This window comes from Malurus melanocephalus, unplaced genomic scaffold, assembly GCF_030028575.1.
Source record: "Malurus melanocephalus ecotype Western Australia unplaced genomic scaffold, MMel_1.1 scaffold_65, whole genome shotgun sequence".
Taxonomy (NCBI): domain Eukaryota; kingdom Metazoa; phylum Chordata; class Aves; order Passeriformes; family Maluridae; genus Malurus; species Malurus melanocephalus.
Genome location: NW_026623297.1, coordinates 2307074 through 2378918, shown reverse-complemented (window position 1 = coordinate 2378918; position 71845 = coordinate 2307074). Strand labels below are relative to the sequence as shown.

General features: G+C 42.9%; 2 protein-coding genes across 4 annotated transcripts in view; one reads left to right on the top strand and one right to left on the bottom strand.

Annotated features, from left to right (window-relative positions):
• Positions 1–11769: 11769 nt before the first annotated feature.
• On the bottom strand, positions 11770–58144 carry BEND7 (BEN domain containing 7). 2 transcript variants are annotated; one of them, XM_057366448.1, is made up of 9 exons: positions 57798–58144; positions 53978–54061; positions 44701–45000; positions 39327–39449; positions 36638–36903; positions 31531–31756; positions 26548–26667; positions 18461–18511; positions 11770–13695 (listed from the first exon to the last, which is right to left on the bottom strand). In XM_057366448.1, the coding sequence occupies exons 1-9, from the start codon at positions 57856–57858 to the stop codon at positions 13634–13636; spliced, it is 1293 nt and encodes a 430-aa protein (XP_057222431.1). In that variant the 5' UTR covers positions 57859–58144; the 3' UTR covers positions 11770–13633. The 2 variants fall into 2 exon arrangements, with proteins under 2 accessions (XP_057222431.1, XP_057222432.1); XM_057366449.1 differs by lacking the exon at positions 18461–18511.
• A 12075-nt stretch (positions 58145–70219) lies between these two features.
• PRPF18 (pre-mRNA processing factor 18) overlaps positions 70220–71845 on the top strand; it is a 15871-nt gene continuing 14245 nt past the window's right edge. The window contains exons 1-3 of one of the 2 annotated variants that reach the window (XM_057366447.1): positions 70220–70321; positions 71309–71386; positions 71512–71538. In XM_057366447.1, coding sequence (XP_057222430.1) covers positions 70256–70321; positions 71309–71386; positions 71512–71538 — 171 coding nt within the window. In that variant the 5' untranslated portion in view covers positions 70220–70255. The remainder of the gene's footprint in view (positions 70322–71308; positions 71387–71511; positions 71539–71845) is intronic. The other variant, XM_057366446.1, reaches the window with a different exon arrangement.

The following is a 71845-nucleotide window of genomic DNA, read 5'->3' as shown; positions in this document are numbered from 1 at the left end:
CAAAAAACCAAACACGAAGCATAAGGAAAACCATGAGATAATGTTGCTGATTTTAAGCCCTGACTTACATGTTTTTCCTTTCTGATATTTTTGGAGGGAAGAGGGAATTGGATCATATTTTTGTCTTCTTTTYTTTTTTTTTCTCCCCCACATCTGTGAGTACTAGACACTTCTTTAACAGAGGGGAAAAAAATAAATTGTGATTTCCAGGTGGTAACATGCCTGAAAGGGAACATGAATATGTGGAAATTCATTCTCATTAGTACTGGTGCAGATGTGACTCTCAAGAGCTGAAGCTAACCATGACCAGGGTACAGAGACGAGAACTGCACATAATTGAAGCCCTGATTAATTAAAAGCAATTCCTTGGCACAGACAATGATGGAGCATCCTTGGGTGGGTCTGCATGTGTCCCAGTGGATGTGTGCACCAGTCCCTCCTGCCTGTGCTGGGGTCAGGCTATGTGTGGGGGCAGGCAAGGGGCAGGAARGTGGCTTTGCCAAAAAAACCAAGAGGCAGCAGTGGGCCACATCTGCAGCTTCAGGTTTGTCACTGCACCCAGCACAAGKGTGCCCCATGCTTCTCCAGAGGCTCCACATTGGAACAGCTGCTGGAGGGTGTGTGGGATCAGAAAGGGAATCCTGTGCACACAGGGAAATGCTCTTTTTGTGCAGGATCATAAACAAAACCCTGAAAGAGTAGTGATGGATCCAGCAGCCCTGGGGAGGGCCCACACTGCTGGAACCACTTGCTTCATGGAACATTTTCCTAGAGCTAAACAGTGGTTTTCTAGAGTTAAAAAATGATCAGATTTGCTTCATTCCTCCCCTCCACAAAGGCGTTTTTGCCCTCTGTGTGCAAAATCTCCAGCAAATATTCAGTCCAATGGCATGAGAACAGACTACTCCACACACCTTAGGAAGTGAAAAAAGARAAAGAAAAGAAGGTAGAGCCCTCTGTGCTACGCCCAATCACTCATCAAAGCCAGCTGCCTCCTGTGCTGACTTGAGGACGTGACAGATGTGTGTAGCCTTTACAGGTGCAGGGCCTGCATTTCATCAGTCTTTTTTCCATGGATGACTTGGAGTGTGGATTATTAGCAGCTCAGATTTCTTTGGCCAAGGTGCTTTGTWGTGTACACATCCGGGTTAAATCTAAGCAATATTCCTGACCCATGTAGGCTTCTGTCTTGGTTCTGCATCTYTGGTGTTTACAAAATGGTCAGAGTCTGAACTCTCCCTGTTTCTTAAATGTCAGCAGAAACTTTTTTTTTTTTTAATGAAACAATGCAGCCTTCCCCTGCAATGTTTGTAACCAAGAAACTGTGGCATGACAAGAACATGAAGAAATATTGGCTGATTAAAACCAGGGTAAGAAATGACAGCGAAAGTGTTTGTCTTTTTTTTTCTTATTTCAGAAATCACAATGAAGTGGCTGGTAAAATGGGACCAGCTGGTTCAGCCCCACTTGGTCTGAATATGAGGTTTAATGCACTGAAACCACTTCCACTGGCATGTGGGGCAGGTCATATGCTTTTGATATGAAAATTCTGAGCTTTAATGTGATAATTTCTCATGTAAAACACATCTCACAGCATGGCTTTTCGCCTACCTCTCTCTGTTTTGACAAAGCAAAGTAAGTTTGGGCTTTTGTTGGCTTTCTTTGCCTCGTTTTTGTCTTTTTCCTGCTTCTCATTAATATACAAGTGGTATTAAATAATAATGATGCCAGTAGTGACCTCTGCTGTGCCTCGGTGTTTGCTCATTTTTGCTTSGAGGAGCAGATGTTCTCTTTGTTTTCTGTCTCCAAATGGGGACTTTGCCCCTTTAACCTTTGATAAGGTGCTTTAATAGTCTCTGACGTGAGATTTTATCAAAAGCCAAGTAAACGATACCTGCMTGGCAGCTTCTATTAAACATTCCCATCGCAGTTTACAGCAATTCAGGGAAGTGCAGTTTCCTCTGTGAGGCTGTATTTATCCCCTGCACCCAGGTGAGCATCCTCTGTGTAGGGAGCACCCTTGCACAGGGGTCCTGGGGCTCTGCTCCTGGGTGATGCACCAGCCAGCACCAGCCTCTTACCARCCTCCAGCGTGTACCACTCAGACTGGGTGATGCTGCCTTCAAATGATCGATGGGGTCTGGCTGACTCACCTGGACCCTGTTTTCCATCGATTGCTGATGTGAGGTGGGAAGRGTGGTGTCTACACAGCTGCTGCTGGGGTGCTGGGGCTTGTTCTCTTGCTGTGTGTTCAGCCTGTCTGCTTTTGTTTCAGCAGTTAAACACCACTGTGCTATAAAGCTGCTCTGACCCTTCCTATGAAGAGGAGCCCTTGCAACATGTCTCTTCCTTATCCCTTTTGCAGCATTTTATACTTTGCCCCTGTACTTGGCCACTCCAGAGGGAAAATCCACCTTCCAGTTTCTACCTGTTTATTTGCCCAGGCATCTACATGGCTTGTGAAACAGCCACCAGCCCCGGGTTGGGGTGGTGAGGGCTCTCCCTGGGGCAGATAGGCTGAATTGTACACCATGTGGAACATGCCTGGCTCCAGGAAGCCTTGTGAGCAATTTGGGAAGGTGGCACTYGGTGGCTGAGATGTGCCTGTGTGCTCTCCCTTGGCCTCCTGCAGCGTTAAGGCTGGCTTCTATTGACCCCTCCCTTGAATTTTACTCACATCTCTCCAAAATGCATTGGATTTGGTATTGCCACCCTGCCTTCGCTCTCTTGGCCTGTCACATCCTTACTGTGTCATAGCTGGGGAACATTTGACACCCTTCATTCTGCCAGCCTGGGGCAGAAGCCATGGTGCAGCTCTCTCTGTTACCAGCCACCACATGGGTAATAAACCACTCACACGTGCTTTGTTGATGCAGCAGCCTCTCCCACACTCAATGCCCCTGTCCAGCTGACATGGAAATCACCTCCTTCCCCCTCCAGACCTGCAAGTTCACCTGCGCTGACAATGTGTGCTTTGGCAGATAAGCCTCATGCCTTGCATTGCCCACTAGAATGCTCCTTGTGTCCTTCTCCTTTTGTAGGGCTTCATGTCCCTAAGCCACATCTCACCACACTGAGCCTGGRCATCCCCAAACATTTTCTACTTCCTTTGGCAGGGATGTGCCCKGGGCAGAGCTGCTCCTGCAGTGTGGATGGCACGGGCACAACCCCATCACCACCACGGTGGATTTTGGCCCCAAGCACAGCCTGTGCTTTTCTGTGCCAAGATTCTTCCCAAGGCTGGAGCCCACAGACAATCCCGGAGTCTTTCCTCCAGCCCAGCTCCGCCCTCTGCTACCTCGTTTTGTTTCAGGAGCCGTGTGATTCCGCCGGCCAGACCTGCAGCCACCCGATACAGGCTCCTTTGGGATAAGCCTTAAACACTGACTTCCCAAATTACTGTCTGGAGCGATGGGTGCAGCCGAGCTGAGCCAGCGATCCTATTCCAGCTGCTGGCACTTGCCGAAACATCTGCCTCGCCTGTGCTGTGCTTGTTGATGGAGYTGTGAGCAGCTCCTGGCATGTCATTTGGGAATATAAATTGAGTTCCTCTGAGCTGGAACCACCTGCTTCAGATAATTTCTCTGGCAAGGAGACTTCTGTGTTATTCTCCATCCAGGATTTTCCTGCTTACCACCACTGCCAGCCCTATGCAGTAGCAGGGGGGTTGGTACTAAAGGGTGGAAATTTAGGTGCATCCGTGGGGGAAATGTCCTGCTGCCAMAGCACAGCAGAGGGCAGATGTGCTGTTTAAACCGTACAATTGTAGGATCACCRACTAGTTTGGTTTGGATGTGACCTTTAAAGTTCTAGTCCAAACCCCCTGCCATGACAATATCATGTTGCTCAAAGCCAGCCTGGCCTTGAACATTTCCAGGGATGGGGCATCCACAGCTTTTTGAGTTGCCAGGGTCTTGTTCATGTCGAGCTGAGGCTGGTTGGACACAGGAGCAGAGAAGCAGCTCCCAAAGAAAAGAGTTGGGTGCTACAAAGAGTAAAATTACCTCAACAAACCTGCCTGCTGGAAATCAGGGGGGTGGGAGTGAAGGATGCTGCTGCACCCAGCTTCCCTTTTCCTTTCCACCCGTGCAGCCCTCCAGGTCTATCCCTGCCCCAGCAGTAACCATTAGCTGAACATCTGATTAGGATCCATTAAATGCACCTGAATTGCTGTCTGTTGAAACAAAGCCGAATCCCACTGGGATTGTGCCAACCAGGCACTTAAAACTTGAGCAAATGGCAAAAAGTGGTTTATATGGGAAACAGGTGTACTATCAGCAAAGCTCTCTCAGGGCTGCAGGTGAGGTGCCCTGGAAGAAATCAGGTGTGCCCAAAGGCACCACTCATCYCCTCAGGGATAGCCACTGTGCAGTGGTGTGTTTTCCCCTTTGGAAAAGCARAAATAAACTRAATCCARMCCCCTAAGCAGGGGCTGGATGTGTGTTGCCATAACAGCTTCACAGCAGAGGAGGCACCTGAACATTTCTCCTGCACCCTGTCCAGCTATCACGGGGAAGTGAGGACTGCTGGGCCCACAGGTTTCTCCCTCAAGAAACTCATGGAAAATCCCTGATTTACATGCACCAAGAGATTAAAAAGCTGTTTCACCGGAATGGTGGATCCTTGGAGCTGCCAGGAGGTGAGACCGCTGCAGTGGGACTGGCTGGGATGTGGGGGTGGATGGAGGAGGGTGTCAGGGCTACCCACACCTCTCTACCTTCAAATGCAATCCTGCACTCAGCAGTAGTGGGAAGTGCTGTAATGTGGTGCTCTCCTGAAGGGCTTTYCCCCCCAGCATTTAAAAGAAAAAAAAACACCAAAACACACAGGGCTCAACGATCACATGTTAAATCTTTCCATTTCTTCGCCATTCTCTTCATGCCACTGCTCCCCCTCCCCTCTCTGCAGCCAGTTTTGAGTGTGTTTTCCYAGGAATTGTGCCCAGGATTGGCATTAAATAAACTGTCCCCAGCAGCATGTGCCTTTGCAAGACCTCACGCTTGGACAGTGGGATAAGGCTGTGGAAAGAGACAAATGCTCTGAGCGATCTGAGGATCCCTGGGGACAGACATCCCTCCAGGTGAAGTATTTCCCTGAGAAAGACAGGAAGGCAAAGCCGGCTGATGGGCAGCGCCTGGGGGAAGCAGCAAAGCAAAGACCAGCAAACAGCCCCCGTGCCGGCTGCTTTGATTTCCAGAAAGGCAATTAACACCCGCCTGATGCAACTCTATTCCAGAGAGCAAAGCAGTGGGAAATAGCTGCTCTTCCCAAATGTGAAGCATTGCCCCAAGCCCCGTCTGCTGCCAGCTCTAGTGATGCCTGCGGAGCACGAGGAGTCACAGCAGAGCMAAGTCTGAGCGTTGTTTTTAACTCAGTTTTTGATTTAATCCAAGCTGTAGAGCCACACCTTGCTATGATCAATATTTTTAGCGCTCTCTGTATTCCTTGAGTGTGACTGATGGGTCAGGGAGTAGAGGTGGGCTTCAAAAAATGGAGTTTCTCTGCTTTGCTTGTGGGTTGGTTTGAGCAGGGTGGGTCTTCAAAAGCTGCTATGGATATGGGAGCGTGAGGAGGGGAGGCAGAATGGATGGACTGCAGTAGAGGAACTACAGGGACCTGTGGCAGGTCTTCTTGTGCCACTGAAACATCAGCTTCACATGCACTTCTTGACACTCAGCAGATAACACTGGGACAGAGCAGTGAACCCTTCCTGTCCTTACCAGCTGGGACAGAAACTACAGGCACTGGAATGTGTCTTGTTCATAGGGTCACAGAAAGGTTGGGGTTGGAAGGAGCCTTTAGATGTCACATGGTTCCAACGCCATGAACAGGGACATCTTCACCTCACCCAGGTTGTTCAGAGCCCCAACCAACCTGASCTTGAATGTTTGCAGGGATGGGGCRTGTACMAYCTGTCTGGGCAACCAGTKCCAGTGTTGCATCACCTTCATTGTAAAAAATATCTCCCTTCTACCTCGTCTACAATCCCCTAGGTGATCTTTGTGGTGTGGTCAGGATGGTCCTGCACAGCTGGTGGTGTCATCTTGGATTGCACCCCCAGTATCTCACCCAAGGGGACCATTGGCAGGACTGGGATGGGCAGGGTTTGCTCCAAGAGAATCCCCACTGCCAGGAGATGCCTGCAATGCTCATGAGAGTCCAAATTGTGTGAGTCGACTGCTCCTACAAGCAAATACTGTGTGCAGTTTTGGGCATCACRATATGAGAAAGACATTAAGCTGTTAGAGAGTGTGCAAAGGAGGCCACGAGGATGGTGAAGGGTCTAGGAGCGRTATGAGGAGTGGCTGAGGTCACTTGGTGTGTTCAACCTGGAGGGGACTGTGGGRAGACYTCRTTGTGCTCTTCAGCATCCACATGAGGGGAAGAGGGGTCAGCACTGATCCAGTGGCAGGTCCCGAGGGAACGGCCTGAAGTGGATCCAGGGGCAGTTTATGTCGGATGTATGGGAAAAGTTTTCCACCCAGAGAGTGGCTGGACACTGGAACAGCCTCCCCAGAGAAGGGGTCACAGCACTGAGCCTGACAGAGTTCAAGAAACATTTGGACAATGTTCTCAGGCATATGGAGTGACTCTTGGGTGTCCTGTGCAGGGACAGGAGCTGGACTWAATGATCCTTGGGGGTCCCTTCCAACTCAGCACATTCTGTGATAATATATTAGAGGTGATCTTCAACAGGGGATGATATTCCAGTGAGTTACAGACCAAAGAGGCAGAGTTCGGGGTAGAAAATTGCTTTTAAGTTCAGCCATTTAAGGTATCAGCATCAGTTTTGCTTCTAAAACTTCCAGAGTGTGAGCAAGAATCACCTCACCCACCCACACTCACTAAATATTTAGTCATTTTTAACAAGTTAAACAAAGCCCTTTGATTGGATTTATGCTAATGGCTGCTCCGTAGGCATTTCTGATTCATTTACATTTCATTTTAAAATTGCCTGTGTACACTGCTGATTCTCACCAACACCATTAGCAGATAAAAGGAACAAGTAACGGGTCACAGGCGCCACAAGATGGCAATAGTTGAAGAGCAATTTGTTTCTGGAGGAAGGGATCTGGGGTTCGGCAGCGAACCCTCTCTGGGAGGGCACCACTGCTGTGCATTAACCTTGGCACTCGCAGAGGGGTCCGTGGCCCACCAGAGCAAAGTGGTTTGTGTGTAGGGTGGGTGGGTTCACCTCCCCCCCTCGGAGGAGGATGGAGAAGATGGGAAAGCTGTTCAAGGTCRGCCCAGCAGCGTTCTGCCTTGCGGTTTCAAGGACCTAAACTCGCAGCGTGAAGCAGAGAGGGTTTGCACGCCCAGACACGGAGCCTCTGAGCCCTGGCCCTGCGTGCCAAGGTTGGTTTAGCTGGGTCAGAGCCTCTCGGTGGCATTGCTGTGCCAGTATCCTGTGTGCATCTGCAGCACCTGGTTTGCTAGGTCAGGAGAAGAGGTGTCAGCCCACAGGACCCCTAGAGCCAGCGTGGAGAGAGGGGTTTCAGTGGATTTTATCCCTGATCCCGTGACAGGGATAAAATCTGGGTGACACAGACTGCCAGCTAATTACTCTTCARATGGTGTTAGATCCCGCATGACCTACAGTGATGGGGTTCAGAGCTTCTGTAAGGCTTTTTAYATCATCATTCCCCATCACTTTGGCCTCTAGATGGAGAGATGTGAGTTTGGTGGAGGGGCTGTTAGGTGGATAAGGAATTGTCTGGGTGGCCATGTCCAAAGAGTTGGGGGATGATGTGTCATGCTCAGTGAAAGGCAGCAAAGGAGCCATGTGGGAGCTCATTTGGAATGAATTTTAAATGTAAAATCTATGTTGATGCATGGGGGTTTGGCACGCTGTGCTGTCCAGGTGATGAAGCTGGGAACATGATGCCCTGATGAGCAGAGGATCCACGAGATGGAGGTCTTGCAGCAKCACCCACAACTCCATCCCTGTGGGATGCAGCACATCTACTGCCATTCCTTGGGGGCTGGCAGCAGCTCCTGGGTGTTCAGGGTGGCCATGGGCTGCCCAGGAGCCTCTGCCTGTGTTCTAGCCTTGGGGGAAGGAGTGAAGGCAGAATGCCCAAACAGGATGGGCCTAGACGGTGTCAGATCACATGTGGTACCCTGGACCAGACGGATGGAAAGGACAAATGCACGGCAAGTCATCACATATCACCAGGGCTGTTCTGTTGTCTAGCCAGACCATGGTGATTGGACAAATTTTATGCAGGCAAAGGCTGCTTCTAACCCTGGGACAAACCCCATTCCCTGCAGGATGTCCAGCCCAGTCTTGGCTCTCCTCCTGGTATCAATCCAGGGCGGATGGAAATGAAGGAAGCGGATAGCCCACTCTGTGCCAGCACCAGGCCAGGGAGGTGGAGGTCTGTCAGCTCTGGGGACTGAGCCAGCACCAGGAAAAAGTCAAGAAACCAAAGAGTGGATGGTGTCACCATTCTCATCACCCAAAAAATGGRTGGGATGCTGCAGGCAGGACCCACCCACAGCTGTCAGGAGGCAGGGATGCAGCAGCAGGGAGAGCTCAGCTGAGTGCCTGTGCCAGAGCTCAGGGAAAGGGAAATCAGGAGGCAGCAGAGGTCCAGCTAAGAGCAGAGCAGTTTACACACGTCCCCTGTGCCGTGATGAATGGAGACATGAGATACAGTCGGTGAATCCTGAAATCTCTCGGGATTAAATGATTACATTAATCTTTGCTTTCTCTAAGCCGTGGTAATGGCAATAGCCACATGCTGGTTCCAGTCCAGATCCATCCCTGCTAACTTCCCGGTGACTCGCAGGGCTGGCGCAGGCCCACATTGTCCTGACACGTAAATGTTCCCTCGCCCCGCTCCAGCCCATGTGCACTTTCACCTGATGTCTCCAGAGCTATGCTGGGCTGGGGCAAAAGCAGAGCAGGGWTCCTGTGGCGTGGGAGCATTGCTGCCAGTGAGGTTTTTTTTTTTTTTTTTGTCTCCTGGACTGATTTCCTCTGCTGGAGTGCACATGCTGTCCATATGATGGCTTGCGGAACCATCCTGGGGCAGGGAAGGTCCTCCAGGCCACCTGGATGGCAGAACTGTGTGGGTTGRCCTTTTCCATCCATCCTGAGCTGTCCAGGCATCACCTGAAAATGACATTTCTCCTGGATGATGGAGATGACCAGGGGACATCCCTGGCCATGGTGATGGTTGCCACCCCAAGCTGGCCCCGTGGCATGGCCACCATGGTAYTCCCACCTGGCTCGTGCTGGATGAAGCTCTTCACCCCATGCTGGTTGGCAGCTTCAGGGGCAACTGTGGTGTTGTGAATGCTTTAACACAAAGTTATTTTGGGTTCCTCTACACCTCTGAGGATCTGCGTGGAGGAAGGAGCCAGTGCAGAAACACAAGGGGCATGTCCCCCAATTTCCAAATTCCCCCACTATTAACTATTTTGTGCCCCTGCTAGCAGCTGGGCATARCAACATGTGCATGGACGGTGGAGAAAAAGCTGATGGAATTATTTCCGTTTTTTTAAAGCCCAGAATTGATGTTTACACACCGGAGCTAAATTATTTATACACATAATGTTATAGGTTTCACATCGGTGGCTTTTATTAGCAGTTGGTGGATGAGAAATCATACCTGACCTACTTGTACAAACCCCTCTTGTGCCTGTCTGTGATGACAGGGTGGCGGGAAGGGGTGAAGGTGCACAGTCCAGCCCAGCTGTGGGGATGCTCAAGCAGTGGGACCGCCAGTGGAGGGAGAAGAGGTATCTCAGCACCCCCTACAAGGTATTTTGCTGCTCTAGATTTGGGGGAGAACATGCACAAGGGGGTTATTTTTGAAAAGTCTTGCAAAATCCTGGCTACATCTGTTTCTCTAGGAGGATGTGGCCCCATGGGTTTTTTTCCTAGGACCGTGTTCCCCTCCCTTCCCCAGCGAAGGAGAGATGCTTCCCAGCGAGGCKGCAGCAGAGGGTAGGTTTTTTGGGGAAAAGGTTTCTCTAGAGAAGAGGTGATTGCATCAGGACCACCCATCCCCGAACTACTCTGATGTGACAGAGTGTTTCCCCTGAGACTCAGCCAGCCGCTTCTAAACCAACATGTCACAGGCACTTGAGATGACTTTCTTCTTGTCTCGCAATTAATGCATTTTTTATAAAGCCCAGGCTCCAGTTTCCTTTCATGTTACCAGGAGGATATCCTTTTTCCTCTTTAGCTTCAGAAGGATTTTTTTCATCCAAAGAATTAATCTCCAGTGTCCTGTACACAGGMCAGAGGGACGCACTGGCCAAATGGTGGCCCAGCAAGGAAGCAGGAGCGTGGCTGGAGCTYGGGTGTGGGTGCTGGCAATGTCACTTGCTCCATCCCAAAGCTGTTTCAACAGGTGGCTCTGCAGCACACATGAGATTTAGTGCCATGCAGATCGCAGCACACAGGAACATTTCTTGCTCATAATTGTACCTTAAACATGCTTTAAGGTGTTCCTCTTAAATGTTATAAGCAACAGTGTATTAACCTGCCCCCTGTTTAAAAAAATCTCAAGCCAAAAAATCCACATTTTAAAACATCCTAGCCTGTATCAGCAATGGTGTGGCSAGCAGGACCAGGGCAGTKKTTGTTCCCTGAATTTGGCACTGGTRAGGTGACACCCTGAGTCCTGGGGACACTTGTGAGCTTCYCACTACAACAAAGACACTGAGCTGCTCAAGTGTGTCCAAAGAGGGCARTGGAGCYGGGGAAAGGTCTGGAGCACAAGTCTGAGGAGCAGTGGCAGTGTGGGGGCTCAGCCCAGAGAAAAGGAGACCTTAGAGCAGCCTTTCAGTACTTAAAGGGGGCTTGTGAGAAAGACAGAAAGGGACTTTTTACTAGAGACTGTAGGGACAGCTCAAGGGGCAACAGTTTTAAACTATAAGAGGGCAGGTTTGGATTAGATATTAAGAAAACACATTTTTCAATGAGGTTGATGAGSCCCTGTAACAGGCTGCCCAGAGAAGCTGCGGATGCTCCATTCCTAGAAGTGTTCAAGAGCAGTCTGGATGGGGCTTTGGCCAACCTCATCTTGTGCAAGATATCCCTGCCCATGGCAGGGGCTGGAACTTCAGAGGTCCCTTCCAACCTAAAGCATTCTGTGATYTGTTACAGAGATGCTTTCAGCACTCCCCAGAGGGGAGGATCTGCACTGGCTCCTGTCACACCACACAGATGCAGGATGTGCACGGGCTTCAGCTGATCCAGGCAGCCACTGAAATGTGAAGAAACCTCTCATTGGGATTTTTTACCAGCAGTTTCTCCATACTGCTTCTTGTATAAAGCTGAAAAGGTGTGGTGAGCCACTGCTTCACTTCACTGGCTCTTTGGAATTGATGGAAGATTACCAGGAACATGTTTTTGCAGGAAGTATTTTCTAAGGCTAAACATTTGATGAGGGTGTGATAATGAATTACCAAGCATATATCTGCAGCTACTCCAAACTATGAGTATTGGTTTGTCCTTCCTGTGTGTTGTTTCCATAGAAGCAGAGCTTAACCTTTTAAGTGCAGATTATAAAGGCACCTAATTCAATTAAAATTAGACTTCAAGCATATCAGTACTTAATACTCAAGAGTTATTACGCGATTGGATATAGATGTTGTTGTGACTGGCAAGGCAGTGTGGTTTCTGGCTGAGACAGCTGCAAGAACAGTATTGTGGTGCTAACTTTTAGTGTTTTCCTGTGTAGAGTCCACTGACTGCAAGGTAATTCCTCTAAAATACGGGAATCCAGCACAGAACACAGGAATGCACGCASATGCAATTAAAGTTATTTATTGTAGGTTTTCTTTTCTGAACTGACAAAGAGGATTTCCCAGAGATCGGTAACACGACACAATGTTATACACCATTTCACAACTAGTCCCTTGTCGCTTTATTAAGAACATAGTAATTTAAAAATATCTAAATATTTACATATTAATAAAACATATATACAGAAGATTGAGACATTTTTACCTAAATATGGAATGATTTTTTTCTTCTCTCTAATAAACCCTATAAAAAGATTTCTGAAGAAAGTCTGAACAGTAGTCACAGTAAGTAAACACAAATGCAATCTTCCAAATTTACAAAACGCTGATTTCATTGCTGAAAGGTTACAACACRACGGACTGGTGCCCCCTGCCCAATGCAGGCAACTCCAAGCCACAAAGGAAGGAAAGACTCAAAATTTAAGGTTTGCAGTGCACATTCAATCTATTCCACAGTTTCAGAGAGAATTCCTAAAAGTCCATGGAAAGTGGGTGGGGAAGGGCTGGGARCCTGGTTTCTCAGGTGCCAAGAGAACAAACCGTTCATGTTGGCTTCAGTGTTATTTGTGAGTATTCCATGACACCTGAGAAAYAGGCTTTAGGACTGTTAAAAAAGAGGTTGAGTATTTTGAAAACCATCCCACGCTGTAATAGCACTTCTGTTGAGACACTCAAAGGCCAAATAGTTAAAAAAAAAAAGAAAGTACCTAAGATAAGATACACACAGGGAAAGGAAACACAGTGGCAAAGGCTCTAGCAAGCTCTCCCTCGAATTGTAGGAAACATGCTCAAACTACCTGGTGATAGATGGGTGCTGCAGGTAAGACCTTCCAGATTTTTTAGCAACATTTTTAAAGTGARTTTAGTGCTGATGAAAGGTGCAGAAGTGAAGGTTTGCAGGGAGGGCCACACAACAGTTTTACCTCAGCCCTGACCTGAAAGGACCGACCCTATCAGCGTCTAAGAGGGTAGTGMAATTTCTTGATCAATTCACTCATTTTATCTGCTGAGATATCAATACAGCCCCAGGTAAAAGGTGACTATTTTAAAATAGGTGAGCATTGTTGCCAAGGGCAGTGGTTGAAAAATCACAGTGAGCAGACCCTCTTCTTGGAAATCAGAAAATTAATACRTTTTAAGATTGAGGTGGTAGAGCAAGYTGGGGCAACGGTGARGGGGAAATGACCACCTCCAGAAATYTGCACTACAAAGATGTGCAAGAGCCATCCCACTAGRACTACATAGGGAAAATTGTCTGAGGAATAGCTTCTCCTTGCTCTAACTAGGAAACTGGGCACTGCTGGGAGAAATCCTGCTTTATTTCGTCCTAAACCCAGTAAGAACTTTCTAATCAGAGCTCTGAGTGACTGGTCATTGGTACCGCAGCAGCCAGGAAAGGAAAAGTGGGTCTGCAGAAGCAAAGAGCTTCACTAAGTCAGATGCTCATCAGACCCCCAGGGTTCACGGTGGATGAGAGGCCACCCTGGTCCCTGGATGGAAAGTCACCACTTCTGCGTGRTTTAAGGTGAAACACTGCTGGCAAGCATACAATCGTGTGGAAAAATACAATCATGGRGGAGAAACATGGGCAAAAGAATAASCTCAGAGTGGGTACCCTGCTAATTCAGTAATGTGTTGGAAGTGGAGGGAAATCATCTTTAATTAAGATGAGGAACAGTGAAGCAATCTGGCGGTTTCATTACTTGAGGTTACATGGAAAATGCATGGAAACAACATAAACTTTTAAGGAAAACTGTATGGATGCCCATGTCTTGTGGTATGCTGAATTTCTTGTGCYGAGCTTGCAGGAACATTACTCAAAGGAGAGGATGTTTCTATCCACTAAGAACACTGACGCAGGATGTGAAATTCAAACTGAAAAATCTGGGTTTGTGTCTATCAGATGGTCTGTTGTGGTGTCGAAAAGGTTACCTGAAGGGAGAAAGAGTTTGAAGAAATCAGTTTAAAAATAATTTAAAGTATCAGTAATTTGCAATAAAAAAAATAGTATTTTAGGATTATGGAAATTATGTATTTGAGTTTTAACTTTAATTAGGGATGGGGTTGAACTGCTGGTGTGCACACAGGCAGTGCTGCTGGATTCCATTTAGACTAGAGCTCAATTGGCTAAAGAAAAGCAAATTAAATAGATTTTTTTGAATACGAAATTTGCCAGCCAAGTTTTTCACACAACATACAGTGCAGCCCATTTCAGATGTAAAGCGCTGCATTAGTCTTCAGCACAAACTGCACTGCGATTCTCACCCCTTTGAAGTTATGGTTCTGAAGAAGTGAAAAAAGCACCCCATGAATTTTAAACCTTGAGTACATACTTTGGGATCTTATTTGGAAAAAAACCCCACCACTCCACAGCGGTCTAAATGCATATAGAAGAAAAAAAAATATATATATATACACGCGCCTATGAAAGGTGCACGGTATGATTATATCCCATCTTTTTTAAAGCACCTTAAGAATGTGCTTTTTCTAAACAGAACAATGAAAAGATGGACAGAAGAATTATGATGAGAGTGCTAAGAACACAGGGCGAATAGAAGACAGACATCAATCAGCCTGAGAGACAAATAGACCCCAATGAAAAGGGAAGACTCATTCAATCACGCATTGAAAGGATAAAGATTTATATTACAATAAAGGATTTATATTTAAGGTTTCCGAAAAGGTTTTGCTTTTTTTTTTTCCCAAGTTTCGTTTTCTTGATATTGTATTTCAAGAGAAAAGGAGACAACCTATATAGAATTGGATTGTTGCTGTTTTCTTATCATCCGTTTCTTTACCAAGAGATTGCTCTCATCTTTTCACAAAGCTGTATCACCCCTAGACCTGAGGATTGGGATGTTAGTGTTTCAGCTTCCGTTAGGGATATCAAAATTCTTTCTCATCTTGAAATTAACCCCAGTGTGGAGAAACTACACAAACTCTCAGCATGGCTGTGGTTCAAGGCAGGGGTAAGGAGGGCTACTTCATGGTCTTGTATCTGCCTACATCTTTGCAATCCAATTTTTGAGATGAGGGCTCAAGGAAAGGGTGTTGCAGCTGGCTTACATTTACTTACAGGCTGTGCCTTCCTTCTGTTTTCCTTTTAAAACACAAAATCCCAACACTTCATGTAAATTGTACACTGAAATAAGATGAACCTTTTCACAATACCAACTTACATAGAAAGACTAAAGGCTGTCACATCCTCATCTTGATAAAGATCTATCTCACACCCTCCAGGTATCCTGTATCWCCAAGAAACTAATCAGTTGTTCTGCTCAGCCCACGATAATTACCCTCGGAGCTGTCTGATCTGTCTCAGCTCAGGTCTGGACACAGCCTTCAGCTTTGGGTAGATGCAAAAGCTGGAACTCTCTAAGACCTAAGCTTTGATATAACATTTGTTAGAGACAATTCTTCTAGTATTTTCTTGAGATTATCTGTCAATGCACCGAAGTTCCCAGCAAGTTTAACTGCCACAGTTCTTCCAATTTACTTTAAACACCCTTCAATCAATAGCCTTTAAAGCCAAGGCCTCTTAGTGTAGATGGTGATTTTAACACAGGAGCATCATTTCTGCTCAGGAGTGCTAAAATATAATTGGAAAAAATGTCTTCCTTAGCTTTATGAGGATGTACCAGCTTCAATTTTTTTACCAGGCTTTTGAGTTCCAAAAGACATTTCTGAAAACAAAGCACCCCCTGCTCTGCTCAAAGCTAAGGTCTTTGTTAGCCGCTGTGGGCACAGAGGGAGCTGGTTCAGACCTGACTGTGGGCACTGGCACCAATTAACTGCAGTCAGAGCCTGGTCCTGCCAGCACCAAAGGAGAGACATCTCCAAGCACGACTGCAGCCAGCCTGACCTTCCCTCTGGAAGCAGCTCTCTTCCCAGCAGTGATGAAGAGGAGCTGAGAGCAACCACACCTCTGACTGAGGTGTCCCAAATGAACTGTCAGCTAGAGGCTGTGATCCAAAACTGTGCAGATTGAGACATTACTGCATCACTAGTTCACATAAGCCAGATCTCGTTCATAATGTCATCTGTGTCACAGGCAGGACTGACAGAGTTGGAAAGGCAGATTAAAGGCATCTGAGTTTTCCCTTTTTTTTGGTACCAATGCTTACCACTGATTCAAATAATTCTTCCTGGGGGGTTTTGCTCCATGAGTTTGTTCAGTTTTTGAAGATCAAGAGAGCAGTTGTTCAAGGACAGCTGCTGTACCCCATCTTTTCTCCCCATCCAGTCTCCTGCAAGATCCCTCAAGCAATCCAATGCATTCTGGTTTTATTGTACCAAAGCATCAGGTTAACTGCTGATCACAGAATCACAGCATCATTTAAGTTGGAAAAGACCCTTAAGGTCATCAAACCCAACTGCTAACCCTGCACTGCCAAGGTCACCAATGACTATGTCCCCAAGTCCCACATCTACACAATGCCTCCCAGGATGGTGACTCCAACACTTCCCTGGGCAGCCTGTATCTGTGCTTGACAACCCTTTTGAGGAAGAGTTTTTTTCTGATATCTGAGGCCACAATTTATCTGATATTAGCTGTCATCTGCAACCAAGGCCCATCACACCAGGCACTGTACAAACACACAGTCAGAGAGACTTTTCCCCAAAGATTTTTCAAGCTAAACAGAGAAGACAGCTGAGTAAATTGCACGCAGACTCTCTTTAAAGAACCTGTCAGTAACACCRTATTATAAAACCAGCTGTACTAAAACAGGGAAAGACCCTGTAAAAGTCATATTCCACCTCTTTGCTACATTCCTCGATAGAAAGCATCWATACTTTGGCTCTGTCTCATAATTACTGTCATTATRCTGTCTGTATATCACTTTAAATAATCYGCTTCCAACAACAGTATGATATTACACAGATATGTCCTACAAAGAGGCACTGGCACACATATAATAATGGGTGTGAGTCAAACTCTTGGCTCACRGCCTGTGAGCATCGCCTCCCCCCCAGTGCAAACTGCAGCGTGGTTTATTTAGGCATCCTTCCACAGGTAGTGCAGAGCAGTACRCATTGCACACAAGCATTTCAGCTCAAAAGCTGCATGCATGGATGCTCAAAGGTGTACAAGTAAGCAGACCATAATGGTGATCTGCAGTGTGATCTGGAGTGGAAAGGGAGTTGCCTTCTCTTCCATAACCATCTCAGCACGCTCATTTCCATCCCTGATGTACMACCTGAGTTGTGACTACACAAACTGTGCTCCAAGGAATGTACAGCAAACTGTTAATTCTGCTCCTTAACRTGATCACTGGAGCAATGTAAAGATAACGCTACATCGCATTAACAACCTTTATTAGGGTCCTCTCACAGCGGAATTGCTTCCCTCCCTGATAAAAGAAACCAACAGGATGTTGCTTGGAAGAGACCTTTCCATGCAGAGCTTCCTGCATCTTTCATCACAGCCATACCCTGAAATATTGTTCAGCGGCTGGCCAGGAAAGCAGGATGGCAGCTCCCAGGCAGTGTGTGCTCCCAGCCCCCCCTGGGTGCATGCCAGAACCAGACTATAGCTGCTTGTCCTCCCAACTGCTCCGCTGGTCCTATTCCTTAGTAACTGCACGTGCTCCGACAGCGCTCCACGGCTGGCAGCTGCTGCTCCAGCACACTGCAGCACGGTGTGAAATCTCCTTCTCCAGCCCTTGTGCAAGAGAGATTACGGAGCCCTGGCACARGAGACAGATGCTGGGATGGTCACTAGTAGTCTCCCGTCCTCCTCACAGCTGTCAGGTACTGTGTGATGTGCTCAGAAAMCCAGTAGCAGCCCTGTGCTGCTCTTCACAGCAATGACATCACTGATCTCCAACCAYCCTTTGTTAAACAAAATAACATAAAACCACACAATGATTGATGCTGCTACTTCTCTGCCCAAGATCCTCATTCCTTTTGATTTGACTTTGGGGATAAGAGGCAGCATCTCAGTGAAATTAGACTCTGAAATGCAAGGAAATGACCATCTCCCCAGAATCTGGCCTCACTGGATTTTCAGAGGATGGCAGCTCAGCTTGTACCTCATGGCATCTACTGATAGACGAGCTCTTAATAGTAGGGTGCTTCAAATTTCACTCCGTATCAGTCTGGTGAGACTGGGGATTTCAACACCAAATTCAACAGCATGCAAGAATGTTATTTCCCAGTCTACACAGCTGCACACCCAAGCGGCTGTATTGCACCTGTCAGGCTTTTAAAGCAGGATGGCTGCACTTCAAGAATAAGTAAACTAACACTTAACTAGCATGTAAACATGTCTGCAATCCTTCTGTGAGTCCAAGATATTATGGCTAATACCTTGGACAACTCAACAGATGTGACACTGACACTACAAATTATTGTGTTTGTCCCTACCAACAACTCTGTTAAGAGATAAAAAGTACTCCCAGAAATATCAGAGATGAGCACAAGTACCTCTCTGGTATAAGAAGTGTAACTTAGGGGCCTTATTAGCTCAGCTGCTCCCATGGACCTTGAGGTTTTACGAATATGAAATTGGGAGGAAAATTGTAAGATTCTGATGCATTTGTTTTTTAACCCAGACCATTCAAAACTTTAGATAGCAGAGTCCTGTGTGCAATTACCCAGCTGTACATGGCAAGTCAGGATTAYTGAAAAGTGCTTCTGTGCCATAAATCAACAAAAACACATATGGGAGACTGATAAAAATTTTAATGCATTTTACCTGTTTGTAGTAGAGAAATGTCCGGCTTCTCATCACAGTCAATTGCCTCTGCTGATTACAAATATAAACAAGAAATCTCATTACTTTTAGTGAATATGGGAATGCGATTAAAAAGCTACAGACTGTAAAGTGATTTTGCATTTTCTATCTACTTTCCTCAGCTGCAATTTGCAAGTGTTCAGTTAAAAACTCACTGCCTGGAGAAGAAGGTCATATAATAAAAATGCAAACTCAGAAGAGRGAGTTGGGTATTAAGAAGCAATTGTGCCAGCAATGGGATGTAGTAACACTTGCTCTTTTTAGGGTTTAAGGGTATCTGTATGATAAAAGGAGTTTGCGATCATTTGATAAAGCCACAGGGAAAGTCCCCAGCAGTCCTTGGATGACGAGCCTTGCAGGCTGGAACTCCACCCTCCGACAGTCATCTGATGCCTGCAGGGAAAGGGCGAACACTCCCATTTCTGCACCCAAACTCCCCATGACCACAGGCAAGCTCATTTTGCAGGGGACAGATTTACTAGCTTCAAAGATACAGGTGGGTGCCCAGCATAATTAAAAAAGCATGCAACCACGCTGGCAATTACTTTGTGTATACACATGTGCTTTCAACCCACAGCTTATGCAAGAGCTTTTGACTTAATTTGGCCCACAGTGAAGGAAGGCTAAAAGCCTAATTTGTTCATTTCGTATTTGCCAGAGGCCAAGGGAATGCACAGAGATAGCTTGTTTCACTCAGCAGATGTGCAGGGACTTGTTAGGCTGTAGTACCCAGGACGTGCATGTGAACCCTGAGTAAGTCAAGGTGTGTAACAGGAAATCAGTGCCTAACCTGCACAATCCCTACTCAAAATCCTATTACCTTTGTCTTTTGGYGCTGCTGCATGATATTTCAGGCCTTTGAAGCACAATGAGATCTTTGAAGGCACTTCAGCAAATGAGGTGTGGTCATACAAGACAARCCCATTATCACTGAATCATAGAAYAGCTTGARCTGGAAGGGACCTTAAAGGTCACCCARTCAACCCTCCCGAAAYGAGCAGCGAGAGAGCTTCAACTGGATCAGATTGATCAGAATCCTGATCTTGTATAATTCCAGGGATGGGGCATCCACCATCTCTSTGAGCAGCCTGTGCCAGTGTTTCAGCACCCTCACTGCAAAAAAATTCTTCCTTATAGCTAATCTATATCAACCCTCTATTAGTTTAAAATGATCACCCCTTGTCCTACGAACTGCATTGTACACAGTCAATGTGGTGGATATACATCTAGTGAAATCCATTTACTGCACAATCTCCACAGGAATTAAAACTAAGGCTGCAGATGCACTGAGCAACTCAGTTCACCTCCCACATGGAACTAAGCTAACTGTCCTGGTCAGCTTTATCATGGCTCTGCACATGAGGATGTTGAGTTGTTGCCTTCATGATGATGTCTAATCCAGCTCCTAATTGACATCAGTTTTCTAATGTAATCCATTAACCCTTGTCTATCCATCCCTGGACCAAGAGACTGCTGTCTCTCCACATGCCTGGATGTCAGGTTAGTTTTTAGTTATATGCTCTCAGTWACATGCTCTCAGCAAAATTAACTGGACCAAAGAAAACATAAACTAAAAGTCCTAAGGCCAGGCAGCTTTCCTCCCACAGAAGGTTTAAATGCAGAGCTCTGACAAGTTCATGGCACACACTTGCAAGTGACTTGGTGCCTGGAATCAACACCCTTTTCTGCTTTCTCTGAGAAGGCAGCATCCTAAGCAGAAACAAATTCAGTGCTTGGTACAGCTCACTGTGAAAACCTTGAATTTTGGAAGGGACAGGTGGCTCACTAAGTGGGAAGAAGTCACCTAGGCTGGTTAGAATCTGGACCAGACTCTCAGTGATGGACTGGATGTGCAAGGAAAGAGACAGCATGGTGCAATGATCAGCTGAGACTCAGCCAACGGGATATACATGGCTTAAAAAATCAGGAGTRTCAGTCTGAGGCCAACTTCTAGCAATGTGGTGAAGAACTACCTGCACCAGCTGATTCTGCAAGAGACAAAAGTACATCTGGCCCACTGGGGAGAAGGACCCAAGCTATGAAAATGCGGGAAGCCCRATCTGAGTGCTGACAATGAACTGGAGAGCCTTCGCCCTCTGAATATCAGGGATGGTGCCAACAGGCTGCCCGCYCTAGTGACAGCTTTTCTAGAAATCTGCAGCAAATCCTGAAGTAGCTCCAGAGATGTGGTCACCTTTCTGCCTTAACTGCTCTTCTCATACCTGGCTAACAGAGAACCCAGAGGAAGGTAGTAATACAGGAAGAAACAAATGGAAACAAGGAACTTTCAGAAGATAAGGACTTCAGTCTCCAACTCTAAAGAAGCAGAAGTTACCTGGCCATTTTAATSTGGCAGAAGACTGATAGATGAGATTCAGCTCTCCACCAATTGTTTCAGCCTCGTTTGTCATGACAGCACAAATGTTTATACAGTCACCAAGATCAGATCCAGTTAAAAACTGACAACATGGCCACAGGAATGCCTGTGCCAGTGCCAGAAAGGGAGTGGGGGCACAGCAGATGCCCAGAGAGCTACTCACTCTTCCCAGCAGCTGCCAGGATTTGTTTTATGAAACTGGATGTGTAACTGCAGCTCCAGGTGAAGTTCGACACCGGAATGACAAACACCTCGACCTAATAGCATGGACATAAACCACCAGCTTCTCACATGTCATTCCAAGAAGGAAGGAAGGTTTGCCTTTCACAACCACACCCACAGACTGCCAGCCAAACCTCACTTTGTCTTGAGCCAGCTTGCAAGACAAGGCAAGCAGGAAGAGAGCCTACTGTGGGAACTCAGAGCCTCTTCTCTGTCCTTTGCTTAAATAGAGTGCAGCAGCTCTTGCAAAAYAATCCTGGTATTCATTTCCTTAGATTCCCCCCAAATTGTGTAGCTTCTGAGGTACATGTTTGTCTGTTAAGTGTACATTTGCTGCTTTGCTCTTTGGACAGAAGTACACATGTGCTAASGGCCAGGAAGTTGAATACAACAGTTAGTATTTTAATATTGCTGTTTTTATCTAAAATACTGGCCACAGACACACTGTACCACATGTTGGACTTCATCCTACATCCTTCCGAGCCCTGTGTATACTGCTAAGCAAAGATCAACCCAATCTTTTGCAACATGTGGATATTGTGTCAAAAGCACAGACAGAGGAATCAGAAGGATGAAGAAAGAAAGAAAAAAACCTCATGAAAAACAATGGAAACAGATGTTTGAACAAAGACATGGGAGAAAAGGCGTACTTCCAGGAAAAAAAAAACCAACTTTTTTTTCCTTCTTCCCCACTGTTTTACACTGCAACAAAGTACTGCAATTTTAAACAACAACTCAAGGCYGAAGTGTCATGGCATGCAATTTATTTAAGTGAATCTTGCCTGAACACTTTCAGTATGCTTTCCAACATCGCTGTATTTTCCTTTGAGGACTCAGGCAATSCAAAGGTTCCAAGTTATACACAAAGTAATCACTTGCCATGAACAGCCCCTAACCTACAGACTGTGACAGTGTCAGAACAGAATCACAGAATATCCTGAGCTGGAAGGGATTTACAAGGATCATTGAAGTCCAACTCCTGGCCCTCCACAGGACAGCCCCAGGAATTCCACCATGTGGTTATATACATATTATTGTTATTACAKATTACCCCCGCAGTATCAGCTTTCCCATGGACAGCCACTATGGAATAACGGCTCATGGGCTCTTCAAAACATAAAAAGGGAGGAAGAACTTACTGTGGGAGATGKGTGAACCCTGACCTGCTGCTTATTAATGGATGGGAGTTTAGTAATCAAAAGGCTCGAATGCAGTGTGTGCACAGAGGTGACAGGAACAGCCAGTCAGCTCCCTCTGATTTTACCCATTTTAAGATCTCTGTGATAATGGCTGACTGTCTCCCTCTGTGCTGCCACTGGCAAGGCCACCAGACACCTGCTCGTGTTCTCTTTTGCAGGGTGAAGAGACCACACTGGGGCAAGTCCTGCACCGTAAATTACGAGGCAATTTGCATTGTAATTCACGCTGCTGTAAGAGAGGAAACCTATGCTCATGCATTTCCTTTGACTTCTTCCCTTCCAGGGCAATTCTGCATCCCATCCCATCCGCCAAAACAGTTCATTTCTGGAAGACAGACGTGGCATTATAAAGTTGTGCTCCACTATGCTCTGCTGTTGGCATGACATGGGACCAGTAGTCAAGGCTGAAGAATATTATCATACTCTTTAATTTTAATTATAACATCTGTTTGTAACATTAACCTCGCAGTCTCTTCTCCCCTTAGTGACAGCTAACTTGTGAAATTTTGAAAAGACTGAACAAGGCCAATAAAAATTTAATGGCAGCGGCAGCTTTATTCTCAGATCTAACAAATAAAAAAAACCTACCCAAGTCTCAGATCTCAGGCGAGAATCTAAAAGAACTAAGAAAAAGCCGAAGCAAAATAAATAAATTAAAAAATAGAATATTCCCAGCTATGAAAAATATTGTCATTGATTCAGAATGTAAATGAATTTTTATTTGGCTTAGGATAACAACCTTTCAAAATCGACACGAGGGAACTATTTTCTAGAAAGCAGAATTTTTAAGTGGTTTTTTTGATTAGCTTTTGAAATAAGGAGCTTTTTCAGTCCCTAATTCTAAGAGATGAGCTAAACATGGTAAATAAGGTTGAAGTTGGGCAGCATCTATGATCCAGTGATTGTAATTTCATTTAATTTGGAAACACTCATGGGAGTACACCCTATAAAAGGGACTACAAAAAACAGATCCACCCCAGTTGTTTGATAGAATTCTCCGAAATTATTGATGTAATTGAAAAATAGAGCAGGATTTATGTTTTCAGACTGAAATAACGTTTCACAGGAYAAAGTGGAGAGGGCTGCTCATGAATGCAATGTTTTACTGTCTGGTTTGAAATGAAAAACTCATCAGAGGATGTGTTCTGAATGGCTCGGGGGAAGGCAATCAGGATGACAAGCCTGCTCCTCCTCTCTTAAATACTTCTGCTGTTAAAATTTAGCCCAACACAGTGCTGACTAAAAAGCTGTCTTGTGACCTCTAAAATAAATGGATCATCTTAAGCTTTCTCCATATAAAGCCTATGCATTACAACAAACCAGGAACTGATGCAGAGAAATAATACGATCAAGCAGCAGGGAGACACATTGGTTCAGAAAGTCTTGGATGCAGTTAGATCAATGCTGGCTCAGATTTTTCTTTGGGCACCTTAGTCTATCCCCACAAGCTCAGCTGGCATGTTCCAATGAGCAAGAGGAGACAAAACTCAAAGATAATCAGAGTATGGATATAGGACACTTGCTCAGCCTCTGCTCCATAGGCAGACTGGATGAGTCTCAGAAGAAGAGTGATGAATCCCAGGTCTTAGTGGAGCAAGTCCCATAGTTTTAAGACACTTAAAAGCCAAGTTTTACAAAATGAAGTCCTGGAAGAGCTTCTCCCTCTATGTCTGCCCTCCCYTCCTGTTTTGGTCTCTGTAAATGACACACAATTTTGGTATGGTTTAACAATGAATAGATAAATTGTGCATAATTCCATCATCACCAACTCTGTATCAGGATAAAGCTGCTGAGGGCTGAGAGACTATGGTACCAAACACCACAAAATCCTACCCACAGTCCTACAGACCTCCCCACATATCTGCTAATAGCCATTGTGGGAAAAAATCATGGGAATAGATGGATCTGTTGCCTGGTCAACTCCTCATACCAGAAGCTCAAATTTGTAGCATAAAAGTACTAACAAATCTTATTTCAGCATGAAGACCTTACTGCAGCCAGCTGTCAGCTCCTGCCTCTCTGCTCCCATCTACTGTTTTGTTGTCACAAAGGCCTGGGAAACTTCTTCTGTGCAAGGTCAGGTAGGGTTAGTTACAGCCACCAGAGATGGCAGTGGATGGAAAGGTGCAGGTGGCAACAATGGTGTTGTTCAGACGCTCCTGACACACTGAAAACAGCATGTTTTCATGCTGTGGCCACATCAGAGAGAAACTGGGGCACTTCAGGGATTGGCCAGTAAAGAGCACAAAAAGAGAGCTTTTCTACCAATCTAGGTATTGTGCAGGGTTGTTTTTTTCAGCAAATAAACTTGAGGGGCTGTTAGGAACACTGCTGCTCACTACTCCTCCATATACAGGTGAACCAGTTACTTTCCCTTTGCAGGCACAGTCAGGGGAGCCTATCTGATTCTGGCACACTACTCAGTTTCACTTATTTTCCTTCACAGTCTTTCTAGCTTGGACACAATATCCTTTGCTTAGWTTCTCCCATCCTGAGCAAGGACCAGAGATAGAGGTGGCCCCATTTGAAAAGCAAAAGCTGAATGTCATTGTCATTTTAATTAATATCCTGCAGAGGCACGAAGAAAAGCAAATAAAAAAGGATGAAAGAAAATAAAAATCAAAACAAAATTAGGTCAATCCTCTTTCCTGAGGGATCTTCTGCAGACAACCCAAGGACCCTCTGCTCCCCACACCCTGCACTGCACCCTTCACTTTACTGTAGCCTGACATCCTACTTCCACCCTCCTKTCCTGGGGAGGCCAGCAGGCAGCCTTGGAAGGGGCAGAAAGCAATCCTGTTGTACAACACCAGTAATCTGACACTGCCTTTAACAAGATTATCTTGTATCCCTCTGTCCTCCCTCCCCCAACACATACAAGAAACCCTTTTTAAGGCCAGTGRTGGTTTGTTTCTCTACCCTGGGAAGCTTATGCTACCGAATAATCTGCACTTTTTTCCTCCCCGTGTTATTTCTGTCTGGGTGTTTCTCATTTTCTTCCATCTTATGCTTTTCCCTCCTGGCATTAATAACATTGTAGAGAATGATTTCAGATGGCAGACTAAGTGTGTGTTTCAGAGATGCAGCTTTGGACAGAAAAGGTTGGCTCTGTGAGACAGGGAGATGAAGAGGACATTTCCTGCGGTCTTGCTCACCACCAGGGACCACAGGCTAAGCATCCCCTGCGGAGCCATCAGGTTTCCCATCCAGTCAGACCATGGATGCTAACAGGCACTTAATTGTGGTGATGGGCAGAAGGGAAGAGGGGAAAAGGCAGGCAGCTAAATACAGTTACAGCAAAGGACTGCGTTTAAGGAGGTTGCACAAGTGAAGTGCCTYAAACACTGTCTGATGCACCCAGGGAGAGACAGGCAAGAAATATGACCCTGAGGGAGTCTTAAGAAAACTGCAGGATGAGAAAATAGGTGAAGCCTCGTATGAAAAAAGTCCCTTGCAGGACTGGAGGGATGAACATGGGAAGGAGACTAGTTATGGTTTATRAGGTAATTACATGTCTCTTAATCAGTAACGTTGCTTTCCCAAGAATCCTACAGGGGATTTCCAGGCTGCACATTGCTGTTTGTGGCTGGAGCAGAGAACTCAKGAGCTGCACGCTGTCGGGGTGAAAGCTTAGCACTGAGCTCACTGCAGGCTGGTCCCAAGCACTCAGGTTATCCCAGCCCAAGCTGAGCAGCTTTGCTGCAAAACCCTGCCTAGATTACCTGTCACTGCTGGCAAGCTGCCTCCCACGTACTGCAGAGCCTTGCTGGCACAACCAGGGTGGGTGGTTGGGTTTTCTTTTGGTTTTGTGTTTTTTTTGCTGATTCTTTCACAAGGAATGTGAGAAGACTCATCTATTCTTCCAGACACATATAGTTTAGAGGGGAAGGTCAGTTGGGTTATGTATTAACAGTACAGTGAGTGGCTTGTCAGACCAATTAACACAGAATTAAAAAACTTCTACCTGCAACCCTGGATTTAGGACTTCTGGGAAGAAGAGTTTGGATGCTAAAGGAAAGGAGACAACATTTGAGAAAGACTCAAACTTAACTTGCTACAGAGACAGCTCCTAAACTGCTACCATTCTACCATCCTAAACTGCTACCATACCTGCTAAAGTGTTAGAGTTCTAATTTTTAGAGAGTGAACAAGTACAACTCTACAGTCAACAGGAAAAACACTTCTGTGGATAAAAGACTCTAAGTTTTAATCTCACACTCACATGTTGTTCATCATATTTTTATACATACCTGAGCCTCTTTTTAATCGTCTTCTTGCAAGTTTAATTTGATCCTGAAGAATCTGGACCCAGTCCCTAGGACCAGGAAGTTTATCCACATGGTTAGCAGTGCAGTATTTTTCTGTAAAGACTGAAATAAAAAGATACCACCTTTTTGAAACGTGCCACCAAAAAATGGAGAAAAGGAGAGTGGAGAGGATTATAATCAAAATACATGAAACTATTCACTTTATCAAAAAGAATTTTAATGGCTCAATCCAGGATTGTGAGAATAAAGCCTAACGCAGCACTTCACAAGTTCRTCATTCAGAAGTCATTTTGCTGCATAAATATCACAGGAATGCCACTGCTAATAGTATAAAAGYCTGTCCCAGAGAAACATTCACACCTATTGTCTTTATGTATTTCACACGAAATTATCACAGAAAAATAATAGCGTACTTAGAACTGAGTCTCAGATGTGGCAGSCACTTGTAAATGTGGCCCCCTATACCGTACAAGTAGAGAACTGAAGATCTGGTCATTTTGTGGCCTCTTGGTCAGGTTCCTAAGGCTACAGACAAAGTGGTGAAAAACTAAAGTCCTACCACTGTGGAAATCTCCACAGTTCTTATACTGCCAAACCAGATGGAATAGAACTTTTATAAAGCTACAAAGAAAAAAAAAAAGGAAAAGAAGCACCATTATTGAGAAAAAAATAAATATCCTAMAGGCAACAATTTTCTCTTTTGTAAAAAAGGTACAGAGAGGGTCAACATTATCTTTAAATCCATATTTACAGCAAACCTAACAGTATTATACCAAAAATACATTATTATAAATGGAGTGAAACTGATGCAATTGATTTTCATCATGCAACTGAGAGGTGTGCAAAAAATAAACAGGAGCAGAAATAGAAAAAATATTCTTGCTGTTAGWATTGCTATTGTAAACTTGGTCAGAGGTCTCAGAGCCCAGTGTCCAATTATGACTGGCAAAYAAAGAGAGAAAGCTGGTCCCAGCTCAAGGAATTTGTAATCCTTGAGAATAAATATCACATAAATGGGATGGGGAAACGTGCAACAAAAAAAAAGACAATTCCAGTATTTTTATACACACACTTTTGAAACAGTTCTACCTGCTACGTGTAAGGGAACCAAAAGCAATCCCTCCCTCCAAATTGTTCCAGCTTCACAAAACATGGCATGGCAGCAACACAAAAATTGAAATAGCTTCACAAAACCATGGCATGGCAGGCATCAGCAACACTTTCCTGGGCAGTCTGATCTGCAAGGACATCAAACTCTGAGGGCTGCCCAGAGAAGTCAATACATCCCCACACATTCATAGTGTCTGATTTGCAACAAACATCATCTTTCTGAAGGTAGAAATAATCTTTCCCTTCTGAATCCATACAGYACCTGACACAACGGGAGCCTGATCAATGACTTGTGACTCCTATTTACTTAAAACAGACAACTGCTCAATGTGTGTTTAGGGAAATAACAATGTGGACAAGGAATGGGAATGCAACAGCAAGGAGGCAGGAGAATTGGGACCTGCCCCTTATAGCCCACCCACGCTGTATGGTATTAACAAACCCTCGATTCTAGAAACATAGACTGGTTTGAATTTAAAGGGGACTTCAAAGATCATCTAGTCCAACCCCATTGCCATGACCAGGGACATCTTGCACTTCATCAGATTGCTCAAAGCCTTGTCCAAGCTGATCTTAAACACTTCCAGGGATGAAGAACCCAAAGCATTTCTGGGCAAATTGTTCCAATGTCTCATCATCATCATCATCATAAACSAAGAGTTTTCCTAATGTCCAATTAAATGCACCCTCTTTCAGTTTAAAACCACTGCCCCCTTGTCCTGTCACTATGGGCTTTGGTAAAATATCCATCCTCATCTCTCTTACAAGCCCCCTTTATATATTAAACGGCCACAATAAGGTCTCCTTAGACCTCCTCTTCTTCAGGCTGCACCACCTCAAATCTCTCAACCTATCTTCATAGCAGAATGAAGGCTCCAGCCTTCTGACCATCCTGGTGGTCTCATCTGGAAYTGCTCCAACAGGGCCATGTGCTGGGGACCCCAGAGCTGGATGCAGTGTTGTAGRTGCCATCTCACCACAGTGGAGTAGAGGCACAGAATCATGCCCACAGTTCTTGTGATGCCATCTGGGACAAGGCTGGCTCTGATAGCTCATTGCTGGCTCCTATCTAACTTTCTTTTGGAGGTCAGTACCTCCAAATCCTCTGCAAGGTTGTTCTCAATCCCTTCAGCCCCCATTCTATACTGATACTGGGGATTGCCCTGAYSCAGATGCAGGACCTTGCACTTGGTCTTGTTAGACATCAGGAGATTCACACGGATCCCCTCCTTCAACCTGCCAAGGTCCTGGATGGCATCCCTTCCCTCATGTAAAGCAAGCACACCRCTCAGCCTGGTGYCATCTGCAAACTTGCTGAGGGTGTCCTAGAAACCACTGCCTGTGTCATTGATGAAAATATAAAATTGTATTGGTCCCACTACGGATCCCTGAGGGACACATCACACTTATATCTGAACACAGCTCATTGATTTCTGCAGGGAAAGAATTCACTGGCTGAATTTCTAGTCAACAACACAAAGGAAAAATAACTGCTTCTGACTAGTTTTATTTTTTCATCTTTTTTTTTTTTTCCCCCAGTTCTGCGTGAAAGACTCACAAGAGAAGCTGATTGCCCASGAGAAACACTGCAACTGATTCAACAAGTGCCTCTGAATACCCAAAGTCAAAAGAGAGAACTGCTCCCTGGCTAATCGTYCTGTTGCAGAAGCATTAAATTACTTCTAAGGACAGCAGTGAAAATGTTTTCAGACAGGAAGAGTGATTTTCAAACAAACAGTCCCTCCTTTAAATTTTCTACCCGTTTTTGTCATGAATGTAGCCTTTTGTATCTCTGTCATGGAAAAGGACTAAAAGTGCCACTAAAGGATATCAGGGCACGTGGTAGAGGAACGTCCTAATGATAATAATGCAAACAACAGAAAGTTGTTCTTGTGGAGATTTCATACTGGCTCAGTTATTTCTTGGAAAAAATGAAACCACAGTGTCTGACAGCCTGCTCTTTGGAGGGAAGAAGGGTCCTATTGGAGCCAGACTGAGTAAAGATCCACAGGATGTCAGACCTTGGCATCTTATTCCATCACAGCTTTTAGGGACAGGCTTCCCTATCAGAGATCAGGCACTAGCGTTTGGGCAATACTGTAAATGCCAATAAAGATTACTGTTATGGCAGTGGTACCGAGTAGTACCATCACAGATGAAATTTTTCTGTTGGAACTACAAGTCCYCCCTTTCTTCTCCTAAACTCAAGGGAAGAGGTTAAGCCAAGTCTYAGAATTTGCTGCAGTAATACAAGTTTAGCTACTGAGAAACATTGCTCTCTGAACCTATTTTAGTAGTGCTGTTACATTTACTGTAAAACATCTCTTTTTTCAAGTGCTGTTCAAATTAGAGTTTTTTTTAAGGTAATTTTTGAACTCTTCTTTCTTTCATTTAACTTATTTATTAAAGCTTTTAAGAACAATGAGATACAGATAGAGAGAATTAAGACTCAGATTTCGGCAGATTATTGAGCTCAAGAAAAGAAGGTACAAAACAGTGTTTGGGATTTAAACCTAAATACAAGCATAACTGTAAGAAAGCCTGTCAGCTGCTCCATAAGATGTATTAGCAGCATGACACAGGGACAACGTACACTCCTCTGCAGAACTGCACACTTGAGAAAGTCCTCCAAAGGCCTCCATGCCCAGCYTGCTGTTCAAAGCATGGCCAACTASATCAYGATGCTCTGCATCATGGCCAGTCACATTTTAAGTATTTCCAGGGATGGAGATCCTGCAGCTCCYTGGAGCCCCTAACTGCACTGCTCAACCACCCTTACATTGAAAATGCTTCTCCTTATATCAAATTGCAATTTTCCATGTGTTCAGTGCCTCTTGTACCTCTGAGAAGAGTCTGACTCCATTTCTCTACATCACCCCATTAGGTAGTTGTGAACAGCAGTAAGGTTCCTCCTGAATCATCTCTCCAGTTCACTCAGCCTCCCCTCATCTTGTACTGAAGTCGTAAGTCTTGGTGGCCCCTCCACAGGCCTCAAGCCACTTTGTCAATGCCTTTCTTTCATGGGGAGAAGAGTCCGAAAGTTGGCACAGAGGTGGCTGCAGAAGATTCTCCTGCCTCCTTCTGCTGCCAATGGATTTACAGAAGCTCTTCTCATTGCCCTGTGTCTCCTAAGTTAGCAATCTGTACCTGAGAACAAGTCACAGCCTCTAAAATTAGCTCCACTCTTAGAGGTTATTTTTGGCCTGTCTTTTGGTAATGTGGGTATTGTCCCTACAATATCAGATTTCAAAATAGAACCCAGTTCAGAATCTCTGGCCTAATACCAGCTCTTTATATATTGCCATCAYAGAGTTAGAAGGTACATGTGTTCTYCTAGAAGCTAGAAAGCWGTGATTGCTAGAAAAATCACCCAGCAAAAGGCTTACACCAAGAAATTTGCTCGCCCAAGATGCTTATGAGCATCAAACTCATCCCAGACCCAGTAYTATCTTCCCCCATCTCTTCCCAATCCAGCCAACTATTAAACATTTTACAAGRGCAGACAGTCAGATGCAGTGCAAGACTCAGAACTCTGACAGAAGCATATCAGTTACACTGTCATTATGTTTTCAAGATTTCTTTGCATCTCTGATATCTGGGGAAAAAAAATAATTATCTTATATGAACACTGAGTTTCTAACCTTAGAGCCTGACTTCAGAAACCAGGATCACTGGCTTAAAATTAACACAAGCTGTCCCTGTAGAAGCTATTTTTAACARGTGAATGAAAGGGAATAAAAATAAGACTGCATATTTTAATAGACCTAACACACGTCAGAAATTCTAATCCCCTTACACTCTCTTTAGCTGRGAATATGTTCTAATTACACATACGAAAGAAAGCAGAACACATACCTTTTATTGCACCCACAATATTTTGGTCTAGTCCTTTCCGGTTGTCATTGAGCCCTCTTTTCCTTTTGCCATTTGGTAAAGAGTTAGCCAAAGTCTTGTCATCAAAAAATGCACAGACCAGCTTCCTAAAGAGCAGACTTCCTGAGCGAGTATAGTTTGATAGTATAGAGTCCAGCTGAGATTTCGGCATGAAGACATCAAAGCCTTCTGCAAGTTGCACTTCTGGCTACCAAAAGAATACAAATGTTTTAATTAAACGAGCATTCAAAGACATTATTTTACTTCAATCATGCATCTGGTGAGACTTAACAATCACTTCATCAAACCATGTATCCTTTCCCAGCTATTCAGGCCACAGCAGCCTAATTCACTGAAATCAAACCCYATCAGTAAATAAGCACCTTAAAAGGCAAATCAAACAATCACACTCCTGTCTAGCGTCTRTAAAAGTTAACAATTACAGACATAATTTCTAGGGTACAGCTAATGAAGAGACAAGAAATACCTTTCAGTGTTGGGTTATAATGACAAAGCAGAGATTGCACAGCAGTGCTCCTAAGCGATGCTTTTTGGACATTTATCTAACTATTTAATGGACTTGTTTCACTGCCAAATGCTGTGAAYGAGTGTGCTGTGGGGCAGCCAGGCACTTCCAAGAAGCAGAAATGTAGGGACACTGGCCCATTCTATGTGGCTTCCCAAGAGGGCTTCCAGTGAAGATATGGCCCATATGAGTATAAGAACATTATGAGTTTGAGGTTGGCCCTGGAGCCAGTACTTGCTGAGCATCCATTTGTCCCTCCTTTTCATATTCCCAAAACGCATGTTTAGAAGAGGATAATGTTAGACAGACAGCTTATTTCAGCACAAAAATTCTCAACAGTGRATCATAGGGATTTAGGTGACTGCCAGAAAGTGAAATGGAGGGGAAGAAGAGAAAAGAAAATAATGCTGTATTTCAAAGAGTCTTCTCTCAAGTACACTGAGGGCCAAAGCAGACAAAGGCCTTTGAGGAAGTCCCCTTACCAAGAGTCTTTTTGCTGCCCCTGTCTGTACATATCAGAAATTACAAGAACAGTGTTTGCAGAATTTTCTTCTACAAGTGCCACACAAAGCTTACAGTAAGACTTCTTCATGGAATAATTATATATCTAGAATGAWGACACATTGTGAATAAAGTAAATTTTAAAAAATATTAATTAGAATTTGGCAAGGAGGTAAAAGAATCAGTGTCATGATGTGAGGAAATAAGTCMACGTTACAGCCTTGCTCCTAAGAACTTGCTCTTCTTTTCCCCTACATGAAAATATATCCACCAACAATGGTGCATTTTCAAAGATGTTTACAGAGCAAGAGCAAATGCCATCTCCCATCATATCACCTGCAAACATCTTGAGTCTAGACAGAAGAAAGAGCTGCCAGTCTCAGAACAATTTGGCTGTGTAATTSTTTTCTCATGGATTTCTAAAAATCAGTATCAGTGTTGCAGACAGTAGAATATTTTCAAAGCATGTACTATCATGGGATATGGATGTATACTATGTGATAAAACCAAAGATTACAATGCTTTGGGAAGCCAGGATGAAGAATCTTAAAATATACAGATAGCAACAACATCAAAAAAAAAGATCTAAGAAGTATGTAATTTCTCAGCTTGTTCTGGATGAAAAATTGTTTTTTACTTCAAGAACTTTCAAAATGCTGGATCTAGCAAAACAGCCAGTTACTGACATTTGACAATATTCGGACGTAGGTGGGTTTTTAACATGTTACTTCTAAACTTCTGGTGACAGCAAAAATTTTCAAGAGTAAATAAATGTGGGCCAAGTTCACAACTTGGGAAGAATTCTGCTTCATGTAAATCAAAAACCAGAATGTGGCTGACATAGTGATGAAAGATACCTGCCCTATTCTGTTACTTAGGTCTTGTGATAGCCATCTAAGATGACCTCATTGACACAGACACCCAGGGCAGAGAAATTATAGAACCATAGAAATGTTTAGGTTGGAAAAAGACTTAAAGATCATTGAGTAYAGCCATTAACCCATCACTAAACCATGTTCCCAAGTACCACATCTACGTATCTTTTAAACGCCTCCATGGAGGGTGACTGCTACCACTTCTCTGGGCAGCCTGTTTCCAGTGCTTGATAACCMTTTTGGGGAAGAAATTTTTTCTAATATCCAAAATAAACCTTCCCTGGTGCAACTCGAGGCCATTTCCTCTTGTCAYATCACTTATTAGTTGGGAGAAGAGACCAACCCCTACCTGGCTACACCCTCCTGTCAGGTAATTGCAGAGAGTGATAAGATCCCCCCTGCACCTTCTTTTCTCCAGGATAAACACATCCAGCTCCATTCCCCTTCTCTGGACATGCTCCAGCACCTCAATGTCCCTGTYGTAGTAAGGATCCCAAAACTGACCCCAGGATTTGACGTGAAGCCTCACCAGTGCCAAGTTCAGAGGGACAGTTACTGCCCTGGTCCTGCTGGCCACACTATTACTGGTACAATCACCAAAGCCAGTTATTCCTAGCACCTTTTCTGACACCTCCTGCTTAAAACCCAAAAAGCCAGAAGGATCATGAGGCCCTGCTGACATCTTCTGTATTTGTACTGAAAAATCAAAATCAAATGAGATTTTTCTCTTCTGCTCTGTGAGTGGTTTCCCTCTTCCCTGGTCCTAACTTAGGACGCTTGGCATTACACTTTGACAGCTGCACCAACCACCTGACAATACAGCTGTAAAATACATTTCAAACCTTACCATTGCATCAGCATGGAGGAGTCAGTATTATTTCAGTTTTGACTATTTTATTCTTAAGATAGGGATTAATCTGTTTATTGGTGAAACAGTTTGAAGGCAAAACTATGATTTACCCTTGCTTTCCTTTATTAGTTAGCTATTCTTCAATCAAAGACAATCAGTAATCATTTGAACTTTAGGATCATTTTGAACGTGATTTCTCAAAGAAAAAGTACCTGATAATAGATAATGATTATGGCAAAAGGAACTGGTGGGTAAACTATTTGTGCACAACAAAATAAATAAGACCTGAATGCTAAAGGCTTTAGCTGTGCTGAAATTAACAGGCAGCGAATTAGATTTAATCCTAGATATTTTAGTAGGTTGTAATACAAATTAGAAATTATTAGGTTATATTTGAAATATTACAACTGTAAAACAAACACAAGAAAGCTCAACTAAGAGTTGTAATCAGATCATTATATTTAAAAAGCAGACTCTCTCATCCATAGGCCAGATYAAGGGTTTGTCTCACAACATTTTCCACCTCCGTAAGTAGCAGTATTTCATCTCAGCAGGTCTGAACTAATTGCACTGGTTTTGGCAGCCCTAATTTTATGCCCATTTGGATTTTTCTTAAAGTTCAATAAATGTTGGCAAAATAGCAGTGGCAGCAGTGGTGTGATACAACACACRCTACAGAAAACCTTTGGAATATTCTCCAGGGAACATTCATTTATCGTGCTTTGTAAAACGTCCTTCAGGTTTTTTCAGGYACACAGACATGTCGGTTGTGTGCACACCAGAGACACTTAGAAAAAAGTAGAAAAAGATAATGCTGCCATTCATTCTGAAAGAAGTGACTTTCTTTAGCCTTCTCAAAATATTTAAGGTCACATTTTATTTTTGCATTAAATACATCTGTTTTCAGAACTCAAATGTTTTCCTTCCAAAGACAAAACAAAATCAATTTGTTTGTCTCAGGGTTCTGGCTCTGTAAATTTAGTCAAACAACTGTTGTGACAAGCAGAGGCTGTAGCATGGGAGGACAGATGAAGACCTGATTTATGAACCACATGTTTTCTCTTYTTTTTTTCCTTAGGTCAAACTGGCAACTACAAAGAATCGTGTCCAGTGATGGAACACATTCATAAAGCCAAATTAAATTCCATTGCAAGTACAAAACTGTTTTCAAAACCGTGTTTCAAGCTGACAAGAGTGCCACAAGCAAAGAAAAATTAGAAGCACAAATTGCATACTGCAGATAAATTACCAGTCCTCCCCAAACCTCTACCTCAAACATTATTAAGCTCCGCACTACAAAAGGAAACCTGCTGAAAAAAAGCATCAAACTAGTTACTCTGTATCACTACACTGACTCTATGGCATGAGACCACAACCTAATTAGTGGTGTGGCTTGCATCTCTGTAACTGAATTATCCTGACTGCTCTTTTTTATTATTAGTTCCCTCTTCCAGAAGGATAGAATATTATCTGCTGCATTGTTTTCATTTACGCTTAYTGATACTGAATTTAATTATATTTTCCTAGCTCACAGTACTTAGGAAATTGGAAAGAGCCTCCTCAAAATTAAAAATATATTAGAGGAATTAATGAGCAGTTTACTCGTYGGTGAACTGGTTCGGATGACATCAATTTGGTCATTAAACAAAACCAATCATCCACCAGACACATGAAATTTCTATCAACGTGTACATGAATCAAGAAAGCATGCTTACTGCAATTTTCTATGGGAAAARTGCACATTCTTGAAGTGGCAAATTTTGGCCTCTTTTATGACACTGACCACATCAACAGTGCTGAGGTCCTCCTCCAGCACCCACAGCAGTTAAGACAAAGTGACCAGATCCAGTAAAGAYTGAATATGAAGTTTATAGAGATGAGGAGTCCCCCAAAGCCAGTGGGACCAGACAGAAAGGAAGGCACATAAATACTCCTTGGCAGGATAAAGACACACATGTGGACTAYATGTGTTCATCAGCAAAGAGGGGCCTGTGAATGTTTTATATACCTTACACTTTTCATGGCTCCTCATCTCAACCATGGCTCTTGGCACTAGGAGAGAYGAAGAACAAGCTTCCAGCAAGAGCTCAAAAAACAGGAGCCTTGAACTCTAGGGAAAACCTCATGTTTGTGAAAGTTGGGAAAAAAAACCCCAAAACCCTGTAATGAGCACTCTACACCGCTAACCCTAACATCTCCGTTCACCCCTACCCTAGATTTGCTTGTTTATTGTAACAAAAAGTGGGAAGATGCATCAATGGGACTTGAATACTGATTCTCCTGAACAAGTTAGTACTTCAAAATCTTACAATCCTGCATATTAAAATTTTAACTTACATCTGACGAAGCTGATTCAAGGATAATTCCAAACCCTGAAACAGGGGTTTCTGGTTTCAGGGGAGGTTCAATTGCTTGCAGACTTGGTCGTTCTGAGTCTGCTGACAGCCTCTTCTCATTCTCTGCAGTGCTGGGTTTCTTATTCATGGTAACTGGCTCAACTGCTTTGAGGGGCAGTTTTCTCTTTTTATTTCTCTTTCTTGATATTGTTGACTTCTGTGCACACATCAGAGGAACGGAAGGCTGCTGTCTGTTTTGAGTCCCAACTGAATGAAAGAAATTAATGCATTCATTTTAAAGATAAAACCCCATGAATAACCATAGATGCACCATTAAACTACTGACACACTGAACTTATTTTCTGGGTAAGTGATGTGATTTTCAGGGCTGCTGATGCATAGGAAAMAAATAAGTTTTATCACCTTTGCATAATTTTCCAATCTTTACAATGGGGATAATGACAGTGAGCTCTGCTGTGAGSCTTTTCCAGTCACACTGATGAACAGTATTTTAGGAAAATCAGGAATATGCAGTTCTTTTTCCTAGTGACCACTGGATGGTTGGTGACATGAAGCACTTAAGTGATGATTAATTTGTGCGCCCTCTGGATGACTGAGAATTTCACTGTCTTTGAGGATGTCTTCCTGATAAAGTAAGATAATACAAGTGCTAATGCAATTACAGTTATTTTTATGACTGTGGTCTCCAAGTTAATTAGCTCAGCAAGAATATTTCAAGTACCATTATGTCAAGAATGAGTGAAAACATTATTCAGTAGTTTAATTTCTGGGAAAAAAAGTAACCCAAAGTTGTGTCTGTTTTGCTCATACAGAAAAACTGACATGTATTACCTCTGAATTACAAGAAACTGTATTTTATATTTAATAATATTTTGCATTTTCCAGTATCCACAATCATTTGTATAAATTAAGGCACCGATCCTGAACCTCTATCAATATGAACAAGTCCTCCAGAAGAATGCTATCAAGATACAATTACTGGTGTGGGTAAATCTCTAAGATCAAGGTTGAAACAAACAAAAAGCCGGAAGTGTTATACAAGCAGATCAAACTCATTCAAGGTGTGAGTGAGCTACAAAAGGGCCTCATCTACAAAGCCTGACGAAATAAAGAAACTTTAGATTACTGTTTATTAAAAGATTACTRGACTATTTCACTTCTGGCAAGGATTTACAAGACTGTGATGTGCAGTTTATAATTAAGACAGTAGGGTGTTTGAATACTAAAGTAAGTTATTACACTGTCACTTACAAGTTTGCATTTTTAGTGTTTTTTTAATCAACAAAAATGCCAAATGATTTTTTTTTTCCTCTGCAAAATAATTTCAGATTTCAGAAACTATGAAGTATTTGCAGTGAATCAAGAGCTTCACGAATTAACACGGTACTTACTCTGTAGATACATAATAAAGAAATGTTCCTGCTACTGAGGAGTCAGCTTTTTTGGCACAGACCCCAGTTCTGCAGCTCTCACTCACAAGCCATTTTTCAATCACACATGTAACTTAAATGAAATTGGTGTGACTRCATAAAGAATCCCATGTACCAGCAAAGATTGTAAAACTGGGCTTTTGTGTTCCTCTTCGCCAGTTGATGACCTCTAGAAAAGCATTTTTATGTGTGTCAAMTGATATTACAAAACCTGTCTGATCCTTCCCATCACTCAATCAAACATTATACACTGTGGAGACAAGGAGTTTAGTCAGCCCTTCACTCCACCCATATTTCAGTTAATTACTCAACACTCCCTTTTCTCAGAGGCCTTATCCAGCCTCTCCAAGAGAGAAACATCCATGGCTCAGTCCCCATCATTCATGCTGGATGGACAAGTCACTTGACACATCTTCAACATCTCTATCTCCTCATTAGTACCAACACAAATTTTTAGGGAGCAGAGAGGCTGCAGCTTCACATCAGCCTATGACTACTTAACTCTACCTACTAAATCCTCATTATCTTGCTGGCTCAAATGGTCTTCAGCACTGATCTGYTTCAGCTCCCAACCAAGTAGAAAACAAAACTCAGTAATTTTCCCCAGTGAACACATTACTGCTGGTGTACACACTGAAAGCTGGTACTTCACAGCCAGAAGAAGGGTGGAGGCCATAACATGCAGTGACTAGCTCAGCTAAGACTGAGAGCTGAAAGAAGTTTGAATGAAGAGCTTTGTTAACTATCAGTCGCCTTTAAATTATTTCTTACCCCTAAGATGAGAGAACTGGTAAGCAGAACACAGGTAAGTAACATCTGGCACCCCTGAATCAATGCACCGTGAAAGCAATATGTGGTTATGGCATATTGACCTGCCCACTCACCTCCCATTATGTATCTGATCATACCAGGGTCTTTTCAATTTAGCCTTAAAAAGCAACGAGATAAAATCCCATCTTACAGGTAAGGATCTGAGGAGAAAAAAATTGCACTTCCAAGAAACCTGTGAAAATTTGACTTTGAATGGTATGTCAGGAGAGCAGGAAACAGTCCAGGTTTTCCTGAGTGCCCACACAGACTCTGGTTTCCTAGACTGTTCTCTAACAGGAAGACCACAGAACAGTTTGGGTTTGGAAGGGACCTCCAAAAACCATCTCAACCAACACCCCTGCAACAAGCCAGCCCATCTTCAAACTAGATTCTTGTGACAGCCACGCACATATGGGATTGTCACTGTACCTGCTTGAAGCTGCATCAATTTTCGCATGGTCTTGAGCTCTTGAAGAATCGCCTGTARGGTTGACTGGCAATTACACGTACAGCAGTTTGGTCCAACTGATGAATTCACCAWTGGGATTTCTCCTAAAATAGAGGAATGAAATAGAGGAGAAGAGACAATGTAACCCACACAAAAGCACCCAAATGACAATTAGCAGCTAGTGGAACTATGATCAATATACCAGATTGCGAAATTAGATCCAAAGCATGAAAGCAAATAATTTTCAATGTGGTCCCTTTTAAAAGGAAGGGACCACTAGTTTTTATTCAATTACAAATACAGGCAATTATATTGAGTTGGGATGCAATGTTACATGGGCTGCAGAAGAATGCTCAGAGTGTGAATATAATGCACTCCTCACAGTAGGGCWCTCTATTGTCAGGCTGGTTCATCTTGAATAACAAAAGCACCAAACCTCATTACAAACATACTTATTTTATCACACACACACAAAAAAGTCCATCTCCCTGAACAGTCTTACAAAGAACGAAGACAGTCTGTGTAATAAAGGTTTGTACTGTACATAAAATGAGGGTCTAGGAATTTTTAAACTGCTTGAATGTTACATGTGATTCTTTCCTATGTGAAGAATTGAGAATGAAAATAAAATACTCTGTCTGGAAATAATAAAAAAAGGACAGAAAAGAACCACCAGCCATGAAAACTTCCAAATCTGCTCTTCTGTTAGCTAGGGTGGGATTTTTTTTAGGTTTTCCATCATTGTGACCTACAAGCTGGGCTTTCCACAGCTTCCCCTTGAAAATTGATACAGTAATTCAAGAAACTAATTTTGAGTCATAATTCTTGCTAGTGTTTAACTAAACTAATTCTAGTTCTAGCCCTCAGCAATGCCATTATTACTGCCGTACTTTCCAGAATTGTTCTGAATTAAAACASGCTGTAACTGCTGAGGGATTTCCAACTTTGCCTGGATAGTTGTATCCTGCATTTGAGTTAAAGACAGCTGTAACCCTAGTTTTAACAATGCAAATAAAAATTTCAAAATTCAACAAAACACTTAACAATATCTGGTTGAAACTGAGACTATYGTTTCCTTTCCAAATGTGCTTACAGTAATTTAAATGGATAGCTATTTTACTGATTATCAAAGAATACGAGAGGAGGGATGAACATTTTATGAAGATAGGTACAAATGCATCCAACAAAAATCACCTCACTTGGTGTCATATGTGGACTTCAGACAGTGTATTTCCCATTTTCTTCCACAGCCTGACACATATCAGGTGCACTTTAATCATTACCTAGCTAAAGTGAACATAAGCAATTAATTTAATCTCCACTTATAAATCTTCCATTTTTTTTATTACTTCTGCTTTCCTGTGAAGCCAAACCAGGTTATTAATACCTTTTTAGGTTTGGTTCTTCTATCAGAGCTCCCTGATGTCAGACCCAAACAGATCCCCTAACTTTAATCCTCACTTGAAATAGCTGAAAATCTGGCCATCACTAAATCACTCTCACCCTTTCCTAATTCTTCCAATCTATCCCTCAATTCTCAAATCTCTCTTTCTAGGCACTTGTTCTCTACTTCCCTCCACACAGTCCTTCAGATCTGAAGCAGAATCTACCAGACYTGAGCAAACTGATGGTCATGCTCAAAGTGAGCTACTCGTAAAGCTAAACTATTGCATCATTTAATGACTGCTGACATCTTTTGGGTGTCACTCTCCCCTTTTCCTCAGGTACTTASATTGTCCACACTACTGCAATTACAAATTTTGGTATTTTAAAATAYCATCCACGAACAAAATCTGTTAAACTGCATTAAGACAGTAGTTTAAAAAATCCCTGCAAATCTACCTAATGTGAATGCAATAGCTCCACTGGCTTCATCTCTCCTAGGTTCAAATAAAACAAATTTTTAGAACTAAAAAGTTATCTGGAAAACAGGCTGGAAGTCTCAAACTGAAACAAAAATGTTTCTGACTCAGCAGAACTGCCTAGTTTGATCTCAACCTTCCTTTGTACACTGTCTATTCACTGGAAGTTCCTTGGGGCATGGATGGGATTTTACCTTTTCAATGGTCCATTAAGTGTTTAGCCCATTGTTGAAGGTACAGAGGGAAAAAAAAAGGAATGTTATCTTTAGCTTTACAGCAGATGAATCAGAATCCTTCAGCCTGGCTCCACCAATACCCTTTATATACCTGTTATAAGTAGATTTTAAGTAGATGAATTTCAAAACTACTTATAATAGCACCAGCATAACTCCATGAGTACTCTTTCAGTAAGATAAGCAAGTACCCTAGAAATGGGAGTCCCAGGAAATTAGGAGTTTTATTAACAGAAAACAAATACAAAGAACATCCTTCAGTGCTTTCTCAGTTGTTTTAGACTAAAAGCTCTTCAGGATAAAGCCTGCACTCTCTCTTAATCAGAATCCAATATTCTCATGGGCTTCTGGAAATGGTATCTGAGAAACTATGGGGGAAACAGGATTGGTGTCTTTTGCTTCCTTCTTAACGAAGACTCTACATCATGGTGAATTASATGTGAAAACTTGAACGAATTGTATCAGTAAATACCTGTACATCTTTCCTGTTGCAATATAACATGTTCCTAATGAAAACACAGAGGCTCCTGATGGAAAACCAAAGGGTCTATTTTCCCATTGCAGCATAGGGGATTTACATTATAATCCCCATTAGCATTGATAGAAATTACCCATGTAAATCTACTATAGGTACTGGGAATGGGAAAAGAGACCACCAATATTTCAAATCAAAGCAGGGTTCTACTGATTCCATACATATTAATGAGGGTTTTTTATTTTCTTTCTAACCTCCCTCCTCTGATCAGTTACTGTGTTGYAAGAAACATCTTGTAGAGTATTCTCAGTCATTGTTCCAAGCACTATCTTTATCATTTTTAGAGGACAAAAGCAACCCATTTCAACTTGTTATAAATCAATTTTTAATTTTAAAAGGAGATCAGACTTTTTATTTTTATGAAGAAATCTTTAAAGAGCCATATCCTTTTCTTCTGGAAGCTAGCCAGCATGCAAATTTGATACCTGCTTGTAGAACTGAGAGAAGGAGATGACACAAGTACATGAGTTGCTACCCCTATGTGAGCAGTAAGTATCCCAGGACAGCAGCTGGGTCTGCTAAGAGGGAATTCACTTTTCAATCAATGTTACAATGGTAACATTGCGACCAGTTCATATTGGAAAAGCATGCAAGAACTACCCAGTGAAAGGAATCTTGATACAATTCAAAAGCAATTCAGCTGCTGCATCACTGCCGGATTTGGAACACAAGAAATGAAAATCAAGTGTTAGTTTGTTGTCTCTAATAGGACAGACGTGGTGCTCACTGYTTGTAGCCCCAGGAGGCTTCCACTAAAAGCAGTGGGTCACAGGTGCCTACCTAACATCCTGATTTATGGAACCACCACCTTAAGTCTGGTTTGGAACAAATCCCTTTGTTTTTCAAGTGTGTTCCTACTCGTCCCTCTGCTACAGCAACGTCTAGGCTTGCCTTGCTCCCCTTTCACTCTTCTATTTTGGTCAATAGCTTTCCCATGAATGCTTTCTACCTATTACACATCTATTCCAACCTCTCCTTGAATCACCTTTACCTTGTGAGTAGGTAAGAGCGCCAGTGAGGTGGACTTGATGTGTCTATTACATTCAAATTTGAGCAATTCAGATGGCCTRCAACATATATCTTAACTTTTACAGAGGATCTATTCACAGTGAACAGAAAAAAGTTTCTGGACTCAGATCTACTACAGATGCCTAAACATCTCCCCAGTGATGACCTAAGCCTAACAGCCCCAGGTAATAACTTTATGTCTGCTTGAACAGTTTTGTTTGGTAACTTAAACACCATGGTAAGTACCGTGGAGTGGTATCTCCCTTGAAGTATTGCTCAGTATTTCTGCATCTAGCTTTAAAGAACTTTGTCCATCCTCTGTATAACATCTAAAATACCGAGTTTGATGCTCAGGCTCCCAATGCAACGGATGGGGTAATCAGGCTGTTACAATGCCCAGAAGAGCTGTGTGCTGGGTGAGAAGCAGTTTCAGGGCTTAACTGCCATCCCGAAATGCATCAAAAGTTTTTCTTCCCTAGAAACCAGGCTTTGGAGTCCAAGCAGCAGTCAGGATCACAACACCCCACTAGAGGCAYACATCTCAAACCAAACTGCTACACAGACCATCTTTTCAAAGGAGTCCAGAGGAGAGGGCCCACACCCTCCTTTATGTAATAACCCAAAAGGTTGCATTCCTTTCAGCAGCAGGACAGCTGCAAAGGGAGGCACCTCCTGGGGTACTCCCCCAAGAGCTGGGAGCCTGGGCATTCCTCCTGTCCAGCCAGGAGGTTGCTCAACCTGACCCTTCCATGTCCCACAGACCACTCCAAACCTGTGAGAGATTGCAAGTCAGCTGAATTCTTCCACCACATAGGAAAAATCAAACCTGACATATTCTTGTATATAGGGCCAAATCCTGTCAACACATTTTAGCACACATGCTGAATCAGGCCCCTGAGGGGATAGAGGTGCTGCTCCACCTACCTTCTGGATTTGGGAACAAGGCACTTAATCTACGCAGGCTTGGGCACTTCTGTGCATGCAGAGAACTGTCCCTGCCAGTGCCCAGGGCCTCTAAGGACAAAGAAGGAGATATGAGATGAATTTTGGCTCCTTCCATATTTAGAAGATTGTTATGGTAGGGTTTTGACAGCAGTTTTTTAATCTGGCAGCAAAACTTCCATTATCTGGGACTTAATAAGAGAAAGGCATTTTAAAGGCATGCTGCTGTCTACTTCAGGGCAGAATTCTCCGCCAGTACTGGACTGGCCACACTGTTCATAGGTAGAYTCCATCATCTCTTTTCTCCAATAGTCTCAACAGAATAAAAGCCTAAGGCTGTGATGGAATTTTGTACCTGCAGTTCAGTGGCCTGTTATAAGGCTGATGCCATGCCCCTATGAAAGCAGTAGAATCCTGCTCCACAAGCAGTGTCACAACAGCACTGCATTACTCACGGCAAAGAGGAGTGGTAGAGGTTGACATTTAATTAGCCATGAATTTAACAACAATGACAAAAGCTGTTTTAGTAAGTACTGYATAGAAATTAAGCATGTAAAGGCATTGAGTAATTCTGTCCTATCACCAGGAAACCATTTTAAAAGCTAAGACAGATGGTWGCAGAATGCACCGTGCCCACTTTCACACCTTTTTGAAGTGTTAACTATGTGCTCATTTTGTAGACTCTGAACTGTAACTGCTTTCAATGGAGCGACACAGAGAACAAGGAAAGAGGGGAAAAAAGGGTACTGCTCTCAGTATCTAACCCAGGTCATACCATTGGATGCCACCGTTCGAGCTTGGTTTTGGAACGTTTTGGATCGAGTTCCGTATTGCCCTGGAAAATGGCTGGCTTGGGGTGATAATTCATTCCATGCACCGCTCTGTGATGGATGAAGGCTCGCCTGGGACTCCGCAGGGGGATTCAGGCGCTGGGCCCAGGCTAAGTCTAAATCTTGGGGCTCCTCCTTCAGTTTTTCTCCTTCTTTGCCAACTCGTTGATAGATTCTTCCAGTGCTGTCATTCAGTAATCTTCTCATCCCTGTAATTTGTTTTTTAATTTCCCGGCTTTCATCTCCTAATGAAAACAGAGCCACAGTTATCACTGTAAATTAGCAAAAACAGTAATGGGTAGCGATTAATGATTTTAGATGCCAATAAGGGCTGGAGCACATAAATAAATAAATAACAACAAGAAAGAAAAGGGATGGTTGAGTGGTTGTTGGGATGTACCAGACTATGATTTCACACAGCCATGGCTGACAGCTCTCGTGGCTGAAAGACCTGCTGAATTTGGCTTTCTTGATGCTGTTTCTAAGGCTTTGATGAATAAGATTATTTTTTGCCAGAAGGAAATAATAATAGCTACCGCAGTCTCAAATAAACTGTCCTCTTAAGAGACTGATCCTGTTCAGGCATTGACATCAGTGGATATTTTCCCTGAGTAAAGGCCAAAGGATCAGACCCTTAATATATCAGTTTACTGTACGTTGAAGGATAGATCCCACCAAAAAAAAAAAAAAAAAAAAAAAAGCACAGAAAGCACCACACCACACATATAGAGAACACCATTGCCTCTATTGATCTTAATGACCAGAATCAGTTCCTTAGTTCACAGAATTTAGTAATACTGGATTATACTCAAATAAATTAAACAATAGCTAATATGTGTGTAACTGCAGATAGCTGAACTGCTGGATGTCTTAAAATGTAGATTCTAAAAAGGAAATGAAAATACATACAAGAAAAATGTGACTGCTCCAAATAAATTCAGGGCATTTAAATAATAGAAGTTACATACTTTATACTCCTGACACTGTTTAAGTACTAATTTTACATATGAAACTGCTGATTGCACAATGAATAGACGTGTTTTGGGCAAATAGTAGCTATTTTGCTCATTRAAGCATACATTACATTTCATGAGTAATAAGGAAGTGTTCATTGCCCCTTCTGAAGTAAGAAGCTTCTGGTTTTCTTACTGGTAATAGAAAAACCAAACATCCTAAACAAACGGTGTAAGTAAAATCTAGAAACTGATGAATCAACCTTCCTTTATAGAGCACTTAATACAGTAATTCCTGGTATCTTCTATTCAATTTATATTTGTGCTTCCAAAAATAAACCTATTTTTGGCAAAGCAATTGTGCAAAGGAAACTTAAGAAGGAAAAAAACCTACTCTCCAAAAATCCAAGATGCAAGGTGTGTCATCTCTGGTTCAACAAGGTACTTTAAAGTGTGCTAAATGCCAGGCATGTGAACAATTTTATCAACTCAACAGCTCTATTCAGTTGTCTAAAYTCAGGTGCACATTTAGGTAGCAGCTAAACCAGACAGCTAAAAGAGCAGCAAACCCCTCCCCAACACAGGCCAAGCTCAACACGGCTGGGACATGCAGCAAGCCCACTGTATCCAGGGACACTAAATATCCAAAAGACGCAGTTTTATTCTAGGAGGAGGATAAGTAGAAGGGGAGAGGAGCTGAACAATGTGCTCCAGCCTCTGCTGGATCCCAGCATCTCCTGCCTGACCTGGCACACCGGTTCCCTGGGCTGGAGCCAGCTGGCATCAGCCCACTCTGATCCAGCAAGGAGAGTGGGCGGCTWGCAAGAAAGCTTTGAGTCCAAACTTAGAAAAATATTTGCCAACCCTGTGCAGCAACACTCCAGCACCATTTCCACTCCAGCTAAAGTGGCGAGAAAAACTCTCTGCAAGGAAGTTCTGCTGTATTTATTTATTTTGTTGGTTTGCCTGCAGATTTATGTGYGCGGGTGTGATTTAATTAGCATTAACAGCACCAATTCCTTTAAAATGACACTTTTTGGCCCCAGCTCAAGCAGGGGTTGACTGTTTGCAGTTCCCAACCTCGAAAGGCTGCAGAGTACCACTGGACTCCAGTTACTGAGATACTCACACCCATCCACTGCATGCTGCCTTTCTCCTGTTCATAGCTGTACCTGCCCATATACCAGTTCCAAATGGTCCCACCACACCACAGCCAGGAGCAACCCCTTACAGCAGTACAATTTAACATTACCCTGGAAGTTTTATGTTGGCAATTTGGATTTGTACTCAATGACAAAATGAATGCGAGTATCAAAATAGCTTCCCACCCACCTCCTCCTGCCGGGTGCAGGGACTGTGCTGCGTGTCTGGTCGGGTGACATGTTGTTAGAAAGATTAAATTTCCGTTACCCAATTGCATAAAATATTAATGTTAATTGAGCTTATTCAGCCTTGATTCTGTTCCCTTGTTCCCTTATATAGAAGTCTTCCTATACAGTGACATGAGTATGCTTAACTCCAGATAGAAAAAAACTACATTTATTTCAAAACAAACTCTGAACTTGCATCCTAAATAAGCCTATCTTTGTGTTTAGGTAAATCCTTACTTAAACACGGGGATTCACTCTTTGGAAACTTGTTTGTTTGGGTTTAGGGATTTTTCTGGTTTTTCATTTTTGTTTTTTTTTTTGTTTGCTTGTTTTGTTTTTAAAACATGTTTTCCCTTTTACAAGCAGGGGCATTAAAAATCTACAAGACTTAAGCCTGACTTAAGTTTTCAGTGCAATTTTTTACATCCCTTCTCTACCAATCACRCCTTTTTCCAGCTTTTAGTTTGTAACAGACCAGCAAGAGCAGCATCCTCCCAGAAATGGGTGAAGCGCAGCTGATGTTACACCACCTGAATCTGCAGATGGGCACAATACCAGTAAGAGATTTAACTTCTTGCTCCCTGGTTATCTCATTTGGCTATTAGCTCTAGAGCCCAAGGACAGCATTTTGTTATCAGTTAATCCACTGTTGATAATTTTCACAGATAATAACCATGTAATTTAAAAATGAAAAAAAAAGAAGATGGGGCACAGAGAAAACACAACAACTCAAATTAGTATGTCCTATGGAAGAGCCAGCCTTCTTTTAAATGCTGAACAGAAAAATAGAGCACTGAAAAAAAAATAGTTTATTACATAGACATCTACATTACATATCTGTGCAAAGCCTTGCAAGATAGGTGTTGACGCCTGAGAAKAGTGGTGCATACTTCAGCCTCTCCCTGTACACATACCAGAGGTCCTCACCATTTTCAAGGAGATGGGGATGCCTCCAAAGACCTGGCTACAGGATTTGCCATTTGGATACCCCATGTAAATCCTTGGGTTTTATCTGAAACCAGTGAAGTTACTTGCAAAAAACTAAGACACTTACAAAATRCTACTCAAAATAGAACTATGGCAAGTTACAGCCCTATTTAGGAACTTGTATGTAAAGATGTCAATTGTCATCACAAAAACATATTAATAATTTTTAATAACTAACTGTCATAGTTGTTTCCACAATGACCCCTTATAACCCACCTATTCTTTTTCCTACATGACCAGACTATAATATCATGCAACCAAAAAAAGGGAAGAAAAGCCCTTTAATAAATGCTACACAATCATGAAAAGTAATTTCCTCAAAATTCATTTAAATCTATTTCCTTACCAAAAGTGTACAGGACATAAAAACTTCCTGCTTTGAATGCTGCAAGAATGTTCAAAATTACAAAGGCACAAATGTAAACCAGAACTGTTCCAGGGTGCAACAGCATCCACATGCTGTTGTCTGTAAGTGTCAGTCTGAAGCAACAGGCTGTAAGCAACTCAATTTAACAACATATTAATGATAATTCATTTATTACTCTTCGCTCCTATATGCCTGTCCATCTTTTCACTGTTACGTTTATTAATGTATCACATTGCCTACCAACAAGTTGTTATACTTTTTCTGAATAGTTTAACAAATATTATCATAGCACTGCAAAGATTATAAMATTGTATGCGACCATATCCATATGTTCAAGTATTAATTTTATCCCAGTATTAGACAAGTGGTAATCATGCCTGTATTGATGTGTGTGTTTTAAAGTGTACAAATGGGTGAATAGAAGTAAGTTTGGACAATCATCTGCATTTGSCATTTTCTTCCTTTGACTCACAAAAACAAATAACCATTATGTTCTCTTGATACAGTATTTAGCAATTACTTTATTTCTAACATTTATGTTTGTCATATGTTTAGGGAGATATTCACAAGTTGGCTTTTAAAATACAGTTTTTCTATTAATTAAAGTTTAATTTTATGGTTTTTGGACATATGAAATGCCTAAGGAACGTTTTCCTTTCTTCACCATACAAATAGGGCTTTTTCATCGATCAGGCTGCTTACTGAAGGCACTTTCATCTCAGATTTCCATCTTTGTGACCAACTAGCCTGAAACTGGTGGATGAGTTCAGGAGCTGTTGGGAGGGTAGGAATGGCAGTGACAGCCAGCCAGMCAAACACATGTGAGCTGACAGCATGAGCCTGTTTTGTATGGAAACAAGGCTTCAGAGGTGAGAAAAAGTGGAAGTCGATGCATATGGTGTGAAAGCTCAACGAAAAAAAAAATAACTGTAAAGGGTTATATAATTAAGCATATTAAACTGCAATTTATTAGATGCCACTTGAATGCTGCCCTCCCTGGAAGGGGGCCAACAAAATTTGCCTGCTGTGTTTGAAGACTTTGTAAGGGCTGATTCAGAGCAGCTCAAGGAATCAGGAAGCACGTGCACGCAGGGCACACGTCTCCATTGCTCAGCCAGGCTGAACTCACACAGACACCTTTTGGAATGCTGCAAGGTGTTCAGATATTTCTTTCAGAGACAGCTATCCTGGAAGAGAGCTCAGCATCCCTTCTCAGTAAAAACTATACCTRTATCAAATCATAATTTTCAAAAATCAAAGCATTGTTTGTCATCTTGCACCACAAGTCATTCTGAAATAGAAAATTGTGGAGGTCAGMAYRGGGAAAACAAAGGATCCATGTGCAYGACTCCTTATCAGAGMAAAGGTCTCCTAAATCACATGGAATCTTACTGTGACAGCTCTGTGCATGACTGGAATTGGGCATCTGTTTAACTAAACTGATGGGGGAAGAACACATTTCCYAAAAAAGTGATCCCAGGTCTTTGTTGGCATATAAGAACCTACACTGAAGAAAGAACACAGGCAACAACGCTTTGCAAATTAGAAACCTAAACCCCAAGTCAGCACTGGTGATGAACAGTGCCAGAGAGTCACACAAGCAACACGAGTTATGAGCTGGAGAATTTGACAATGCCTAACTAAMACATAGGGCCACTGAAGCTGTCTTAGTCAAGGTACCTTAGCAGTGCTCTAACATATCACTTAAAAGCACTTGCCTATGTTCATGTCACCACACAAAGCACACTAGGATTAGGCACGCCAGGAAAACTGGATCATCCTCAAATCAGACCTCGTACTCCCAAAGCAAGCATAGAAGCACATGGTTTGATAACCTTGCCTACCACGAGACACTGCTAATAAGCACCATAAACACTAACGTAAGCAAAGAAATTTGCAGAATTAAACTGAGGATCAGATCCTAAGACCATTCAGGATTTGGGGGTTATTTCCCTAGAAACTGGGTCAGACCAGTAGCCCAACCATCACTCCCACCACAAAATAACTCTTTGGAAGAGCCTGGTGAAGCAATTTCAGAACATCMAACAGGAGCAGCTAAGAAGCCCAAGTTACACACTTCCATCAGCTAAATCACTCAGGAAAGGACAAGTGAGCAACTGCTCAATACAARTATATATTAACGGGGTCATATAATTAAAAAAGTAATAACAGATACGCAACAACTTCCCCCAGTTCTTGGAAATATCCCAGGCCAAGATCATGCTTTAGCCCCAAAGGGAATTTCTTTACAAAGTTACATCATTAGAGAACACAGATACATAAAATAAACTTATATGCCGTCTTAATTACAGAAGCCACTACTGCAATAAGATATGGGATATAAGCCTATTAACAGTAACACAAGTCTGTGAAGTTACTTGTTAAGTCAACTTTTTTTCTGTGAATAAATTGCAAAGGATATTATTTCTGGGACAGAATAAATTCTTGAAATTAGTGAGTAACTTATGCATCGCTCCCCTGCTCCAAGAACACATTATTTATTTTTACCATGACATAGCAAAGTTATTAAWCTGCTGCCTTCCATTTCAACAATGCGAAATGCTGTAAAATGCACAGACACCTGCATTACAGTACATTTCAGTTCCACTTTATATCAGTCATAAACATCTCTGTTTTGGACATCTCTTCAAAACAAATGCTCCAAGCACACTGTGCGTAGCATTCAATTTTATGAAACTATAAAAGTTCTTCACTGTTAATTACACAGACAAATGTCTCATCACACATTTGATTACCAGGATAATATAATTAGTTTTCTACATTAACCTTTCAAACATAGAGCCTGAATTTCAAGTTGAAAGCATTGTAAAAATACTCAGTCTGGAGGTATACTATATTTCCACTTTTTTTGTGAAGGTAATAAAATATTAAGACTGAAAAAAAACAATATGGTGCATGCAAAAGACTTCTTTTTTAATAGACAGTCTAGGTTTAAACATCACTGTCCACAAGACACARGTGTACATAGTCGCCTCATGGGCTTGTAATACCAAGTCTGGGCTAGCAGCCCTGTGACATAACTGGAAAAAACTGAAGTCAGGTCTGTTTTAAATCTCATTCATGTTTGAGGTTTAAGCATTTCACTCTGGGCTGCCTCCTCCTTCTCAAGCTGAGCAGTCTTTCCTGTTACCAGAAAACTAAGCCCTTTTCTTCAAAATGAAAGACACGCCAGTCCTCACCCACAAAATACAGTAGTAATATTCTACATATCCCTGCAATTTTGTAAAGACTAGGGTTGGCATGTCCTTCATCTAGAAAGTCGTGACTTCTTGTTCATCACCTTGTCAGAACAATGGACTGGGGGAGAGGACAAGCCACCCCATCTCCCCCGCCCAACACTGCACCACATGAGAAAACTACCCAAGCTCTATTCAGAAGGCAATTGGACTCCACATCATCACAACCATCACAGGGCATGTCCAGTACCATGTTCCTTTAACTGCACTGAAGCTTCCTCCAATTTTCAGCCTACATTTACACAAACCTCTATTTTGGCCATCTGTGGTGATGCAAAAAAGACCATCTAGATTCAACAGGTCTTCCCTGACATTTCATCCTTAATTTATCTGTATGTTAAACAAGATTCTTCTGATTAGTCATTTACCCTAGCAGCCCCCTCTTCTCAATGGCACAGTTTTGAGTTAAGTGTGCTCAGCTGTGCAACCAAGGCATTTACACATCCCATTCCTGGTAAAGCTTCACTCATTTATGGACTGCCACTAACATTTCGCCTTCTCTGAAGGTAATACTTTCAACACTGGATCACAGCATCCATTCCATACAAAAGGCTGCATCACACTGAGTTTCAATTGCTTGATCCTATGGATCACTTCAACTGGAGAACAAACTTCACTCTCAACCAAAAAGTTGGAATAAACATCCTTCTGAGATAAATTTTGGCATAAAGCAGTGAAATCAAGCAAAGCAGCAATTATACTCTGACTATRCCTGATAAGGAAGATCCTTGATAGGATTCACATTCTTAAAGGTTAAATTCTGACTGACTCTTGAAATAGGTTAACTTCAGGCACTTAAATGCCAGATCACCTTCAGTCACAACAAAAAGCTGGACATACTAAAAAAGAAAAGCCCAAACAAATCTAAGGACAACACAACCAAGCCAAAATCAAGATCAGTTGCTTTGACTCACAGCACAAATGTCAAAGCACAAACTTCTACACATTCTTGGAGCACCCAGGCTGATGCCTAATTCTTGCCGAAGCTTTATCATGACAGGATTGCAAGGGAAAGCATTTCAAGTAAACCTCTGGTAGCTCACTCCATCAGGCTTACCAGACTTCACCAACAGTGCTTACAGAACATGAAATTCAAACACAAAGCATAGCAGCTGCCTTTGCTTCTCTCTGGAAATGGGTATAGGGAAGAAATATTTGCTAAAAATCCTAATGGTGAGAAGATGAGAAGGTAATTTAATGCAGCTCCCACTCCCATTTTAACACATCTTCCTGTTCTCTACTATTTGCTGCTCACCTCTAACAGAGGATGCGACACCATGAATTTAGGAGACAAAGGCATTTTGCATGCAGATTGACTTCAGGTGCTGATTYCCACATTCCAATGCTTCTTGCCGGCTCCAGGGGGCAACACACACAGACAAAAGAAGCCTTAAACCACTCCACAAAAGTGTTTAGGCTGCTGGTACCAAGGAGAGGAACACAACCCCAAATTTCTTGCTGCAAAGCAACCTGCTCGAACAACGTCTCCACAAGCTTGCTTTATACAGTCAAAAAACTGACCCTTACTTCTTTGAATTTAGCCTGCCAAATCTTTGCCAAGAGATGCTTTATCCAGGTGAAGTCCTGGATGCAACTGGAAGAAGCTGGAAGCAGGAAAGGAAGAGGCACTCTGCAGCTGAGGGGTTATACAGAACAAAAAAGCACACAAGAAAGGTAAAGGTCCACTGATAGCCAGTCACTGATATACTGTAATACATATMATGCTGCAGACTCTATCTTACTTCTCTCTTTTTCTTTACACATTTTTAACTGTTGATTTAATTTAATTTTGCCATGGCAGGATTAGCAAGCAAGCTCCAGAGGTGAAAGGACACTACATTAAGACAGCACATTAATCCTCTATCCCACCCAAGGCAGAAGCAAAACCAAACAAATAGCAGCTTCCTGGAAATTGAATTTCTGTTATCCAGATGTCAAAGATGTAATACCCCAATTACACAAACTATTGCCAGTGAAGCATGCCAGGGAATATGCAATGTAAATGGGGTGAGCACAGAGCTGCAAAACTGCAGAGTCAGCATCTGGCTCTCTGAGTGAGTGATAATTAGCACTGTGTGTAGACACTAATAAACATTTATGTCTGAAATTACAACTTTTAGCAGTGTTAATAAAGGATATATTGGCAATTCGTAGAATAAAAGGGTCTTGAAAAGAACGTCATATTAAACAATGGCAGGCTCTTTCTGTGCTTGCACAGAGGTTTTTTCCTCCCTAATTGCAAATGGCCACGCAATGTTGCTCRGAAATTAATCAACACAAGCACATACCTAAAAAAACTGGTTGTGTTTCTTTGGTCTCCCCATTAACATCATTGCTGTAGTCAGAGATCTTATATATCTCATGATGGTAATCTGGAATGAAAAACGATAAAAAAAATTAGAACTCAAGTGATCTGGAAAAAATGAACACTGAACACATTGCTACACTTTTACTACACAATTTATCAATATATCTGCAGTTTATTTCATGTACATCAAATTAACCACAGAAAATGTACTCTGTATCAGCACCTCCTGAAAAACCTTTGCTCACACTGGAGAGACTCAGCTCAGATATTTCACAGATTTTAGGGAATGGCTATGCCTGCCCTAAATTACTGTGTTCATTTTCACAGCAAATTATCCCACCAGATGCCAATTATCTGGCTTCTTGCTTTACAGATGGAAAGCAGATTTAKAATGAAAACTTTACCTTCCCAGAGACCAAGGGAAACTTTCAAACTTCACCTCAGCAAGGAATCAACATACATCAGGACAGCTTTACTCAGCTATCCTGACTCATACTGATGTCACTGGCCTGTCAATTCTGAAGGAGGCTCAGGGACACCTTAGGATATTCACCTATAGTAATGAATGTCTGTGATGACCTGAAGAATAACCACTGGTATCTCATATACAGAGATGTTACAGGATATAAAAAAAAGGAAAAAAATCACCACTGAATTTTTATTTCAAATAAAAGAATATTTTGCTGTGATGATCTCTGTTGTAACCCCAGGCAGGTGTCTAGTAAAACCAGAGCTTTGTTTACACGTGTGCACAGAGGGAATAGCAAGTTCAGTGAAAAAAAGAAGTGTCTAAAGGCAGCTCTCCTGGATGCTATTTCTGACTCTGCTACTGGCACACACTTTGTCCTTCGGCAAATCGCTCAAGACTGAACAATATATTCAGTGTCTTGAAAGGGCCACCTCCCCACCTCACTCCTTCAATGCCCTCCCAGTTCCCAWTGCTCTCAGCTACTCCCTCCGTAAACTGGTTTTATGTTTACTTGCCTCACAAAAAGTGAGGCAGAGATTGACTCATGGAAAGGCACTTCGGGGGATTCACGTAAAAGGTGTAACAGAAGCGGAGGGCAGCATAAGCAACTCTTTCTCTGTACAAGCAGTACACCTGCACCTCTGACTAAAGAGCTACAGGACTGGGAAGGTCTCCTGGAAGTCACTTTTTGTAACGTGCTGTTTATTTGTACAGCACGACTGTCTTGAGGGCACAAGAGGAGGAACAACCCAAAAAGTAAACTAAAATCAAGCCTAACAAAGCGATGCAATAGAATGAGAAGGGCCTGGAAAGAAACTGAGGGGAAAACAACCACACTACAGAACTGGAGATGTCAGAGATGAGGTGCCACACAAAGGGTTCCTCTATTTCCTGAGCATGCCCAGAAAGTGAAATGAGTAAAGGTGAAGTTTAAATATGACACTGAGGAAGTAAAAGCTTCTTCTGTGAGACTGAAACGGTGGGATTTACGYTGCCATCCATGATCACTAGCTGTCATGTTGAGCAGAGGCTGTGACGAAATGTTTTGGTGGGCACCTGATGGCCAATCAGGGTCAACCTGCTAGATTCTGCACCTTCACCCTCTTAAGGACATTCCAAGATCTATGGGAGCAAGTAMGTGGAAACTAAGACTTAAATGACTTATGGGCTCATGGTCCTTAAATATACAGTAGTTTCTTCTCTAACACTTTCCTCTGTAAACTCAGCTGGTCTGCAGCTGTTGCCCTAAAGACACATTCCACTCCAGAGGTGGCCTCTGTTTTATCCTGCRTTTTAGCACAGGAATGGATTTCCTCTCAATTTGGTCATTACTGATCATTGTGATAAGGTACTCTGAAGTTATTTTTGGGACAGAATAAGTACTGTATGGGTACACATCAATAGCAGATGGTGTTACCAACAAATTGACACAGCAAAGCCTTTTCTCTTTGGTTTCCTTCTTCTGCCTTGGATGTCACAGTCCAGGCACTAGAAAACCATATCAATTTCACAACAGTAAACACTAATCTGTGACATTACGGAATGACTCCTGCAAGAGGCAAAGGCCAATTACAAGAGACAACTATTTATACATAATTATCTTTCTAATCAACTGTGATAGAAAGGAGTATGAGAGTGCAGACTCACATACAAAATGTGATTTTTATCTCCTCCATTCTTGAAGTACAAAGACATAATTTTCTCTCTTTAGTGTAGCTTTCTATTTGACTTTCTACATCCAAAGAGAAGTCTCAGAAAAAATAATTATTAATAACATACTGTCATAAATKAATTTACCTATTAAAATAAGGTTAAATAGATTGTTCCATGTACTGAGGCATATCTAAACCTGTAAAAAGAGGCAACTGAGATAGGCAAACCAGTCACCTATTTCTGGCACATATTCTTTTTAAAGGTCTATTTGGACAGTAATAAACAAAGGAAAATTTCAGTTTTTTTCTTCCATGTTTCACTTTCACCACCTCCACGCTCCAGCCCAATACTGCACTAACTCTGCCTCCAAGTCGGGAGCATGTTCAGTATCAAAAACCCACAAACCAAACCTGTTCTATGCAAAAATTACACCCTTGATAGCTTTGCTAATGGATACAGACCTCCAACACATTTCAGATGTCCCACAGGTCACTGCCCCTCCAGGTTTTAAGAGGGAGCATGTGTGATGCCTCAAAACCCCCTACCAATATACRGCAGTCATTATTTACTATTCCCACCAAGTGAGTTTATTTCCACCTTTGAATTTCTTTGCATCGAGTGTAATTCTGCAGAGTGCTTCTCAGAAAGCAAGTCTTGACACTCGTGTGTGTGTCCCCCTTTCCACCAGTGTGACATTACACCCAAGCAGTCACCTGCCTTGAACTTGGCATGCAGGACACACACAGCGTTTCATGGAGATATTCCCGTCCAATACTTGGAAACACAAAAGGAGAAACGATCTCAAGTCAAATCCGTCAGGGCAAAAACATCACATCGGCCGGAGAAGGGATAAATCCCCAACCAAAATAAATCCCTGGGGGTGGGAAGTCCACCTGTTAAAATGCCTGCCAGAGGCTGTATTGTTTTCCCCCTTTAATTAAAGAAAACAACAAGACTGAAACACAGAGCTGTGCTTCTTCCCCGACATGAATCCGAATATTTCTCCCCTCACGATCCCTTTTAAAATATCTTCTTTTCCAAAAGCAAACACACCCCGAGCGAACAAGTTACACGCCAGCTGCTCTCCCCTGCCCACGTACAATTAATTACCTSCGTGGATTTTTAATAAAGCAACCTCGATTCAGCTTTTCTTTGAAATACACGGATGTACACAGCCGAGGGGAGGAAAAAAATCACCTCAAATACAATAAATCCACAAGAGTTGAATACTAAGGAGGTCCGTCGCTGCTCAAGTGTCATTATTTTTTGCTCGCTTCCCGATTTTACCTTTTCTCCCCCCCGCCCAAGCAGGATTTACCACGAAACACGATCCAACTTTATTTTGTGCAAGGTCTGCCTGGAAAAAAATAACACGTCCACCTGAGGAGGGGGGGAGGCTCGGGGTGGTGGTTTTGCAACAACACGTAACACATATGCAAAAAATAATTAAAAAAAAAAAGAGGAAACGGGAAGGGGGGGTGAAAGAAATAACATAAAATTTTTAAAAAGCGTGCAATGGTTTGGGGGAGTTCAGGCAGAGGATTGCGGAGTTCAATAACAGAGCCGGGAGGGAGCGGCGGCCCGGGGGCGCCGGCGTTTCATAACGCCCCGCTCCCCCCGGGGCAAAAGTCGGGGCTGCCCCCGGCCAGCGAACAAAGCCCGGCCGCCCCCGCCTTACCTTCGTTGACCAGTTTAAAGCTTTGGGATTTCCTGCTCCTCTTCCTCTGGGCGAACTCCATGGTGCGGGCAGGAAGGAGCGGGGCGGACACAGGACCGAGCTCCGTCCCTCCGATCAGCAACACACGCGGGGGTTGGGAGAGACGGCGGCTCCGGCGGCGAATAAAGGGATCCGGGACAAGTTGGCTCCGGTCTCCCCCCCGCTCCCGCCCCGAACTTTGAGGGAAAGCGGGGTGCGGCGGGGGGAGCCCCGTGGGGGCGATGCCGCCGCCTTCCCCCCCGCCGGCTGCGCGGCCGCGGCCCGGCGGCGAAGGGCGGCCCGCAATGGCTTCGCCGCCGGCGCCGGGACCCCGGTGCCACCTGCTGGGGGAAGGAAGGCGGCGGTTCCGCCGGCCGGGAGCCGCCGCCACCCCGGGGCCGGCCCGCCGCCACTCGGCCCCGCCGCGGGCTGAGGGCGAGGGGCTGAGGGGCAGCGCCATTTTGTGTCCCCCTCCCACCGCCCGCCTCACACACGAGCACCGGCGCTGCCCCCTCAGCCCCGCCGTGCTGCCCGCGGCTCCCCTCAGGGGCTGAGCGGGGGGAACTCCTCGTGTTCAGTGGGACCGGGCCGGCTCCGGCGGGGAGGGGGTTGAAGTTGGCGTGCGGGAAGTGGGTAAACCTCAGGAACTGATGGCAACACCTGTTTGTTGCCCTGTTTTACAGGGATTATCGCAGCGATGTGTCCGCTGGTGTCATGGACCGAGGCCTGGAGGAGAGCGCCGAGCCGCCAGCTGGGCTGAGGGATGTTGAGCTCTGCCAAACCTGGATCGCCTTAGCCAGAGGAAGAGAATCCCTTAGCCAAAAACTGGATCGCCTTAGCAAGAGGAAGAGAGTCTCGGCTCTCCAGAGGAGCGAGATTTAGGGCGTCTGGCAGCCCTCCCGACGGTCACCGTGAGGTCACCGCAGCCATACGGCTGGCCCAAACACAGCTGAAATTAATGCTTTGATTTATTCTCCACTTGACGCCTTCAGCCACACTTCCAGTTCGCTCACTGTGCTAAATTCACGGCGGGTGGAATGTTTTGTTTTTTGTTTTTTTTTTTTACAGCCGAGAGTGCTTTTGCCTGTTGCCTGTAGAGAAAGGACCCAGGCGTTTACAGTTATGACTACTGCTAACTGCAAACACAGCCCCGATCATCATCTTGTGTTTTACATGTAGTCAGACTGTGTTGTGACAAGGAGAGGAATATGTGATACTTGCATACGCCTACTTGAACAGATGCAAATGCAGATCTTCCCTTGGTCTCCTCAGAGGACCCAGGAGAATCTCGTTAGCTCCAGTAATATTGACCGACCCTATCACTCAGAATAGTGACATAAAATTAGCAGGAGGGAAACAAATTGAATACTAACAGTAGTGATTTGTATCCTAACTGTGTGCATAGACATAGTCAGACCTGAATTTTTCGGTGCAACGTGTCATCCAGACACRCCACACAGAAGGTAGACGTTCTGAAAAGCAAAATTGAGAAATAGCCTTAATGGTGAAGCAATATCAGAAAATATGCCTAATGGTAAAATTTATTATATGMTGGAAAATTAAATTCACGAGGGACGTTATGGAAACCTCACAGATTGGGTAGGGGTGTAATTTTCTATTAAATTGCTAAGTGGAAAATCCCAGAGGCAATCAATATGCTACTTTTGGAATTTTCCTAAACTTCTCTGTAAGACTTTGTGAAAGGAAACTGGGCTAACGTACTATTTAAAATCCTGCATTATATATTTTTGGGAGGATGCTGAAGCAGCAAAGGTAGATGGATGTCATATGCTGTTTGCTGGATTGTGTGGGTCCAACTGATCTCTGGTACAGTGTAATGAAGTCGGGTCTGAAATGCGGCAGCAGTGTGCCGAAATTTTTTCTACAAGAGAAGTATTTTTTTCTTTTTTTTTCCCTCCCCAAAAGTCTGCTGATTCCTGTCTGCTAACTAACTATTTACAAAACTTAGAGCATTGCTGAAACTCTTGTGTTTGACTCTCATCCTTCCTGGGACAATAGGAGAATTTTTATAAAGCATAAGGCCCTCATTTACAGTTCAGCTCACATGATGGGCTTTATCCTGCATTTGCCAAAGGAATGTGCTACAAAAATAAAAATGTCTTCTCTGTTTTCCTCTGTTATTCAATTTTGTGAAACATTTTTGGGTATAATTTATGAAAAAGTGATGGTATTGTTTTATCAGCTGCTTACTCATTTTAGTTTTTCCTTCCCTGTGCTGATTTTTTTTTTGCTTAAAAGGACACTCGTGGTYTGAAATGACATTTCAGTCTGGGTGATGCAGTTTCCAGCAATGTTTTACAAGAGTTAGCACATCCCCTTTTCCACTGGTATTTCTCATTTTCCYTTCTGTGAATCAGAGAGATACCTCCTTTTCATGCAGAATAAGCCTAATCTTGCAAACTAACCTAATTGTGGTCACTCAAATGAGTAAATCTTGTGGYTTTCATTTCTGAAAGTAGGAGCCAGTGTGGATACAATGGCCCCAATCCTGCCATCTCATCTGCATAAAAGTGAATTAGAAACTAGGACAAGGTGACTTTAGGTCAAAGTCTTGTAGTTATCCACACAACACGTAGGAGGATCCAGTAGCTGGAAACAGCCTTCTGTCCTGCGCTGCTGGTGTTTCTCAGCTGGGACTTAGAAAAAAACTACACAAATGCAAAGGCTCCCATGTATAGGGTGCTGTGAGCCTGCTTTGGGGCATTTTGGGGTGGGCATCCTAAAACTGGGATCATCTGCTCGTTTGTCACAGGCCACCATTGCATTATTCCAGCTGGAGAAATGCAGAGATGAAAGTCCTCTTTATCTCGTTAGAATGGCTGCCTTGTATCACCCTAGATAGTCGCTGGCTGCATCGCTGTGGCAGCCAAGTGACTTAGGATAAAATGCTCTGGCTCTGTGGGGCAGGCAGTTTTAAATTTCATCTTTTATTTCAGTTTCTGTCTTGGTGTCATGTTGTTATTATTACGTATTAAAAACCCATAGATCCGTTTCTTCTGGTGTCAGTATGAAAAATTATGAGAATTTTGTATGTTTTCATGAATGGTTTCAAAGGATTTTCTCAAACTGTTAACTGAGTAATGTGTTTTTCAAAATGCCATGAAATTAGCTAACTAAATAAGGGCTTCATCTTGCAACATGTCCCAAATCAGTATGATCATCCCTGATTATTTCTTAGTTAACATTTTATTATGCTTCAAGTTACTTTCAATGTATGCTCTCCCCATTGTAACTGATAGTAATTTTTTCAACGATTTTCTGATATGTAATGTGCTTTTTCATTTCAGACCATGAGCTAACCAATTAAATATAGTTAATTTAGTAATCTTTCAATATTAACAGCAGCAGTGCTCTTCACTGAGGATGTCCCAGTCTTTTTCTTTGTTTCCAGGTATGTCCAGTTCATTATAATATTTTATTATTCAGAAGTAAGGTGGTGTAGGACAAAGATGACTAAAGAGTCCTAGAACTGAGGAGAATGAAATGAGTGTACTAAGAACTCCTTCAGCTTTTCAGTTGGAAAAATTACACTGGAGAAAGTCTCAKAAACTCAATGATTTGATCTGAGGCTTAAAGTCTAATGTCAAGGAATCCATGTGAGGCCGTGTGAAGTGGGAAGAGGCTGCTGGCTGTCATGTTAATAGCACCATGATTACCACTCATCTTGGAGTCTGATGAGGTTCTGTGTGGTATTGGGAAGCAGGAGAAGGGTGAAGAGGTAAATTGGAGACCAGGAGCTGCATAGGTGACAGGTTAATAGATAAGCTATTTTGGTTAGTTATRTGTAATGAATGGCACTGAGGATTTTATAAACTGTAGCAGCATTTYCAGTGGTGGTTTTGTGGTCTTATGTCATATGTAGGCAGTAATCCTTGGCTCCCAAGCCGACAATAGGCCACGTTGTGCTTTGCTCTCTTACTACAAACCTTGCCTTTCAGAAGGCTCCCAGGCTGGCATATCCTAGAACTGGGTTGTTAGAGAGGAAGGTATCTGGGTACCCTGAAGAATTCTGAAGTTAGGAGTGCAGTTTAAGTTGTTTTCCATACTTCTTAAGTTTTTTCTATACCTTTTAAGTCACAGTACTTGAGATCTTGTGTCTCAGTCCTTACTCTCTTTTTTTCCTTTGGAAYGGAGTTTTGAAATGCCTTGTTGCCATTCTGCTGCTTGCTAATCTTTCTCATATAAATTTTAAAGAAAGAAATTACAGGACAGACTAAYGTTTTCATCTATTTGCTAGCTCAGGGAGACCAAAACATTCCAGAACTGTTCCAACAATAAAGAATAAAACTGAATCTATGTACAAAGTGTTCTTTGTGTGTGCAGTCACAAACCCTCTGAATATTTCCCTATCAGAATGTAAACCCCTTTTGACTATAAAGGCYGGACTTTTCTCCCACCCTACCACTTTATGTGCAGCTTGGACTAAGACAGCAAGGAAGGACACTGTAGTCTAACAGACAAAGTTTGATGGTCATCCACTCTGATCCAATACTTGTGGGATAATTGGATTTTAAGGTATTAACTCTTCTCTAGGACAAACCAGTGTGTGGATTTTAATTCTAAGAGGAGTGGAGAGGAGACMAAGGTGTCTGAGCAACAGATATAGTTGGAGGATGAAGAAGAAAAGGTCTCAACAATGCTTTCATTCAAAGAGAATGTAGAAGAGTAAAAGAAATCTGACCATATACATGGACATCCTCTGCTTCTCTGAAACATGGAGAAACCATGAGCTGCACTAATTTTGCCTGTACAACCCATGCGCTTCAAGAGTGCTGAGGACAATGTGAGTAGGGCTTATTATTTTGCTCAGAACTTTGAATTTTTGTTCTATGTAAAGAGTAATACTGCTTAGAAATTTTAATCTGGATGTGTCTTTGCATTGCTACCACCTCTGTCTAAAGAGATGAAGTGTATAACCAGGCTGGTGTCCTCAGAAAGGGCACGTTTGAGCTTTGGGTCATTCTGGAGTCAATGTCAGTCATGGCAGCCCAAGCACAGGCGTCAGCAGTCCCAGTTCTGATGGATGCCGCAGGCACAAATTGCAGCGAGCTCAGCTCAGGGTCCAGCAGCCCAGTGAGCCTGGGCTAGAGAGAGTTCCAGKAGGGTCATGCTGCTAATCACACCTCCATTTCTGTGTCAGTTTGCTTCAGTCACAGCAGCTGAAGGCAGACGTTAGAGTGCAGCAATGCAATCGCTGGAGCTACGGATGGAAAATGAATGCAGCATCAGCTGCAGGAACAAAAGCATTTAACACTATTAGACAGCTCCTTGAGGCTGTGGGATGAAGCCCAGGCAGCAGCCATCCTCCCCTAAGTCCTGTCTGAGCCTGATGTGAGGATGTTACGCTGTGCCTTCCCAGCCCAGCTTCTCGCCATTTCCAGCTTGCCACAGGGACCTACACTCTGTGTCTCGATTCTGCCTTGATCCTCTTCTKTTTCTCCTGCCACACATTTAGTAAATGCACTTGCAGTAAAATCAATGGGAGTTTGAAAACTAAAAGTAATGTGTGCTTTGGTATGCTACTAATCCACTTATTTGGATCCTCTTACTGCTCCTCTGGGCTGCCCTGATCCTCTCTATCAGCCCACCCAGCTGCTCTGATCTGCTCTCTAAACTTCTGCTGTGGCTATATTAGCATCCCTGTCAACTCACAGGGCTGCTGCCTCGACACCATCAATCCCCTCTCCCAATGAGAGTTTCTCTACTAAATTATAATCCCTGTAGCTCAGAATACTGATGCAAGCTAAAATAAATTCATGGAAAGTTGCTGCAGCTCCTACTAAGATGTTCTATTTTCCTAAATGTTTTCCAACAGTACTTACATTTCMGGCTGGAGAAATAGCTTCAGACACATTCATAACCACCTGCCTGCTTTTCAGCTCTAAAAAATGAAATTTCATTGCAAGGTACAATGGAGTTCAAAATCTACTCACACATGCACTTTTTAAAGAGAGATTATGTGAGTTTCAAATCCTGTCAGGCTGGAGACTGACAACATCTGAAAATGGTGCTTTTATTCAGCAGTAAGATACATACAGCAGCATTTTCATTAATGTGGCCCCCCCTGGATTTACCTTCAGAGATGTGTAGACACTGAAGACTCCATCAYCCATTCAATCCCTGACCTCTCTGCTGAGGCAGCCAGTGCACCTGCATGGGCATTTTCTCTGAGATGGACACATCCTGCAGGGATCAAACTGACAATACAGAACTATGATCATTTAGTAATAACTTTGAGAGCTTTCTTGCCTGTGTTGAATAGAAGCTAATGAAGTCAGAAATACAATACTTTATGCTCAACCATTTATCTTCTATAYGCATTAAAATGGAAGAAAAATAGATGTTTTTAATGTACTTTTCTACTATCYAGCAAGATCTATTTGGTGTTTTGGGTGGTGATGTCTGTTAATACAGCAAAAATGCCTCAAACCCAAGGGTTATTAAGTATAGACCTTGCTTTGGGGAAGGTTGAAATAGGAGAATTGTATAGATCTAAAACACAGTGCATGCAATTTGACAATCCAACCTGCATTTGCAGGGCTTAGTCCTGTAACTGCACCTTTCCTGGAAAGACTTTGTTGTTTGGGYGCTTGTAGTGCAGGCTGATGCTGGGAGTAAATATGTTCAATGCTTCACATCATTTGCCCTGCACTGCTGGAGTGCTAAAAAGAACAGCTACAAAAATACCTACAACAGCCAAAAGCCAAAAACAAAACAACAAAAAAAGGCAGGGTGATTTTTTTCCATTTTCCTCCAAGATGTTTTGTATTCTTTAACAGCCACAAATGGCTTCTATGGTTAAAAAAGCACAGTCTCCCTAGTGACTTCTTGGGACAAATTCATTAGGGACTCTGATGACACAGTGTCATAAGCTGARCTACAAACAACAGAATTTTCCTCAGATATTTCACACATCAGCCAGTTTGGCAATAATTATCTATTCTTAAATGCAAAGCTTTTTAGAAGAAACAGTGAGTTTTCACACCACCTTAGTTATAATAAAGCTGCTGGGATAGGAAAGATTCATGTATCCTATCATGTATCCTATAGACAGCCTAAACAATGCTTCTAAATATCCCTTTGTCAAAACCAGAGGATAACTAGCAGTCAAACAGTTATTTAAAGCRTGTTTCTAAAAGCCACACTAGCCTTACTAACCAGGAATATCCATATGGATGTCACTACTTTCCTAACTAATTTAACAGTGTATTACAGATGTGTGTCCCAGCAGACAGGAGTTGCAGGAGTTGACTTACCATGAGAATGAATCAAGTGATACTTTGAAAAACAAAACAAACCAAACGACACCTTCATGATACACAGATGTGGTACTTTTTGAAAGACTTATGTTTGTTAGAAATGTGGAAACCATTTTTTTCTGCTGTTTCTTTCCCCATGAGYTTTCCTTGTCTTTGCAGTGGGATTTGGACACCTGTGGTGGAATCCTACTCCCAATTTCTTCCTTAATCTTCCCTCTAGCTGAGTGTTCCACAGGTTGTGACCTCCTGGAGATTGTGTGCTGTTTGCAAAGTCTAGTATGAGTGGCTTAAATGGAGTAATAGATGGGATGAGCCTGTCTCCAACATCAGAATTGTAGGGATGTGCAGTTTGCAATCCTTACCAGAAATATAACATGTCTGATAGAACACTCAGATGTGCCCTGTGGATGTGACAAGCTGGAGGTACCTGTAAGCAAAGTAAATGTGGGGGCAAAGAATGGGGAATTGGGTGGGTTAATCCCTCCCAAAAAGTTAAAGACTGCTTTAATAAAAAAAAGAAAATAGTGAGACTGGGTTCTGGCACCCTTTGCCAGAACTGGACGTTTATAGTCATGGTATAAAGGCAATTTTATCTTTTCTGGTATAGTGTTTTGAAGATGAATAAATGGAACCATGTACTTATCTGAAAAGGGTTTCCAAGCATCATCTGTGCCCTTGTTACTTGAAATGAGTTCTGCAGCCTCAGTCAGCTGTAAGGCATCCGTTCTGCCGTCTGTGTGCAAGTGAAAGTATATGCTGGCTGAGCTGGGGGTTTTCCCTGTTTTAATATCTAATAGATAAGTGAAACTAGATGCCCTTAAAGTATTGAATACAACCTGAAAACAACTAAATTAAACTGAATGCAACTACTGAGACAAGCTAAAATTATTTTGATCTGTTTTACCACTTTGGCAAATAGATGACATCTGGGTTATTCGAGTGAAACTGGGTTATTTGAGCTGCCTTCAATAATCTGTCTGAAGGTTGACAGTGGGCTTGCAGCAGATAAAGCTGAGTAATAACTTTTCCTGCAAGAAATTGGAATGAAACACTTCATGTATGTTTTAAGSTTGTATTCCTATTGCTTACAAGGATCTTACGAATGTTCCAAGATTTTGAGTAACTTCTAGATTTCCCTTTCCAGTCTTGATTTCGTATTTAATTTTGTGAAGGAAATTACTTCCAAGTAKCTTTGTGGTTAACTCTGTGGGGTTGTTCCAGAGGTCGGTGGAAACCTGGATCTGGGGAAAACATGGGAAACACTATTGCTTCCAGATCCGAGCTCAGTTGTTGGGAGCTCTCAAGACYCTGCAAGTGGTTTTGGGAGAGTTTAAAGGCCTGGCTACAGCCCTGACAGCAAATATCATATTTATTAATCACAAGAGACAGAAATGTACAGCTCTAGTGGTAACAAGTAGCAGGATTGTCCTAAAAAGCAAAACAGGCGCAGTAGAAAACAAATAGTCAAGCTTTGGATTTATAGCAATGATCTAATTGACTCTAATGAGTAGAGTAATGCCATATATGATAAACTGATAATTTGAAATACAGCTTGGAAAAGCACACATCTCACCATGTTAAAAATATCTTATGCAATGATGTCATCTAAGGGATCATGGCATGGATGAGGGACTGGCGCGGGGAAAGAATTGTCTGCTTTCACAACACAGTTAAACAGTTTGCACACTCTGAGGGCTCCTCAGAACAATGGGGACTTGGAGAAACCCTTTTGCAGTGTGGAGGAACGGCTTCCATTACGTGGTTCAAGGATGAGAACTCACACTATGAGCTGTCATGTGCACCATGAGTTGGTTGAGCAAGTGGAGCTCCAGATATCCACCCTAGAGCCAAGGAGCACGTGTRAATGGAGACAGTCAGATAATGAAGCAGGCAGAGACCGTAACAAATTGCCAGCACAGACATMGCCTAGGGGAGAGGTCCTGAGGAACAGAGGAGCTTTGAAAAGTGTCCAGCCGAGACCTGACCCAACCATCTCAACAATCCATGCCACTCAGAAAATGCTGCCCTGATCTCAAGGCAAAGAGAGGTCAAGCASATTTGCCATCCTGGTGATCAGAGAGGAAGAAAGACTGAATAGAATATCTTCATGAGATGTCAGTGGAAGAAAAAAGTTACTGCCACTTCTTATGCATTAGAAAGTTTAGTAATCTCTTCAAAAACAGAAATCCCAAATGGATGGATGACCAAGGATTTTTTCTCCCTTTCCTTCTTTGGTGAATGTCCTTAGAAAAACCAGAGCCATATACATATCTACATATCTACATATCTACATATCTACATATCTACATATCTACATATCTACATATCTACATATCTACATATCTACATATTTACATGTAACCCTTTTGGGATATGTGTCACTTTGTAGATTGCCACTTCTTGTCCATAGGACAAGACAACTATCTTGATCACAAAGGGGATTTACATTACAGGACACTTTGGTATGGAGGCAAGAGAGCACAGAACTAGGAGTACTGGAAGAAAAGCAATTGTGGAAGGTTGAGCCATCATTAGTGAACTTTTAGGCACCTTTTAGAGGTACAGATTTACTTTCTAACCTTGCCAAAGTTGTTTCACCAACATAAACTAACCAGCTGCTTCCTTATCCCTTTTACACCTCCCTGACACCTTATTTGTTTTGGTTTTTACAGACTGGGAGATCTTTAGTCTAAGAGTCACCTGACATCTTTCTCACGAATATTGTGTATGAGCTGGCTTTCCTCCTTCCTTTTGTACTGTCTCTAATTGAGATATAATGTCTGTCATGGTTTAATCCCAGCTGGTGCACAGGCACTCTCTCACTCTCCCCCAGCCACAGAGGGATGTAGGAGAGAATTGGAATAATCAAACTGAGAAATTTTGTGGATTGAGAGAAAGACAGCTCAATGGGACAGCAAAGGAAGAAATAATAATGATAATAATAATAATAATAATAATAATAATGACAACAACATAATACACAGAACATGTGATGCACAATGCAATTGCTCACCATCTGCTAAATGATGTCCAGCCAGTTCCTGAGCAGCAGTTCTCAACCAACTTTCCCCCCAGTTTATATAYTGAATGGTGGGATGCCATACAGTATGGAATGTCCTTCTGGTCACCGGGGGTCAGCTGTCCTGGCCACCTTGTGTCCCCCAGTCTCATTGCAGGCAGGATGTGAGACACTGAAAAGTCCTTGACTTAGTAGAAACTCTGCTTAGCTTAGCAACAACCAAAACATCAGTGTGTTATCAGTTATTCTCATACTTGATCCAAACCACAGAACTGCACCAGGTACTAGGAAGAAAATTAACTGTATCCCAGCCAAAACCTGGCCAGTGTTAGACKGGAGCAGGAAATGAAGCAAGGTCTAAGGTTGTGTGTACTCGACAGTAAACTGAGGGGGCAGCTGGCTCTYAATATAAGCATCTGGATTCATTTGCCATAAAGTCCACTACAGAGCATTCCTAAAGCCTCCCAACTTATGTCCTTACCCAAATGTAGGCACATTCCCCCAGGACTCATACAGAGACATTCTTGGATCCTATCACCATCAGATGTGATATAATTTCCTTTTAGGAGAACTATGAAAAGCGTAGGAGGACTGTTCCTGCTTCCTCATTGCAAAGTGATTGCATTCAAGCCTGAGGTAAAGCAGAGCATGACTTCTAAACCCAGAACCCTCCAGCCTGGTGTTAAACAACCCCTGTAAACCAACGGGCCATTTTCTGCAAGAAAGAGCCATGTCACATGGCTCAGGTTATCTGAAGTGGGTGAAAAGCCAGTTGTGGTTTCAGTTCTCCAAAACAGCTACAGAAGCAATGGAGTTTACAACAGGGAAAGGCAAGGAAAATATCTGTGAGTATCTAAAGGTGAAAAAAAAAATCTGGGAAAACCTAGGGAGAAGTTGGTGTGTGCCAAAACATGTGGTGACAGGAGACAGAGGTACTGCCACCAGCCAGACTGCTCCTAAACAACACAGAGGAACTAAAGCTACAGAGACTTCCACCTTTCAGTGTTTGGTGGCCTTTGCTTCCAGCAACGTATAGCCCTGATCAACTTAAGCATAGTGAGAACTGGCTGCTCTTGCACATTCTTGAAAGCTTTTAATGGACTCTTAGGACGTTATAAGCCACAGGGTGSAAATAGCTGGAGAAGAACCAGTAAATAAGCAAAACAAGAGATTTCTTGATGTTACTACCTGTGTCACAAGCACTGATCACARAAGCATTTATCTCTGGGATGTGCATACTGAGGAGCTCAATCCCTACCAGCTACCTCAGTTCTCTAGGCCTGAAGGGTGCAGAAACCAGACATCACAGACATCCCATCTTTCTACATGGCATTTGTATYTGGTATGGCCGGCCAGTAATCAGCCTCAATGGATCATTTAGGTTGGAAAAGACCTCTAAAATCCTCAAGTCCAATCATTAATCCTGCACTGCCAAGTCCACCAATAACCATGTCCCCATGTCCCACATCTTTTAAATAACTCCTGGGATGGTGAACTCCACCACTTCCCTGTGGGACTTCTGTCCCAGTGCTTGACAACCCTTTTTAGGAAGAAATTTTTCTTTATATCTGAGACCACAATTTATTTGATATTAGCTGTCATCTGCAACCAAGGCCCATCGTACCAGGCACTGTACAAACACATAGTCAGAGAGACTTTTCCCCAAAGATTTTTTAAGCTAAACAGAGAAGACAGCTGAGTAAATTGCACACAGACTCTCTTTAAAGAACCTGTCAGTAACACCCCCTTGTAAAACCAGCTGTACTAAAACAGGGAAAGACCCCTGTAAAAGTCATATTCCACCACTTTTGCTGCATTCCTCGATAGAAAGCATCTATACTTTGGCTCTGTCTCATAATGACTGTCATTATATTGTYTGTATATCACTTTAAATAATCTGCTTGCAACAACAGCATGATATTTCATGAATACTGAATAAACTTTTCCTAATATCCAATCTAAACRTCTCCTGGCACAACTTGAGGCCATTTCCTCTCGTCCTGTCCCTTGTCACTTCGGAGAAGGGACCGGCACGCCCCCCCATCCTGCCGCTCCTCCCATCCACCAGGGGGCGCCGTGCGGCGGCGCAGCCTCCCCGGAAGTGACGGYGTTGTTTTCCTGCGGCACTTCCCGTGGCCGCCATGGATATCCTCAAGCGGGAGATCAGCAGGAAGCGCCAGCAGCTGGAGGAGAAGGAGCTCCTGGGGGTGAGTGAGGCCGGCATGGAGACCAGGAGCCGCCTGGGGTGTGGGCCCGGGGCAGGGCGGCGGGGGTGAGGCGGGATGGGCCGGGGAAGGACGCGCAGAGGGGCCCAAGGCCGGGTTTCCCAAATCCGGGGTGAGCCAGGATGGGATCAGGCAGGAGCCAGGAGCAATTTGGGGGTGCAGATACAGCCTGGTTTCCGTCTCGCCATGTTCCGTGGCCTTTTGGGGCTGGTTGAGTTTATTTCGGGCACTGAGAGACGAGACAAGTCAGTGCGATGTTTGGTGAACAGAGTGTGGTTTCTTTCCTCCCCACAGCCGCGTTCTGTCCATACACAGGCAGGGTCTGAGCAGTGTGAGTGTGCCTGAAAGTAAAGCAGAACCATTTTCAGGGGTGTCCGATTTTGAGTTTTGGCACCAGAGGCTGAAATAGGAGCCGCGATCAGAGGCTGTTATACGTCAGGCAAAACATAAAGGAAGAAGTCATAGTTTGTGCTAATCGAGGAAAAGGCTTTGGGTGACCACATTTTCCAGGTGTTGTGAGCTTGGAATGTCTTTTSAGGAACGTTTCTACAAAGGTGCTCCAAGCAAGCTTATAAAATACTCTATACAAAGTTGATTTCTCCCATCTCCTTGATTTAATGTCAAATTATGTGTTTTGTGTGATTTATCCAAATGATCTGGGCTTGGCTGTGCACATCTGAAGTGATTCTTTACGCCAGTGACCTATCAAGGCCTTACATGACAAAAAACTTGTGTTTTCTGAAGTGCTGGTGAGCACATTGTACTATTGATTCTGCTTGTACAMATATCCTGTAAAGTAACTCTATATTGCTGATTTCAGAGGTGCTTCCAACTAGTTCCCTTTCTGTGTCAATGTAGCCATCTGTGGGAAGGATGTAGCTGAATTCACCATGCCAAGTAAGAAAGTTTGAGCCATTAATGCCCAACCATCCAAAACTGTGAACTGGTAACAGCTTTTCTTTCTTATAGGGAAGTAAGAAGTATTTCAAACGCAGTGAGTTAGCTAAAAAGGAAGAGGAGGCCTACTTCCAAAGATGTGGCTACAAGGTATGGAAACTGTTCTTCCAGGACATGGTGTGTTTATTTTGAAGTCTGCATTTTATTATCAAGAGTATCAATGTTGTTAATGATAATTGTTGTTCTTTGTTCAATCTGTTAATGTTATACGTTAGCCTGTAAATGAGAAGCCACCTGGAGAGGTATGACTTTCCAAAACCCTTTTCAATGCAGGAAAAGATGCATGATATACAGCTACTTAAGTTTGTGTTATGGTTTGGCTTTTTTTTTTTACTTTTTTTTTTACTTTTTTTTTCTTTTTGGTCTGTTTTTATTTGTGGAAAGCATGAAATGGCTTGGGATAAAGGCTTGTCTTCCTTTCTTTTTAAATTGTGCTGTTAGGCATGAACACTGGATCTGATATAGCCACCTTCCTCCCCTTATTGAGAAAATTGGATACATTTGGATGATTTTATCTGTTCAGACAATCTTCTTTGTCAAAATGTCTGA